Source organism: Grampus griseus (assembly GCF_964374135.1).
Source record: "Grampus griseus genome assembly, chromosome: 11".
Taxonomy (NCBI): domain Eukaryota; kingdom Metazoa; phylum Chordata; class Mammalia; order Artiodactyla; family Delphinidae; genus Grampus; species Grampus griseus.
Window position 1 is genome coordinate 38,415,474 of NC_139005.1, and position 68,842 is coordinate 38,484,315.

Genomic DNA, 68,842 nt, shown 5'->3' on the forward strand with positions numbered 1-68,842 from the left:
AGTGGGGCTGGGGGAGTGAGTTGAAATTTCAGGTCTCTGGTGCCAGTGACCTGGTCTAGAAGTCCTTGCAGGGGAGTTTCCGGAGACTGGCAGTCGGGTCAGAAAGGGGTCCCCCCTTTCCTATTCATCCTGCCCCTACTTTGGGCAAGTGGAAATGGAGCCAGTGGGTGAGGCAGGACATCTGCGTCCCTCTCAGCAGGCCACAATAGCCTGTAAGTGCCTGGCACTGTTCCAAGTGCTTCCCAGGTATTCTATCTCTGCCACCACCCTATGAAGCAGTACTACTGTCATTCCCACTTCAGATGGTGAAGCTGAGGCTCAGAGTTACCAAGTAGCTTGCCAAGGTCAAGGGTACAAGGATCCAAAGAAAGTCATTCAAATTGGACCTTCCACTTGTCTCGTTCTTGTCACTGGAGGGCAAAGCCCCCCACCTCCCGCCAAGGCAGATGATGGAGCAGGTGTTTCCTTCTCAGGATTCCTGGTTGGGACTGGCCTGTGAAATGAACGCTCGGTAGGTGTATGATGGAGCCTAAGGCCTGGAGGGGGCGGGGGACTAGGGGAGTGTGTCTGAGGAAGACACTTTAAGCCAGATGGTGAGTCATCACAGGGAAAATCGTGCCATACCCTGGTGCAGCCTCCACCCTCCTCTGACTATCTTTAGATGCCTGAAAGTTGTGTTAGGACAGATAAATGATAACAATAGTTAACATGCACCAGGCCCTGTTCTTGGTACTTGTTATACTGGTTGATGTTCTTGATACATTCACTGATTTAATCATCTCAACGATCCTATGAGATAGGTATTATTGTTATCCCATTTTGCAGACGAGGAAGTGGAGACATGGAAAAGTTAACTGACACACCCAAGTTTCCACAAGTAAGATGTGGAGCAGTGAGTGGTTCTCCCCAAGCACTTAGGAGTCTGTATGCTTTACCACTCTGTAATCCTGCCTCTCAAATATACTGACAGCTCCTGCAAAGGGAGAGAAGCCCACGTCCAGAGTCATTTCCCTCACACTTGGGTGCACAGGCTCCAGACGTAGGGGGAGGGACAGACAGATAATGGAGGCTGACCAGTAGGGCCTCTTCACACTGTCCACCCACATGATGAGCTCTCTGCCAGGGCATGAGCCTCATGGAACCCTGCCTCCCTCCCTCAGGCAGGCAGAGGCTCCCAGGGAATAGTCCAGGAGGGTTAATGGGAAAGGAGGGCTTCTTGGCCAGCGTGACTCTGGGCTGTATTCCTCCCACTGAATCCTCTTTGCTGAACTCTACACTCGTGGAGCCCACAGCTTCCTGAATCTTCACACTACACGAGTCTAAAACTCCCTTCCCACCCCAGCTGCCTCTCCTCCCGCCTGGCCTCTCTCAGCTCCCTGCTCCAGGACCCCCACCACTGCCTAAGCAAGGCACCTGATACCTCGCTCCCTCCCTCTCCCACATCTCATCAGCCTCCAATTCTGGTTGATTCAACCAATGGATAACCTCTTGCATCCACCCATCATGCCCCATCCCCACTAAAACTGCTCTAGCAGAACGATGGTCTCTTCCATCACTTACTACGTGCAGCGTACTCTGTTTACTACTTTATAGACATCATCTTTTAATCCTCAGAACAATCACTATTTACAAGTGAGGAACAGAACTGAAGAACAGAGAGGTGAAGTAACTTGGCCAAGGTCACACAGCTAGTAAGTAGCAATGCCAAACTCAGTCTGACGGCAGAGCCTACCCTCTCAATCACACTTTGGTGATCACTACTCTCAACTTTGCCTTCCTCCGTCCTTCCTGTGCAGTGCCACAAGAATCTTTAATTCCTTCAACGGCATTTACTGTAAGTTCCAGCAACTCTGCTGTAAACTGGAGATCTAAAACTGGGCAGATACTGGGCTCCAGGGCCACGGAGCCTGGTGGAATTTTCTGGTAGCTCACTAACACACTAATCTGGTCAGGCCTCCATACCCAGCACAGTGTCTGGCGTAAAGCAGGTGCTCAATGATTCCGGTGGTAAGGAGCTGAAGTCGGTGGGACAGTCAGCCGGGGCCTGCTGTGGGCCTGTGCCAAGGGCAGGGCGGAAGGGAGAGGGGCTGCTTTCCCAGTTCATTTTCGGACAGTTTGTTTCACCTCCCTCCCGGCTGCTTCTTTGTCTCCTATCTTTTCTCCTTCTGTGCTGCAAACCTTGCTTACGAGGCTCAGCTGTGTCCCTTGAGGTTGCTGGTGGGTTGGAGGGTGGGAGGTTGGAGGACGTCTTAGCTGATAGGCTGGCAGCTGGACTGAGGAAAAGGGCCAGCTTGGAGGCCAGAGGATATAAGGGCTGTGCCTGGGTACCTTGGCCTGCTGCAGCTTCCCTCAGCATCCTGATGTGATCCACTGGCCATGGCTTATCAACAAATGGAGAGGGACTGAGAAGAGAGCCCAGGTACCCTCACCTGGGCTCTACCTCCCGGCTCTGGAAGGTTGAAGGTCCTCTGGCACTTGTCCAGGCTTCTGGCCCCAAGGATGGTTCCAGTCCAGTTCCCCCATCTCCTCCCCTGCCCACTCCTGGGGGGCTGAGGCAGGGAGCTGGAACACTGATGGGCACCAAGCCAAACCTTCCTGGGACCAGCAGGTCACAGCCAGTCACTCTTGAGCCACTATGACAGTGGTAGAGCAGGGACGCAGAGGAAGTGGGGGGCAAGCTGGAGGGAGGTCTGTGAGGGCGGGACAGGGCTAGGGAGCAGTGGGGAGCTGACTGAGGCGAGAACAGAGTCCCCACGCTTTCCTGCAGGCACATTCTTCTGGCTGGTGGTCAAGCTACCCGTGCATGACAGGAGCAAGGAAACGGTCACCAGACAGGCCCGTGGTGCTGATGGCGGTAGCCAGAGGGTGAGGAGAGGCTGGCAGAGCAGGGTAGAAGGCAGGGGCAGGTCTGGAGCTGTGCTAAAGAGAGGGGAACAGGCCTGCCTAGCAGGCAAGTTTGGTGGTATTTGAATGTGCAGGCAGTGCTTTCTCCCTCCAGCTTCTGCTTCTCAAGTGTGTGTGTGTGTGTGTGTGTGTGTGTGTGTGTGTGTGTGTGTGTGTGTGTGTGTGTGTGTGTGTATTCCACATACCCAGGAGACACTGCATCTGCCCTTGAGTAATCAGTGCTCTGAAACCGTGGCTCCAGCCCAGTCGTGACCACTTTCCCTCAGGCCCAGAGCCCTCTCCTTGGCTCCCTCGCCTGCACCCCTGTTGGGGCTTCCAGTCTGCACTTGCTGGCCCACACCACTCCCCCGCCTCTCCCTGGGGCTCACTGCCTGCACTACCTCCTCCCAACATCCCCAGCCTTCCCCAGACCCTCATCTCAGGGGCTCCCATCTTCCCTGGGCCCTTGCTCAGGACTCGAACTCTGCACCCACTTTGCCCTTTTAGAGACTTAGGCAGGGGCAGCTGCAGTAGCCTGAGGGAGGGTTCCGTGTGGATCCAGAGCGCTGGCCAAGGAGAGGGCAAGACTGTGAGTGACCAGGCAAGCAGGCCATGCAGAGAAGGCCCTTCCCAGCATCAGAGCAGACCCCAGTCCTGCCCCCAAATCCCACTCGGGAAGTGCTGGGGCCAGAGGAAGCTGAACACTCCAAAGACTCGGCACTAGACCCACTGCCCATTTCCTCCCTCCAGAGAGGACGCAGCGAAAGGCCAGGGGAGGCTGCAGAGATGGGGTCTGTAGAGGGAAACAGAAAAGAGAGGTGACGTCTGCAGGTCTGACTGAGAGAGAAGGCCGCAGGCCACTCCCTCCCCTCCTGGGATCAGTCCTCTGCTCCAGGATGGAGAAGCGGCCACCAGCGGCTCAGACTTCCCACCCAGGCCTCAGGAAGTCCTTCCTGCTCCTGCCTCGGAGCCCCCTCAACTAGGAGCTTTACCTCCAGAGAAATGCAGAGGCAGCGGACTCCCCTTAAACCTGCTGCAGGGCGGGCATGGAGCCCACCTCAGCATTCCCCCTCATTCCACAGAGGACTGGATCCTGATTTAATCTCCAGTCTCCCCCAGGCCTAGCTGATGGTGCCGGCTGGGGTCCTGGGTGCCAGGCGAAGCAGCCACTGCTGTGCCCCTGCCGGGTTCTTCTCCTGCCACAGAGCCCGGCTTGTGTCAGTTCCTCCTGCAGGGCCCCATTTCTCTTCCACACGCCCGGCACTCACCACAACTACAATCAGAAATCCAGGCCGCGTGCTTAGCACAGCCAGGGCTGTGGGCACAGAGGCCCTCAGGAGACGCTTCTTCTATTTATTTATTTGTTTATTTTATTTTATTTTTGGCTGCATTGGGTCTTTGTTGCTGAGCACAGGCTTTTCTCTAGTTGCGGCGAGCGGGGGCTACTCTTCCTTGTTGGTGCGCGGGCTTCTCGTTGTGGTGGCTTCTCTTGTTGTGGAGCACAGGCCCTAGGCACACGGCCTTCAGTAGCTGCAACATGCAGGCTCAGTAGTTGTAGCTCGCGGCTGTAGAGCGCAGGCTCAGTAGTTGTGGCACACGGGCTTAGTTGCTCCGTGGCATGTGGGATCATCCCGGACCAGGGCTTGAACCCGTGTCCCCTGCATTGGCAGGAGAATTCTTCACCACTGCGCCACCAGGGAAGACCCAGGAGAGGCCTCTTGAGTGGAATAGGTAAACTCATCTCCCCCTCTCCTGCCATGGGTCCTTCTACCTTCCTCATGGCTCCCCCAGGTCTGCCTCTCCTTCTGTTACCTTTCCAACCGGTTCTTGGCCCATCTCTGTTCCTCGCACTGCCTCAGTCTGTCTCTAGCCCATCCTCTCCCTCCTCCAGGGAGTGCCCTCAGATTCGCACCTCAAACCTCTCTAGGGTGCTATCCATGGGTCCCGAGCGCTGGACTAAGCACAGGTGTCAAGCTTTTTGGGGATCTGTGTGTACTGATCAAGCCTCCGTGGTGACCTTCTCATTCAACAAATCCAGTCCCTAAACTCAAATCTGAACGACAAATATGTACTAATCCCTGTGCCGGGCTTTGTCCTTTAGGGAGAGCTGATGCCCTCCTCTCCTGGCCTCAGCCTTTGTATTCGCTCACTCCCCACAGCCCCAGGCTCCAGTCCATGCAGAGGTTAACTCCTGGCTTTATCTCTCTCTGTCTCTTTCTCTCTCTCCCTCTCTCTCCCCTCACCCAACAACAACCCCACAGCGAAAGGGAAAGGAAAAGAGCGAGCGCATTGGAGGATGCACCTGTGATTGGGGGTTCAGGTCAGCAGATGGAAGTCACCAGAGGACAAGGAGAGGCGAGCAGGCCTAGGCCCCGGGCCCCTCCTCGTTGCCCTTCCAAATGCTGCAGCGGCTGTGATTGCTAACACGCGTACACGCTCACACATTCTCCCTCTCCACACTTGTCTGTCTGTGATGCTTATCTAGCTCTGGAGCTCAAAGACCTGTTGCTTCCGCTCAGCATCTTCTCACTCAGCATCCTGTCCTCTGCGTGGACCTCCAGGTCGTCAGTGGGCAGGCAGAGGAAGTGGGGTCTCAGTGAGAAGCCAGACTGTGAATGGTTTCACTCTAGCCATAAAAGGTGAAGATGTCTCCTTCTAGGGGCAGAAGGCAGCCACGGCCCTAGGGAGCAGCGCTGGGGGAGGAGTGGCCGAGGTGTCCCCCTGGACCTGAGTCCTCAACTCGGGATTACTTCCTGCAGTCTGGGCAGCTGCGGTGCTCATGATGGGGCCAGCTCTTCCCTGCAATGAGCCACCTGCTCTTCCTCTCTAGAATGGTCCTTTCAGCTCTGTGGTCTATGAGCCTGACCTCAAGAGGAAGACGAAGCTGCAGGGGGACCAGCTGAGGCGGGCTGGGCCCAGGGGATCCACCTCCGTGTCAGGCACGGCCTGGGGCTGCCTTAACCAGGGTCCTTAGCCTTGAACTCCACAAGGGCTGGAGGTGAGCAAAGGGACTACATAAGTTCTGGGGAAAATCTTGCAAATAAGATTTTTAGCCCAAACTTGCAGAGCTCGGTCTCAAGACACAACGGTGGAGAAGGCTGCCCCCTAGAGCCAGGATCAAAGAATTCTTTATGGACAGCCAGCCATTCTTGCCTTTATTTATTGCACAGATATTTATTGAGTTCCTACCTAAGGCCCTGGCATTAGACTAGGTACTGGGGATACAGAAGTGATCAAGGAAGGCAATAGGGTGACTAACCATCAGAGTTTTCCCTAGACTCAGGGGTTTCCTGGAATGTTGGACGTGTGTTGGTAAAACCAGGACAGTCCTAGGCAAACTGAGAGGAGTTGGTCCCTAAAAGGTAAAGCCCCTGCCCTCATGGAGGTTATATTCCAATGGGATGGCAAGGGTGGAGTTGGAAAGGATAAACAAATACGCAAGACAATTTCACATAGTGCTATCACTTATCACAAGACGTAAGACAGAGTAGGGGACTGTACTTTAGAGAGGAAGGACAGGATTGCCTTTCTGAGGAAGTAACATGTGACCTGAGGCTTGAACGATGAGCAAGCCTTATGAATCTTATGAGCACTCACAGGAGAGCTTTCCAGATACAAAGTTACCAAGACCCCGGGGCAGGAACAAGCTTGGCACATTCAAGAAACAGAAAGAAGGCCAGTGTGCCTGAAGTGAAATGGGCAGAGGTGAGACTAGTCGGAGTTGGCAACTGACTTGTTTACCCCAATTGCTATGGAAGCTATTGGAGGGATTTAAGCAGGGGAGTGCCATGTTCTGGATGTTATTTTTAAAAGACTATTCTAGCTGCTGGCTGGACAGTGGATTGGAGGGGAAAGAACAAGCAGAGGATGACCACGTAGGGAGCTGCTGCAAGTGGGGAGGTGGTGATGATGGTGCCTGGACTAAGCAGTGTCTTGGGGAGAAAGGACAGGGCAGACCCAACCGTACTTGCTAATGAATTGCACATAGGGGGTAAAGGAAGGAGAGGACCAACTGGTGCCTAGGTTTGGGGCTGGAGCTACAGTAAACAAGGATATACCCCAAAGGACATCAGAGGTCCCTCTGTGCGGGGATTAAGAAGCAGAGAGGAGGAAGCCCTCACACGTCCAAGAAACTCAATGAACTGTCATATAGCTCGGTAGGGGTATCCTTGATGTAACATTGTGGGAGGAGATCTATGTCTGGAATGTGCCTGCTTTGGGGGAATGAGAAAGAAATGTCTTAGGAGACAAGGTGTCTGTGGGTGGGAGTCAGGAGTCTGCCTTAATACTGGTGGGGCCCAATTTAAAAGTGACTTCGGAGGGATTGGTAGTTCAGACAGGTTATCCATATAAGAGACGTTTTCATGACCTGAAATGGAATGAGGGATGGTGTATTAGGGTAATGAGGTTAGCTGTAATGACTCCGAAATCTCAGTGGCTTAGCACGAAGAAAAGGGTGTGTTTTTCATTCCTATTACAGTCCGATGCAGGTTTGGGGAATAGAGTGGGTAGTTCTGTTCATTCATTCATTCAAGGGTCCCAGGCTCTTTTCACCATGTGGCGCAGCTGTCTTCAACATGTGGCCTCTAGAATCATCACAGAATGGGAAGAGGGAATGAGGGCTGCGTGGGAGACTGTATGGGTCCAGCCTGGAAATGGCACACATTGCTTCTGCTTCGATTCCATTGCTCAGAACTCACTCTCATGGCATCAGTTTAACTGCAAGGAAGCTGGGAAGTGTTCAAAGTTCCTATTTCGTAGGTCACGTGCCAGAAGAAGGATGCTAACGGTGAACACTGGTGGTCTCTGTCACAGGCAGGGAGAATGGCTATCTCTCTTGGGGATGGGGGGTGGTGGGCAGTGGTGTCTGTCTTGGGTTCGGTTGGGAGTGCACTCTCAGAAAGCACCTTGGAAAGGAAGCTGATGTGGGGAGAAGAGCATGCGTGGTGCATACCAGTGTGCTTTGCAGCTTCATAACCCTCCCATGCTTTCCCTTCTCGTGGCCTTTCTCCAGATAAGATCTTAATTATCCCACATCTCACCACAGAAATAGCCTTGTGAACGCTTTCTCTTCTACAATTTTCTTTTCCCATCAAATCCAACTTGGATACCAAATAATCTTCTTAAGGCATGGTTTATGTCATGCTAGCCCTGTTCAATAATAACAATAATTTCAACAACAGTGATAATAATTTGTCAAATTACTGTGTTGAGTGCTTTAACTGCAGTATCTCAATATCTCTCGATTGCTATAACAAGCCAATGATGTATCATCATTCCCACTACACAGATGGAGCGACAGGGGTTCCGAGAAGTTCCTGTGCTGTCAAATATGGTAGCCACTAGCCACGTGTGGCTATTTAAATTAAAATCAATTAAAAATTCAGTCATACTAGGCACATATCAAATACTCAACAGCCACGTGTGACTAGTAGCTGCCATTCTGAAGAGGGCAGATATAGAATATTTTCTTCTTGGCAGAAAGTTCTCCTGAGTTAGGGGAAAACTGCCCAGGTCGCACAGTAAGTGGTGATCCCATCTGAACATAAAATCCTTCAACAGCTCCGTATTGCTTCCACATGTAAAAAAAAGTGTCAGCCTGCTGGTAACCTACATCCTGGGCCCAAGCTACTGTTACATAATTATCTCTCGTTATTTTCTTGCACAACCTCACTCTCCAGTGTAACGAGTTTGTTAACTCCTCTCCAATACTCCTGACGTGCACTCATAATAAATATTTTTGCTCTCCTCCTTTCTGTCTGCCCAGCTAATTAATTGCTACCTGACCTTAAGGTTCAAATAGCTTAAATATTTCTTGAATCAGCCCCTCTTCCCCATTCTCACTGCCTCAGCCTGAACCACCTTTCAGGCTCTCCTCCTGTGGCAACCTTTCTGCTGCTACTAACCATACTTGCCGACATTTTTTAAGCACCTGCTACATACTTGCCACTCTTCTAAGCACTGCCTCTTCATCATAACACGTTGAAGTAGACATCACAGCTGTGCCCTGTCCCCATTTTACAGACGGAGTACCTAAAGCACAGGGAGGTGAAGAATTTGTCCGAACGACCTCTCTGCTTTCTAGTCCTTTCGAAGGAAGTTCATCCTCACACTATTACCCTGGCCACATTTCTAAAACACAGAACTGTTACTTCCCTCCCCTGGCTTCACAGAGACAGGGGAAAGCCTTTTCAGCAGAGCAAGCAAGGCCCTTTATGTTCAGAACATTTCCAACCTCAAAATCCATCACTCCACCCACAGACCACAAACTACTTACAGTTTCCCGAACCTGCCATGTTATTTCTTCCTTCTGGGCTGTCACACAGGCTGCTCCCACTGCGTGGAGGACTGTTATCCCTGCCAGCCAGCTCTGGAACCATCCGTGGCAGTGTACTCTGGACCACAGGGCTCGCTCCCTCCTCTGAACAGCCAGCACTAACTCTCTCCATCAGTGGCTCCCAAAGGAGGACTGGATGCCGAGCCCACCTCATTAAAATCACTTCTCATTAAAAATATATATATACTCCCAAGATTCAAATTTACTGTCAGGGGTGGAGTCTGGGGGTCTTTTTTTTTTAAAAAAAAAATGAAGCTCCCTAGACTATTCTGAAGTGAGGCAAATGTGGTTTACATTGCTCGCTTGGCAATTAATCATGTCCTGCCTAGGTTTCTTGTGTATGATCCCCTTTATTGTTATTTGATTCTTAACCTTCATTCACTCACATTCATCTATTCGACAAATGTTTACTAAAGGGCTACTATGTGCTGTGAACTCTTCTATGTGTTGGTGTGAATGAAAGAGGCACAGTCGCTATTCATGGAGATTACATTCCAGAGAGATGTGATAGCAGAATAATGGCCCCCCGAGATGTCAATGTCCTGATCCCCGGAATTTGTGAATACGTTACTTTACATGGCAAAAAGGATTTTGCTGATGTGATTAAGTTAAGCATCTTGAGATGGGGAAATTATTCTGGATTATCCAGGTTCTTAATCATAAGGGTCCTTATAAGGGAAAAGAAGGAGGCAGCAGAGTTGGCAGGAGAAAAGGAGATGATGTAATGACAGAAGCAGAGGTCCGAGGGGTGTGTTTGCTTTGAAGATGAAGGAAGACCTTCAGGAGTCAAGGGATGTGGGCAGCTCTAGAAGCTGGAAAAGGCAAAGAAACAGATTTTCCCCTCGAGCCTCCGAAAGGAAGGCAGCCCTGCCATCCCCTAGACTTTAGCCCTCTGAGTTCCTTTTTTGGACACCTACGTACAGAACTGTAGGATAATAAATGTGTGTTGTTTGAAGCCCCTAGATCTGTGGTACTCTGTTACAGCAGTGAAAAGCAATAAATACAAGGTATGTTGGCTACTTATTTTGTGCCAGTATGTGACAGGCCTCCCCAACTAGATTATAAGTGTTTGAGGGCTCCGTGCGTTGTGTTTTTTGATTTTCCCTGGCGGCTCCCAGCGTGGCACTGGGCCCACGGAGGGAGCTCAGTATACACCTGCTATAGATTCCAGCCTCTACCCTAGAATTGTCTGATTCTGATGGGAGTGATGTTTGGTAGATTTGGGGTGGGAGGACGAGGCTTGCGGAGAGGAAAGGAGAAGGGAGCTGTCCTTGAGGGTGAGGTGTTTGACGTTAGAAGATGGGGCAGATGTTCCATGACAAGAATCTTCTGAGAATCGCTTAATCCCTGAGGAGGGAACTGATGGATAGATAGGGGCGGAAGGAATCATACTCACTGTGTACTTTCATCTACCTTAATTTTTATATCTTGATTTTTAACGAGAAATTTACATCTTAAATTTTAAAGGAGAACGTGATCAATTTTAAAAGTAATCACGGCAGCTGGCTTGTACACCCGTACATTTCCGGGTCCCGCCAGGGACCAAATATCCTGTAGCTCAGAGGACGAAGCCCGGAACCTGCCTTTTTAGGCGGCATCCCCGAATGATCAGGGGCCCGAGGACTCAAGGCCAAGCCCAGGACGCGCCCTCCACTGTGGTTCCGGGCGCGGGCGGCCTCCGGCCGGGGAGGGCGCTGTGCCGGCGGTGCAGGGGGCGGGCCGGGGGCGGAGCGCGGGCGGCCGGCGGCTACGGCTCGGCCCCCGGCTCCCGGCTCCCGGCTCCTGCTCTGGGCCCTGCACCTGTGACCGCCGGCCACGCTCGCCTTCTGCGCCCGGCGCCCGCAGCCCCATGGCCCCGTCCCGCCTGCAGCTCGGCCTCCGCGCCGCCTACTCCGGCCTCAGCTCCGTGGCCGGCTTCTCCATCTTCCTCGTCTGGACGGTGGTCTACAGACAGCCGGGGACCGCGGCCATGGGGGGGCTCGCAGGTACCGCGGGGCGCGCGGGGGTCGCTGGGTCCCGGCTCCGGCCGCGCGGACGCGGGCGCGCGGCTGCGGGGAGGAGCCGGCGGCTGCTCCGCAGGCTCCTCGCGGGCGGCGCTTCCCGGGGGAGCGGGTGGGGTGTTTACCCAAAACTGGCCGTGGGCAGAGCAGGCCCCGCGCGGGCCCGGGCTCCTGGACATCCTCGGGGGGCCTCAGGGACTCAATGCCCGCCCGAGGCGCCGACGTCCCGTATGTGTCATTTGCACCAGCCCCGGCGCCCCCGGGTTAGCCCGTCCGCCCTCCACCCTGGGCCCAGTGACAGCGTCCTCCCTGCACGCCCGCTGCTCTCGCCACCTCCTTCGCGCAACCAGGTGTGAAGACCCGGCGGTCTTCACACACACACACTTGTGCTGGGGGATCCGCGCCCCTTCCCTGGGGACTGGGTGAGGGCAGAGAAGAAGTAAGTGGAAAGGAGGGCTGGGGGTTCCCGGGGAAGCCCATGTGCCTCCTAACAGGGTGGAGTCGACCGCCAACGGAGTCGCCAGCGGAGTCCTCAGCGGAGCCCCGGAGGACCGCGCTAGGGATCTGATGGAAACGACTTTTTTCCCCACCATGTTGGTGTCTCTTTGCCACTCTTCTGCTGTGGCTCCTGGGCCAAGGGCGGCTCCGACCGCCCTTTCTGTGCCTCAAGGAGGCCAGAGGAGGCTTGTACCGGAGTTGAGAACGTCAGTGCGCTGGGGGAGGTCTGGTGCTTACCGGTGCTCTGTACTCGCTGTGCACCTTTGGGCATGTTGTTAACCTCTCTGTGTTGTAGAATTGGTGTGAAGACGAAGCATATCATTTCTACTTGCTAACTTTTTTTTTTTTAATGCTTCCTATGTGTCAGACACTGTGTTAAGCAAACTGCTTTCATCATCTCATTTAATCCTTACGTGAGTCCTAGGAAGTAGGCATTATTATTGGGTCCATTTTACAGGTCAGGCTTAAACTGAGGCTTAGTGTAAGCTATTTATAAGCTATTTATTTATATATATTTTTTATATATATTTTTTTTATATATTTATTTATATATAAGCTATTTTTTATTTATATATAAGCTATTTATATATAAGCTATTTATATATATTTTTATATTTTTTATATATTTATTTATATATAAGCTATTTATTTATAAGCTATTTATATAGCTTACCTAGGGTTACACAGCTACATGAAATTATATGTGTGGGGAAAGCACTTTGGGAAAAAATACGTGTAAGGTTCATAGTTCTGCACAGGATGATCTGACTCCATAATTAAACTCCTCTGCCACAGGAGCCCTACATGGACTAACTAAAAATAACGAGGTTTGCTCACGGCCCCAAAGCTCACTGAGTGCCACACCTGGGTCAAGAAGGGACGGGAGGTGGGGCTTCTGCCCTGGAAGAGGGGTGTAGGTAACCATGGCCTAAGCAATGCCAGGCAGAGCACTTGGGTTCTCCGAGGAAGGGCACGTGGTTGCCTGGCTGGGCTGCTCTCATGCCTGCCTAGATGCCCCACCTGTGGTTCCTCCCAGGGGGCTAGCCTGCCCACCTCTGCTCAGTTATCAGCAGACGCCTGACCCCCTTCCCCGCTGCACCCCACCGCCCACCATGTTCCTTATGATTCTCTGGGCTTTGCAGTGTTTTCCTATTTCCTGTAGGCCTGCTGCTTTCCCCTCAGGAAGGCGGTGTGACTCTCCAGGCAAGGCCCAGGGGTTGCCCTGATGAGACTTGAGATGAGGGCGCTGGTGGGCGGTGAGGAGGGAGGGCTGCCCCTGGGATCAGAGCTGGGTGTGTCGGAGTCTGGCCTGGTGGAGTGAGCCCCACCGAGCTGTGTGACCATGGGCACATCGATGCCCCCTGGGCCTCAGCTTCCTCATCCGTAAGGAATGGAAGGAGATTCTGCTGACAGGGGTGTTGTGTGAGACCCCGTTCAGGTCTGGAATGCTACAGCTGTATGTCCTCTCCCCGAATCATCCATCTGTCAGCTGCCCGTCGGGGGGCAGCTCCAGGGAGTCCCAGGGTTTCCCTCTGACCTGAGCCCTGCCCTCTCTTCCTCCCTGCAGATTTCCCTTGGCCTCTGAGGCAGGCCAGCTGTGGAGCCGCCCACAGCAAGAGGTGCTAGGGCAGCGACCAGCTAGAGCAGGGTCCTGGCAGCTCCCCGACAGCCATCGCAGAACCAAAGCCGCCTGGTGACGGTGGTGGTGGTGGCAGTGTGGCAGGTGGGGGAGGGCTGCCAGGGCCACACACCCTCTGCGCCCTGAATGGGTGCTGAGAGGGTCTGCAGCCAGTCAGCCTCTTCCTCTTTTGGGGATGAAGCGTCAGCAGATTGGTGCGTACCCCGCTTCTGACTTGGCATTTTCCAGAAACTGCTGAGTCACCAGAGGGCAGCCCCAGCGTGCTCCTTCCCCTGTGTGCCAGGTGGGGCTGCTGGGGGCTGTTGATTTCCTGGGGACCTGGGAGAAACGTTCGTGGGTAGAGACCCAGTCTCTCCCATCCTGGTGTGCGTCTGGGAAGAACTGGCTTGGAGGAGAGGCGGAAGAAATAGTTTTGCTGTGGGAACGCTTGGGAAAAAGACTTGCTCTAGGTCTAGTAGACCGAGGAAAGAGAATAAGAATAGAAAAGTTGCCCAGGAGTCTAACCAGCTCTGTGTTCTTCCCCATGAGCTGAGAAAGGACAGGGGTGGAGGGGAGGGGTGGAGGCAGAGAGTAGGGCCTGGGTCCAGTGGCCCACTTGTCTGTTTCCCTGTGAGCTCCCCTGGGCTCCTGGCCCCTCACCTCCAACCCAGCCGCTGGGGGTACTTTCACTGACCACCTGTGTGCCTTCCTTGTCCTGGGCCTGTCAGCTCTGAGCCCCGAGCCACCGAGCAGAGCCCTGCTCCTTGAAGCAGGTGGGGTGGAGCGAGGGGTGAGGTCTGGTGTGGACATGCATCCGGGTGGGCCTGGGAAACCGTCCATTCTGCCCTGAGTTATGCAGACCAGGCTTCCTGGAGTCCAGAGTGTCCCAGGGAAGTGAGCAGGGCTGAGGTGTGGGAGGGACCGGCGGGGGGGCGGGGGGGGGCTTGTGCTCCTTCACTGACCCCCTGGATGGAGTTGGGGCGAGATCCCCCTTCTAAGGACAGAGGCGGGAGCCAGGGCCGGTGGGGAGGGGCCTGCTTCCAGATGTGGCCTGTGTTTATCTGGAGGCCAGGGCTGTGTGCAGGGCAAGTGAGAGGTGGGGCAGGATGCGTCTGCTTATTAACAGAGAGCTGGGGCCTGGCACACCCAAAATGGCCATCTTCCTCTTCTGCTCAGCCCTTTTTGGTACATGGATGTGTGTGTGTAGGGGGGTGTCCTGGGGGCACCACTGGAGCGTGGCCAGTGGACTAAGAGAGGGCATCCCACAGGCCCCTATTTCAACACTTCCTAACCTAGAAATTGCTGAGTCACGGGGGAATTGCTCTGACCTTATTTTTCCCCTAAGCTGGCTTCTAGAATCTTTGAGTGGTAAAGCATCTGAGAGCCATCTATCTCAGCCCCTCCGTGGCATAGTGAGCAGATAGAGGGCAAGTGGAGCGGTCGCAAAGGTACCCATCTGACGGTTCCTTGGATGTGCTCAGTGACGATACGCTTCCTTCCGCGGGCCCTTTAAGAAACCAAACAGCTCCCCCAGTGAACACTTAGGACCTGTGTGAGAGGACTGGGAAACACTTCTGGAAAAGGTGGCTATCACACCGTCCATCCGGATCACGGAAGATGTTAAGCTGTAGCCGGGGGATTGTTATTCTGTCCACCTCTGGCCTGCTCCCACTTCCTGCCTAGGCAGGGACAGAGACAAGCTTGTCTTGCCTCACCCTGATCCCAGGGCTGGAGGGACCCATGTTCCAGGCCCCCAACCCCTGAGGAAGGCTGAGGGGGGGGCAAGGGCAGAGCTGGGAGAGCGTGGGTCAAACAGCGTGGGAAGGGAAGCGGCAGGTGTTGGCAGAGCTGAGTCCTCACTAGCAGGGAGTCCTGGGTCACCGTTTCCAGGCTGGCGGGACCTTTGGGCTCCCCCACTTGCAGATGTGGAAGCGCCGAGGCTCTGAGAGTCACGAGCAGCACATCGGTGCCAGGCCCAGGTCTCCTGGTTGGCAGTCTCGTGGTTTTCTGGCCCTTGCCAGGCTGCCTGAATTGTGACAGCTTCTGAGCCGGTAATCAGAGCAGAGATCTGTGATGACATTCCCCCCTGCCTTTTGATTTTCCCCCAACTTAAAAAAACATTATGAAATATTGCAGGCAAGTAAAAAAGGATAGGCAATTTAGTGAACTCCCTCATTCTTACCATTCAGCCTAAAAAATTAAAACGTCATAGATTCAGTCAAAGCACTCTCCCACCCCGATCTCCCTGTCACCTTCTCTTCCTTCTCTCCCTTGCCAGAGCTGACCACTTTCCCCAGCCTTCCCGTGCTCCTCTGCGTGCAGCGTGTGCGGCTCACTTTTTGAAGGGCCTCCTGACTCCTAGGATCCAGCGGTCTACACACAGGTGGACAGCTTGCAGCTGGCTCTGCCTTGTCCCTCATTCGTCCCTTGTCAGGACCCTGCGGCCCTGCCCTGGACCCTTGCCAATGGAACTGCTATTTGCTCCACTCTCTGGGCTGCGGCGGCAGGCACAGCCCGGCACAGAGGGCATTCATTGTATTGTCTGAGCGGCAGCTGGCATCGTAGGGGAGCTGCCCAGTCGGGCCCAGAGGGCAGGCCCAGGACCGGCTGGGGGCATCTGGCCTGCCCTTTCAGCAAACGACTTAGTAAAATGGAGTCTGGCTAGGGGACTTCCCTGGCGGTCCAGTGGTTAAGACTCTGCACTTCCACTTCAGGGAGCACGGGTTGATCCCTGGTCAGGGAACTTAGACTCCGCATGCCTCGTGGTGTGGCCTAAAAAGGAAATTAATAAAATGGAGTCTGGCCAAGGGCAAGAAGAAGGCCACTTGGGTACTGGGTGGCCCTGGGGGTTTTAACCACTGGGCCTCCCCATCCCATAAAACCAATACATGGAATTTGGGGAGAGCCCCACTGCCAAGAGCTCAGCCACAGGCCTTGCAACGTTACGGTGGTGGCCTCTGAAGGCTGGGAGAGCAGAAGCATCAGGGCGGGAGGAATGCTTCTCACAGCTGTGGCCCCCAGGGTGGGTAGTGGGGAGTCCCCGGAAAGCAGGCTGGGCTGCAGCAGTCCTCGAACTTTCTGACTTTAGGACCCCTTTACACTCTTTAAAAAGTGGTGAGACCCGAAGGAAATTTTGTTTATGTGGGTTATATCTATCGATATGGACTGTATTAGAAATTAAAACTGAGAACAGTTTTAAGTATTTTAAAGTAATATTAAAAATAACATTGTGGGCTTCCCTGGTGGCGCAGTGGTTGAGAGTCCGCCTGCCGATGCAGGGGATGCGGGTTTGTGCCCCGGTCCGGGAAGATCCCACATGCCGCGGAGCGGCTGGGCCCGTGAGCCATGGCCGCTGAGCCTGCGCGTCCGGAGCCTGTGCTCCGCAACGGGAGAGGCCACGACAGTGAGAGGCCCGTGTACCGCAAATAATAATAATAATAATAACATTGTGTTAACATAAGTAACATTTTTTTGTAAGAAGTATTCAGGTTTTCCAAAGCAAAAAAATGAGGGAGAAGAATGACATGGTTTTATATTTTTTGCAGATCTCGTTAATGTGTGGCTTAGTGAAAGGCAGCCAGATTCTCCTAGCTGCTTTTGCGTTCACATCCTCTTCGTATCACAGGCCACGCGGCCTCCAGCAAACTCCACTTTACCGGGAGAGTGAAAAGGCCAACACTACTGTTATTATGCGAAGAGCCTGGCCTGGGGGACCTGCAGGGCTCTGGGGGGTCGGCAGGTGAGGAGAGGGGCGCTGCCTGAGCCGTCTCTCCCGGCAGGTGTGCTAGCGCTGTGGGTCCTGGTGACGCACGTGATGTACATGCAGGATTACTGGAGGACGTGGCTCAAGGGGCTGCGTGGCTTCTTCTTCGTGGGCGTCCTCTTCTCGGCCGTCTCTGTCGCCACTTTCTGCACCTTCCTTGTGCTGGCCGTCACCGGACACCAGAGTAAGGGCCTCCACAAAGGGAGGGCGTGGGAGGGCCGGTGGGTGGAGCACTCCGGAGGCCCGGGATTCCTGTCCTGGGTTCAACACTTACGTCCAAGGGACTGGACAGACCACTTAACCTCCCTGTGCCCGAGTTTTCTCGTTGTAAAAGTGGGGAGAATGGACGCCCCCTATCCCCGCCCCTGGGTTGGAAGGGATCAATGAAACGCGTGGGAAGTGTGTGCTGCATTCAGCACCCAGGAGTGTGTGGTTAGCCGCCCTTTTTAGCCTCCAGCGGAGGGTATGGGAGCGCCCCCTGGTGGCTGCAGTCTGCAAGTAGCCAGAGGCTCTTCCTGCCCGCTCTGATGCTGAAGCACATTGGAAGGCAGTGGCCTAGGGTCAGTGTCACAGAAGCAGAGCGGATGATACAGCCCTGTGCTTAGCCAACCCTCATCCCCACTGCTCCCTGCCTGCAAACTCTGAATGCTCTGAAACCTCTATCACACCTGATCTCTCCACTGGCTCAGTTCAGCCTCTGTTGGAGGTTGTGGGGAAGGATGGCCCGGGGCTTGTGGCATGGTGGCTAGGGTCAAGGGCAAGGTCCTCTCAAGTCACGGTTGGGTTCCTCTCCCCTGCAGGCCTCACAGACCCCAACAGCTACTACCTCTCCTGCGTGTGGAGCTTCATCTCCTTCAAGTGGGCCTTCCTGCTCAGCCTCTATGCCCACCGCTACCGGGCTGACTTTGCCGACATCAGCATCCTCAGCGATTTCTGACCTGAGCGATGAGGTCTCCGCACCCTGGTGGTCCTCAGGACCTGGACTCAGCCTCTGAGACATCAGGCGGGCCTGTACACCCCCTGGGAACCCCAGAACCGGGGCAGAAAGTATACAGCAGGAGGACGGTGGTCTCCCTGGGAGCTGTCCTGTCCCCTTGGGGGGAACCCTGGGTGCCGTGGAAAGGGGTCCTGCCATGTTGCTCATCAGCGTGACTGGAGGGCAGCTTTAGACCTTTTCAAGTGCATCTATTTTCTTAGCACTCAGTGGGCAATCTTTCTAAGTAGGGCCAGGGCAACAGGCAAGGGGTAGGGCAGTGGGGCCTTGACCTGTGCCTGGGGGCAGGGCTCCCTGCTGCCCTAGACACTCTCCCTCAGGTGGGACGGGACCCTGGGGAGGTGAGGTCAGGTAAGGGATCTCTAGTAGAGACTTCTCAGCCCCTTACCCCAGCACCCGCATCTTGTTGTCCCCCAAGAGTCAGGTAGCTGAACTCATTGGTCCCAGGGATGGTAACACTTGCTTCTCTTTTCCCAAGGCCTGGGGACCCAAGGGGAGTTCAGTGTCCCTCTCTCCACCCACCCTGTTCCTCGCAGAGGTGGTTCCCATGAGTATGCTAGAGCCGTCCTCCCCTTCCACACACCCCAGAGCAGGACGCCCCAAATGAGGCCAGACTAAGGGTCTTGGGGAAGGTGCTTCTGCCCCCCGAAGGGCTTTGGGGAAGGGGGCAGCACGGGGTGGGCTAGAAGGAACCCTCAAACCTGTGCCAGGCACCTCCAGCCCAGCATTTCCATTTGGCCTTCTCATGCCTGCCCCTCATGGCACCCAGATTGCCCCTGGCCCCGAGATGCCTCCCCCACTCCTGCCCCTGCCCTTCACCCAGAGCTTTTCTCTTTTAAAATCTCCCTTCTGAAGGACAAAATCTGCTTTACTGCCTATACACTGGCCCAAGGGCTCACCTAACTCGGAAGGGAAGGGCTCCATCCATCTTTTTGTCTTAGGTTGTCATTTTGCACGGTCTACCCCTTTCCCACCTGATGTGTCCTGCCCCTCAGCTCTTTGCCTTATCTGTGTCACTGTCACTTTAGCAGAAATACAGCAGCCATTTGTATCAGCTAGCCTCTGGTGCTTTCTTATGGGGTGGACTGTGGGAGCGGTGGGTGGGAATGGGGGTCTCCAGTCATCTCATCAAGCCATTTCCTTAGCTCAGAGGGGACCCTCTCCCTCTGGTCCCACTTGGCATGGGGGAACCCACAGTTCAGCTCTCTTCCTCCAGCCCCCTCAGCAAACCCCCCCAGCCAGGGTGAGGATGCCCCGGGGCACAGTCTCAGCAACGTCTGTGGGATTGAGTGCCTATCGCCCCAAGAGGCCAGGACAGACGGGAAGGGGATGAACATGCTTCCCCTCGTATTCTCCAGGCTGTGAGGGCTTGGGCCCAGGTCGGAGGTGATGAGGCCGCTCCTTCTGCTGGCTGAAGAAGCCTGGCCGCCTCGGAACCATAAAGACAGGCGCCACTGGATGAGCTCGCCCAGGCCTGCTGTCTCGCCCGTTCTTCCCTTCTAGGCTCAGCAGATGCTGAAGAAGTCATGGTACATTAGAGCAGGAAGGAACCGAACAGTGTCTATTTCGGGAACCTTTAACTGATAAACAGAGGCCCCAGGAGGTGACGTGACTTACCTGAGCTCCCAGCTGGGACTTGAACCCAGGTAGGTCTGATTCAGGACTCTTTAGGGGAGCCTTAGCGAGCCGGGTCTGCAGGCATCCATGTTCCCCACGCCCTTACGGGCCCTCTGTCTACGGACTCAGCCCAGAGCTGCCGCCTCTTCACTACCCAGAGGTGGGGCAGGCGGGGGCAGCCAGGGTGTGTTCAGAATAGATTCTTCCCGCAAGGCAGCGGCCACAGAAGGCCAAGGCGCTGGAGGGGGGCTGCCCCACGGCCCAACCTGTCCCTTCTCTTCCACAGTGAATCAGGCACAGGCTGTGCTGTGTAGCTGTAGGCCCGCTGCCCACCCCTCAACCCCCGGAGGCCCTTTCACATGAACCTTTAAAGCAAATAAAACATTTATTGTTCAGATTTTTTTTCCATTTTTTTTTTCTTTTTTACAAAAACATGCATACATACACAGGGCATGGTGGTCCTCGGGAAGACACACTCATGTGCACACACATACAAACCCTCCTCTTACCGTCTCTGTCTCTCTCTCTCTCTCTCTCTCTCTCTCTCTCACACACACACACACACACACACACACACACACACACACACAAATACTTTCCTTCTTGGCCCCAGGCCTGGACCCCAGAAGCCTCGAAGTCTTTGCCAGGGCAGCCTCCCCTCCCCCACGTCTTCCATTCACTCTCCCACCCCCTTTCCCGTCAGCCAAGCTAGTCCTATGTAGGGCAGGAGTCAGCTGGGGTGGGGGAGACCCCAGAAAGAGAAGGCTCACGGAGGGGGGTGGTGACTACTGAGGGGTCCCTGGGGGTCATGCTGCGCTTCTGAGGGGAGATGAAGGGTTTGGCACCATTGGATCAGGAAGCAAAGAACTCCAGGAGCACCTGTCTGCTGCACCAGAGCCCTGAGATGGCTGACGCAGGTGGCCTCTGGCAGGGGCAGGGACCAGATGGGAGGCCTGCCGATGACTGCTCTCAGAGGGAGGTCTGTCTCACTGCCCAGTGGTGGGGAGGAAGCTTCCAGAGTCATCTGAGGAAGCAGGAGAGGAGGGACTCCCCCTGCACGCAGGGGCATGGGACCCCTTTGCCCCTGCTACCCATCCTCCCTCCCCCAGAGCCTAGGAAGGGCCACTCTGGCGGAGGCCGAGTTCACATTTCTGTGTGGAGCCTGGGGCTGTGTGCAAAGTCGGGGGTCTACAGAACCAGGAATAGTGGTTGTGAGCGGGCCCGGCTGTGCCAGTCCTCCTCTGTGCAGGCCTGAGGATCGGGGGCCCAGCTAGGGGCCCAGACCCCAGAGGGGTAGACTGTGCTTCGGGGAGAGCCCTACTGGGGCCCGGCTGGCTACGCAGCCGGCCTCCTGTCAGGGTCTTCTTTGGTCCCTATGCTAGACCCAGGGGCCTTCCCAGGCTCCTTGGGGTGACTGTCAAGAGGCTGTTCTCTGGCCCCGACTACCTGCCCGAAGGATCTCTGAAGACCCCGGGAACGGGTACTGTTGCCAGAGGTTGGAAGAGAACCAGGTCCGAAGGGCAGGGCGGGGCAGGGCGCGGCAGGGGGCAGAGCCGTCCTGTAGCCTAAAGATTCATGGGTTCTTCCTCCTCCACCAGCTGCTCTGAGGTCCTGGGGGAGGGAAAGGCGGGGGTGCTGCTGAAGAGCCAGGGGAAAGGCCTGAGCCCAGCTTCCCAGGAAGCCCGAGAAGGCCGTGGTGGCTGGGCTGGAGCCTGGGCTCTGCAGGTTGGGAGGGTCTGAGGGGCTGGAGGGGCTGTGAGCCAGGGGTCTGGCATTACCGCTCTTCAGTCAGGATGCCCACGGAGAGGGATGCCAGTGCAGTTACTGCCTCCACTTCTGCATCGGCCCCTGGCACCCTGGGCACCCAGGAGTCTGGACAGGAGGCCAGGCGCTGCATGCAGCCCCAGTATTCACCTGGGTAAGAAGCCGAGTCAGAAAGGGCTGGGGGCACGAGGCCCTCCACCTGCCCACCACGCATCCTAGACTGGTCCTGAGGCTGCACATCTCAGGCCCAGGAGTAGCGGACGCGTCCTCGGTGTGGGGTCAGCTCTCACCTGCCTCCACCCTCAGTGCAACACCCTCCCTGACTCGGCCCCCGAAGCCCTGACAGGGTGAGCAGTGCGGATTCAGCGTGGCAGTGAGGGGCCCTCGCAGAGGTCCAAGCCAGTGCCGCACGCCTCTGGCTGAAAGGCCACCGCTAACCCATTCCCACGGGTGTGGGGTTCCTAAGTGCCCCATTAGGGCCTCCCTTCCCCTAGATGGGGTCTGTGTCATGGTGACCTCACGGAGCCCAGGGTCCCCCTCACATGTAGCCCCTGGCAACGCTCAGCGCAGCACAGGCACGGGAGGCCAGAGGACACAGTGCCGGGAGAGGTGACCAACACCGCAGCCACTCTGTCTGGCTGTTAGCACGCCACTTACCACCCTGGACTCCCACCGCCCCATCTAGACCATGGACACGACCGTCCTGCCTGCTGTGGCGAGAAATAATGTCCACGGAACACGCCCGGCCCGGAGCCTGGCCCAGTGGGAGGGCTCCACACCGAGTACCTGCAGCTGCACTGTCATGTACAACAGCCCTACTGAGCCCGGACGTGGGAAATCTAGTTTGTTCATTTTTGTATCCCTGGCATAGATCACGGGTCTTTACATAAAGGGCTCCACAGATGCTGAGCTGAAGCTGAAAATTTAAAGTGCTTTCCAAATGTGGGGTTAATCTAAGACTCAGCCCCGAAAACACCCAGAGCTCCGAAGACCCTGCGGCCAGGTTTGAGGGTTAGGGTGGGAACCAGCACTTCCACGAACAAGGCCCGAGTGTTGCTGTGGGCAGGGCCCTGGCCTAGGGCAGCAGCTGGGGATGGGAGGCCGGTCCTGCCTGGTCCCCACTGGGTCCATCTGGAGGGCTCCGAGGGTATCCACTCATGGTGGGGGGGGGCTGCTTCCCATTATCGTGGGGTACTTTATAGGAAGCCTACTCCAGAGCAGCAGCACCCCTGGCCTGGCTGGTGCTGGAAGACCTGGGGCCCTGGTCACTGGGGGCAGCAGAGCCCCAGGTTTCTCCCGAGTCTGGGATCAGCGGTGTCCTCTGTCCATACTCACTGTGCACCCGGATCACAGCTTCCAGAGAGCGGATGGCATTGAGGTTGGGTTTCTGTTTCCAGCCTTCTTCTGAGAGGGGATCCACCTACAGAAGCAAAGAGTACATCAGTCACCCATCTCTCAGGGACCCCCAGGCCCAGCTCTCTCCCACCCCCGGGCCCCCGCTTTCCAAGCGCAAATAGGCACGTGCTCCCGGCTCTACCTAGGGCAGGGGACGCTGGCCCTACGCCTGACCTGGGGAAGAGGCATCCACGCCGCTCCCCTCATCCCAGGCCTGGCCACCCCCACCCCGCCCATCTGCATGCCCTCAGGGAGGCGCCCTGTCTACCTGCTCCCTGGGGCACTCCTGGGAGAGCCGGACGCCCTGCCCCACCGACGCACGGATCAGGGGCAGGCCCCTCACCTTGTTGCCTAGAAGAGCAGCCACACAGGCCTCAGAGGCGTCACAGATGGCTGTGAGATCGTGGCCACCCTCCAAGGCCAGCACCACCGCACCTCCCGCCAGGCTCATCAGCTGCTGCGTCATGTACCCAAAACCTAGACGGTTGCGCGAGGAGGGTTGGGGGGCAGCGGTGGAGGAGAGGGGGGCCCTCTCTACCTCTGGTAACTCCCTGCTTGACTCCTCCCTTAGAAAGAGTGACTCATGCAGAAATCTCTACCTTCCCAAGTGCTTTCACATGGAATCCCCTGTAAATCCTATTAGTATGCCTCACTGAAGGCTCAGAGAGGTTAAGGGCAGCTAGTAAGTGGCAGGGCTAGGACCGGAACCCAGGGCATGGACCCCAGCCCATGTCTTTTTCGCTAAGACACACCATATTCCTCTCTGTCCTCCAGGCCCCATGGCCCAGGGGGCTGAGTGGGCTCCCTCTGTTCTGAGAACACTGCTCCTCCCCACTGCCCCCAGGAGAAGCTGCCAGCCCAGCCTGGGAAGGACACAGCTGGGGTGGGAGGAGTCCTGTGACTGAGCTTCCAGGTCTACGGGACTTAAGCCCCCTGGGTGTGACTTAGGTCTCCCACAGGGAACTGACCTGGTCTGTGCTGGGGCCCTGGGCCAGCCACCGCCACCTCCCCCTAGCCTTGGGCTGTGCCGCCCCTCCCGGCCTAGCCTTCACTCCCTACACCTGCCCCCTGGGTTGGGCCCTCCTTACATTTGGCGGAAACATGGTAGCCGCCCAGTGGGGGTGGGTGACCCTCGGCAGCATCAAACCCAGCTGACACCAGGACCAGGTCCGGAGAGAACTCCCGGGCGATGGGCATCACGACTATCCTGTGCGGGCAGAAGGGGGGCTCACCACGCTGTGCAGGGCTGCCAGGGGCAGAGGCCAATGGCCCCGCCAGCCCTCTCCCACCAACTCTACTGGGGGCACCCTGCTCTCAGGACTCCTAGACACCCACTCTCCCAGCAGGATGAGCAGATGCCTCTGACTTCCTTGACCTTGGCTGGCCACCCATGTCCCTGGTACAGCCTAAGGACTCAGCCACCCAGGGCGCTTCACTGGCGAGAGGCAGGAAGGCACCCGAGGGAATGAAAGAGGAGTGGGCGTGTGGGTGTGTCTGTGTGTGTTTCGGGGGGTGCGGTGGGCAGGGCCTCGGGAAGGGGCGGGTCACTAAGCCTCAGGGAAACACTGGAAACACTCAGCACTTAGCTGCCACCCACTTAGGACTGAGTTGGCCACACCTCACCACTCGTCACCTGAGAGCTGACCAGGGCGACGGACTCCCTCTGAGGTCCTGGGCCACCAGATCCATTCTCGTCCTCTGCCCCCGCTGGCCCCTCACAGCTACCTCCCTCCAACCCTCACCCAACTCGGGGGTCTATTTTGGTGTCCTTCAAGGCCCCGGGCTCTGGGCACACAGATGCCAGGAACCCCAGCCCAGGGCTCCCACAGAATTAGCTCTCATCGAGAACACTCTAGAAAAGTATATGGAGACCTACTTCCAGGGTTCTCTTTCTCCAAATGGAGTATAGGAACCCTCAGAGTGAAAGATATAAGGGACCCTGAGCAAAGTCCCTCTTCTAGAATGGCCTTTCTTAAGCAACTCCCCCAATACGGACATCACCTGCTTGCTCTCCCTCTTTCTCCACAATTTAAGTTTCTCAGTGCCTGTGCAGAGCTGCTCACTCCACCCTGCCCATCTCCCCGCACTCAGGTCAACACTGGCTCTTGGTAACGTGTGACATTATAAACTTTATAATATAAAGCACCCTTTGACCTTTCATTCCGTGTTTCCTGTCTTCCCACAGGGACTGGAGGCCCCTAGAGGCCAGTGTAACAGTGCCTTTCCCTTTGCTTGTCTCAGTCCATAGGCCCACTCCGGGGCTGGCTTATAATGTCTAGTAACTGGATGAGGACAGGCTGACCAGCCACCTGATCGCCTCCAACCTGGTGCTGTTGGAAAAGGGGACGAGAGGGTGGCCTTGCTGGGTCCCCAGAGCACTTACCTGAAGGCGGCCAGGTACTCAGGATCCCCCACTGGGGGGTCCAGACCTCCAGCCCAGGCCACATTGACATTGAAGCCCTCACCGCTGCCAGCTCCCACCTGGAAAACAGGAGGCAAGAGAGACGTGAGGAGAGCAGAGTCCCAAGAGAGCGATCCCAGGATGTCAGAGCTGCAAGACCAGCTCATCCAGCCTCTTCACTTCCAGATGGAGAAACTGAGGCTCAGAGCGGCTAAACAGTCTGCCCAGATCACACAGCTAGCTGTGACAGGGGCCGAGTAAGGGCCACAAGGGAGAGTCAGTGGGGCTGGAAGGTGTGGTTACCTCATCCACAGCCCCACTGCCTGGGAAGAAGTTGCCATCGTCGTGGCGATGAAGGGAGATGTAGAGCACGCTGGGGTCCTGGTAGAAGGTCTGCTGTGTGCCGTTGCCATGGTGAACGTCCTGTGCAGGGAGATGGGCAGTGGATTAGGGCAGGTCTGAAAGCAGAGACATGGAGACTGGGGCAGGCTGGAAAGGTTTCAAGGCCGGTGACCATTCTGAGGGTCAGGAGTCTAGACTGGGGGTGAGAACATGGGGGCTCCTAGAGCGAAACTGTTGCGTGACCCACGGGCACTCTCTGAGCCTCAGTCTCCCCCTGTATGTATAGATGTGTACATAGCACGCTAGGTGGGGGTAGCAATAACACGAAACCCTGAAGGGGAGGAAAGAGTGCGTGCCAGGGGAGGATCAGTGCCAGGAGAGGGAAGAGTCCAGGGTCACACATGTCAGGAACTCTTGCTATTGTGTCTTGCCCAAGGTCATGGAGTGATGCAAGTGATGGAAACCATGCTCCGCCGCAGAGGGGCCGGACCATGAGGCCCAGCGCCACCCCTCCAGGGAGAGCCGTGGTAACTCACAGGACCATGCGTGGGCGCAAGCGTGGAAAGTTCCTCCACTCCCCTCCATTCTGTGTAGGAATGTCCCATAAGCAGATGTCAATGCAAAGTAGAGCACGAGGCCGTGCTCCAGAGCTAACAGGCCTCGGTTCAAATCACAGTCTCAGGGCTGACGAGGTGTAGAGCTGTGTGCAAGTTACCTAACCTCTCTGTGCTCACTTTCCTCATCTGTAAACCAGGTCAGAGTCAGGGTTAAATATATGAGGCGTGAAACCATCAGTGTCTGGATGCGATTAGTGGTATGTTGATGTTATGTGTTATTACTGGTACTGTCACTACCTGCAGGAGAAAGGCAGAAATGATCAGATCTGCAGAAAGAAGCCAACAGAGGCCAGAAGACGGCATTCCAATGGCCCCTCCCCTGTGGGAGCTGAGGCCTTTCCATAGACCATCTCCTCTGGGCCTCCCAACAGCCCCGTGATGGGGGCATTATCCTCACCGCATTTCCCCCGTTTTACACAGTGGGGGAACCGAGGCTTGGGGAGGCTAATGCGGAACTAGGCAGGACGTTAAGCCATGTCTCCTAACGCCAGGCTCAGGGCTCTTTCCACAGGCCTCTCGGACCTGACGGGGCCAGGACCCGGGACCCACCCAGTCCACAATGAGGATCTTGCTGGCCTTGCCCTGTTGTTGCAGCTGCCGGCAGGCGATGGCCACTGAGTTGAAGAAGCAGAAGCCCCTGGAAGGAAAAGAGAGGTCGTGCCAGCCCATTCCCTCCCCGTGCCGCACCCCCTCCACCTGCCTCTGGCCCGGCCCAGCCCCAGAAGGCTCAGAGGAAGGAGGGGGAACATCCCAACAGGAGGGCCTTGAGGGCCTGCCCCCTACCTCAGCCCACCCAGGCCTCCCCCAGGCCTTACATGGCTGTGGAATGGTCTGCATGGTGTCCCGGGGGCCGAACCACAGCAAAACCGTTCTGGAAACAGAAAGAATGCTCGTCAACCGAAGAGCCAGACCTCTGACCCACGCCTCCATGAACCTGCCCCTGCCCACCCCATCCCCAGGCTCCTCCCCCGAGAAGGGACCCCAGGGCAACAGCTGCCAGTGTGACTGACCATGACCAGGCTGGGTATCAAGGGCCCTGTGCTGACCCCCGGGCCGTGAACACAGAACCTCCCACCCCGGTGGCTCCTGGCCGTTACCACTTTGGAATCACAACAGCTGTCATTTGTTGGGCAAAATCTATGTGCCTGGCACTGTGCTAAGCACTGGGTAAATGCTGGATTTCATCCTCACAGCTCCCTGAGGTAAACGTTATCTAATCTTCGTAAGATAAACATTGTTATTATATCTGGTTTACAGACAGCAGAAACCTGGAGCTTCCGCGGGTTTAACAACACGTGCAAAGTTGCCTGGTTGCAGATGGTGGAGCCAGGACTTGGGCTGTGAGCTCCTAAACAGCAGGCGGGGGGAGGGGGGGGGCTCGGCACAAGCCCCCGTAAGGTGCCCAGCCCGGAGCAAATGAGGAAATGAGCGCCAACCCGGTCTGTAAAACCTCAGCATCACCAACAGGCGCTCTGCCAACGCACGGGGCTCCCGAGAGGCCCTGCAACTTGCCCACGGTCCACAGCAGGTCTGTGTTAACCGATCCTGGATGATCGTGACCCTGTCTCTCTTAGAGACCACAGGCCCAGGGGCACAGTGGCTTGCTTCCCCACCAGGTAACAGGAGCCTAGGGTTCAGATCTCATCTTGGTCCCCAGAGCTCTCAATTTCCCTTTCGAAACCCTGTGGTGATATCCAAGAGGAATGTGATGCTGGGTGTCGGGTCTGGCCTTCCCCGCTACCCCATCCTCTGCCTCCTTCCTCCGTGGCTTGCCCACCCTCCACTCGAACCTCCTACCTTTAGCTCTCGGGAAGCCACTTTGAAGGCGAGGTCAGTGACGCTGCCGGCAGCCCAGCGGGCCGCGTTGGAGGAGTGCAGCTCGTTCCAGATGGTGTCGGTATCCACCTGCGGGGGCCAGAGTCAGGGCCCGCATCATCCTAGGCCTCCCACAGCAGCCAGGGCCCGGGGGGCGGTGCCCACCCCACGGCCAGGACCCCAGGGGCAGGGAGCTGGGCAGACGGCGCTGCCGCCCCACTGCCCCGCCGCCCAGAAAAGCAAGGCCTCCCGTGTCCCCCAGTCCCGGCACGACTTCTCCTTCCCAGCTTCAGTCCATATCACCAGCCCGCAACTGGCCAGCACTCTGCCGGCAGCATCGCGCCTGCCCCCCGGTCAGAGGAGGGGGCATGGCGTTACCTGGGCGGGACTTGGGGTTTGGGCCTGGAGGGGGTTTTAAGCCCCAGCTGACTCTGCTCAGGCCCTCGGGACCGTCGGAGCTCGAGGGGCCGTCTGCACCACTGTCTTCCACTCGGGGCCCCTAGCCCAGGCTGGGAGGCCCCCCAAACCCAGTCCCTGGGCCTCAAGGCTAGGGAGGGGCCGGGGGGCGTGATGGGGAGATGGGGAGGGCGAGGCGGACCGAGAGAGGCGAGGAAGGCAGAGAGAGTCGCAAGAGGCTGGAGAGAGAGAGAGAGACAGAGACAGAGAGGGAGCGGAGGGAGGAGAAAACAGAAGCAACAACAGTTGGAAAAATCAGAAAGTGGCAAGAAATGGGAAGTTGTGAACAGGGCGCTGACCGGCTCCCACGCAGCCCCCCAGCAACAGCTCCCATTTCCCTCCAGGACCGGGCCTCCGTCCCCTGCCTCCACACGCCCGGTTTGGTTTGTGCAGGGACCTTTTGAGGGGAGGAGAGCACTGCCAGCAGGCAGAAGTCCCCCGGCAGAGTGAGAGGGAGCCCGGAAAGCTAGGGCGTGGGAGGGACAGGCCTGGGTCGCCAAGGACACCCCTGCAGCCCCAGGGTCGCCAGAGGCATCCCTGCAGCCCCAGGCCGGGCAGCCCACTCCAGGGACGCAAAGCAGCCTGGAGGCCAGCGTGCTCACGACGGGAGACGAGCCCCAGCCCCGGGCCCGGCCCTGCTCTTCGGGCCTCCTCAACAGCCACCAAATGCCTTGCAAGTGTGAGGGATGGGACTCCACACTCAGGAAGACATTCCCGCCACAGGGAGCTTCCAGCCGGCACAGGGGCACTATGGGAGAGCCCCTGGCCCACGGGGCCCAGCACAACCACAAGAACAAGCAGGCAGGGGCTGGGCCCGGGAGAACGGAAGGGAGGAGGTCTGAGAGCCCGTGGCCACGCGCGCTCGAGACCTCGGCACACTTACCCCAACGCCACCGCAGGGCAGCATCACGAACATCCGCTGTGCCAGGAGCCCTGTGGGGAGAGGTCCAGGTGTGTGAGCCGCATCTGCTCTGCCTCCGGCCGGGAGCGGGGAAGCGGAGAAGAGGGCCAGGCGGGGTGGGCAGGGAGGGGTGGAGGTGGGCAGCAGAGGGACTAAGGGCGGCATGGGGGTGTCCCGGATGCTGGAGGGACAGGCTGGGCGGAGCTAGGACTAGAGCACAGGGGATGCTCAGGCTGGGTGAGCCAGGGGAGGTCTGGAGGCCCCAGGCGCCATCGGTCCCCTACCTGCCAGCTTCCCATTGTCCAGTTTGAGGCGGCTGAGCGGGTTGGTGCCGTAGAGGAGCACGTGCCGCTCCGAGTGCACTGACTGCAGCTCCTCCAGGGAGGCCTTCCGGCCCCGTAGAGACTGAGGAAGGACCCACAGAGCTCCTGAGCCCCTGCTCGGCCCCTCCCCTGCCACTCCCACCACCCCGCCGCCCCTCATCTCACTCTGGCTCCAGGGCCTCCCAGCCCCTTCCCTTCTGTGACCCTCCGACCCCACAGCCCCCACGCCGCCTCCTGACCTCGCACTGGCTCCGGAGCCCCCGCTCCAGCAGCCGGGACCAGATGCTCTGGATGCGGCCCGCGTGCTCCGGGTGCCGGCTGTTGTCTCCGCAGGAGCACTGGTGCTTCAGCATTACTGAGTCATAGACCAGCCCTGCGGGGAGCAGGGGTCAGGGCCAGGGCCCCGGGGAGTCCCCACCCCCAGCCCCACCATGGAGCCAGGCCGGGCACACCCTCCACACCCCCGCACAGCCCCACATGCCCCATCCTGCCCCTCGGAGCCTGTACGCACACCCCCAGCTGCTTACCCAGGCAGCCTTGGGCACCTCACCCACACATCAGGCAGCCCTGGCCAGCACAACCGCCACCCAGCCGCTGCCTTCCCGACTCACTGACCCCCCCACGTGGCCCAGGGACAATGACCATGACCTCAAGAGCTCAGAGCCTAACACAGGGAGGCCTGATGCCAGGGGCTCGCACTGCATGTCAGGACCCAAATAGGCACCCCCGAGCTGGGAGCTGGGAGTCCACAGTGGGCCACGTGACAGGACAGATGCAGTTTTGGGGAAGTGACTGTTTCAGCCTGACCAGCAGGACGCCCAGAGGAGGGCCCTGCACGCTGCCAGTGGGAGGGTCACTTTCAGAACATCTCAGGACATTAGGCTCTTCAGAACGCTCACAGCATTTGACCCGGGGATGCCACTCCTTGACAGTGACGCTCGGGAAACAATCCCAGGGATAAGGGGAGATTTATAGAAATTTACAAGGAAATTCAAACGAGCAAAAGTGAGTAACCACCTAACTGCTCAACCCATAGGAAATCTTTAAACAAAAATACTGTGATGACATACTACAAGATCTCATTTTTAAAGTTTAATTATATCACAAGGTGTTCATGATGTGCAGAGTGAAGGAAGCAGGATACAAAATGTAGCCACAAAATGTACCGTATGTGAGATTTATACATGTGGCTAAAACAAAGACTGGCTTGAAATACGGCAGCATTTACAAGGGGTTGCCTCTGGGTGGCGGGATACTGGCTGGTGATTTTTGTTCCATTCTTAGGCTTTTCTGTATTCTTCAAAATTTCTAAAATGCTCGAGTTATTTTCGCAAGCAGAGCAACAATAATAAATATCGTTTTTGAAGGCCTGGACTAGTCGTCAGGAGACCTGAATTCTTAGCTTGGCCTGACTGCCAGCTTGCTGTCCCCTTCGATTTCCTGAGCCTGGGTCTCCTCAGTTGTAAAATGAGAACCACCAGTTGCTCCACGGGACGCTGGGGGGATCTCATAAGACTAAGAAAGTGTTCTGTGGCCTCGAGAAATGTCCTGAGTGAACCATGACACAGACATGGTCCTCTGCCCCGAGGCTCCGTGTGCACCCAGCCACTTCCTCCTGCCCTCCAATCCGGGCCTTACCTGTGGTGAAGGGCAGGGTCCGGGCAGGGGTCTCTGAGCTGGGCAGGACACGGGCCTGGCTGGTGGGCTCTGGGGTTGGCAGGGAGGCAGGCGCGGCTGGGGAAGACTGAGCCCTGGACAGAGGCCGGTGACCGCCCTGGGCCAGGGGAGGCAGCACGGAGTCCCCAGTGGCTCCCCGGGGGAGCCGCCCAGCCAGTCGCTGCTGCTCCCAGAGGTACACCTGAGGGACACAGGGGTCTCAGTCTCCAGGTTCTCAGTACCCTGCTCCATCCACCTCTGCCCACAGCCTTGGAAACCTCCATGCAGGCCCCTTTTCTGCAGAAGCCTCTGGCCCTGCCTCCCAGCTGGGCTCTGGTCTTTGAGTCGCTGAGCTCCCTGCCCCCACCAACCCCCCCGAAAGGTCTGCACCCCAGACTGACCACCCTATTCCACCAGAGCTCCCTGGGCCCTCGAGACTCCAAGGTGAGAACCTGGGTGAGGGGCCTCAGGCTGGCTCTGACCAGGATCTCCTTGTCTCCAAGGACTGCCAACCACCCAAGGACACAGGGACCTGAGTGAGCCTACACGTGTGTGGCCTGCTACCACGTGTTACGGGCTGAGTTGTGTCCCCTCCCACCTCACATTTAGGATGGAAATCCTAACCCCCAGTCCCTCAGAATGCGACCTGATTTGGAGACAGGGTCTTTACAGAGGTACTCAAGTTAAAAATGAGATCATTAGGGTCAGCTCCAACATGACTCTGGTCCTTATGAAAAGGGGAAATTGGGACACAGAGGCGGACAAGAAGAAAGACGATGTGCAGACCCAGGGAGAAGGCGGCCGTCTACAAGCCAAGGAGAGAGGCCTGGGACGGCTCCTTCCCTCACAGCCCTCAGAGGGCACAACCCTGCCAACACCTTGATTTCAGACCTCTAGCCTCCAGAAGTGTGGGAAAACAAGCCCTGTTGTTTAAGCCACCCAGTTTGCAGCACTTGTTACAACAGCTCCAGCAAACCAATACCCCACGGCTTGACTTGCACAGTTGAAGGGCTGAGCCCATCTCTGCCACACCTCCTGCCCTAGCACCTTCCTGGAAACAGTACAAGCGCTCACAGGGGAGAAGTCCTAGGGCAGGAATGTGTGGGGCTCTGTGAAAGGCCAGTCTTGCTGCTGGACGAGGGACACGGCTTCACCCTGAGATGGGAAGGCTGCTGGAGGGTGCGGCACGTGTGTGTGTGCGTGTGTCTGTCTGTCTGTCTGTCTGTAACTTGCTGTGGAATTGGCAGAGGAACTGTGGGTCCCAGAGCTGTCCCCTGCGCTGATATCCCATCTCCCTCCCTTCCATCTTTACCAGGCCCCAGAGTCTCCTGACTCTGCCTTCCACCGAGGGGCACCTGGGCACTACCATACCTGCTGGTGCTGCTGGAGAGGAACAGGGCCTCGGGCCTCATGCTGCCCATGGCTGGCCTCCCTGTGCTCCAGGCCGTCATCCCCCAGCGGCCCCACGCCCCCGCCATCTGTCTCGAGGTCCTCAGCCGAGGGTATCTGCTGCAGTCGGGGCTTCTCACTCGGCTTGGCTGGCCTCTGGGGAGGGGAGATGCTAGCTGAGAGACACGCTGGGCCCCCAGGAGCCACACGTCCTCCCTCCGACCCTCCAGATCTCTGCCCCTCCTAAGTCTCCCTTCTCTCAGCCCCCAGGGTCCCAGTTTAGCAACCCCTCACCACCTCCCCTACCCAGTTCCACTCACCTTGATCAGCTGGACATGAGGTTTGAGCCGCTCCAGGCGGGGCTGCAGGGGGCCCAGCAGTGGGGGGGCAGTGGCGCTTGGGGGCAGGGGCTCTGAGCGGGTCCGGCTCAGCGGCCGGTGGAGGCCTGACCCGGAGGGCCGCTCGGTGGTCAGTAAGGACTGGGCAAAGTGGAAGGGCAGGGGCCCAAGCCCGGGCACTGGAAAGAACGGGGTGGGGGGCATAAGGAGGGAACCACAGGGAGGAGCAGAAGGAAGCAAGGGTGGGGCGGGGAGGGGGCGAGCCAGGAGGAAGGGACCCTGCCCACGCTTGGCCTTCAGCAGGGTGCAGGGATCCAGCCCCTCTCCTGTAGAAGCTGGGACTCACCAGTCAGCAGGGGGGCGTGAGAGACCGAAGGATCCAGGAGGAGAATGGGCTGCAGGCGAGAGGGCAGGGGGCCTCCAGCCTCGGGCTCCAGGCCATGGGGCAGGAAGAGGGGAGCATGGGGACTCGCCAGGACTGGTCCCCGAGGGCCCAGAGTCGCATGGGTCCTGCGGTCACCATCAGCCTGGAGGAGAGGTGGGGAGCATCACAGGGGAGAAGATCCCAGCAGGGAGACGGTGAAGGCCATCAGGTGGGGTGTAGAAGGAAGAGAGAGATCTCGGGCGCTTGGGGTGGGGGAGGGCGCCTCAGCCACTCACCCTGGCAGGGGCGGGCAGCCCCAGCGTGATTGTGGGCAGCAAGGCGAACGGAGCCAGAGAGGTCTCCTGCAGCCGCAGCCGCTGGCCCAAGAGCGCCTGCCATGGGAGCAGGGCAGGGGTCACCGGTCCCAGACCTCCACCCCTGGGCACGCCTTCCCCAGAACCCCCAGGAGGCTCCGGTGGGGGCTGCCCAGACCCTGCGGCCCCAGCCTGGTCGGGCCGCCTGCTGAGAGGAGCCTCAGAACTGCCCCCGACAGCCCAGCCTGGCAAGGCCTTACCTCGGAGCCCAGGACCGGGTTGGGGCCGTGCTCGCTGTCATTGGGGGAGCTGCACCCTGACGCCGGCGTGCTGCTACTACTGGGGGAGGAGTCTGAGGGTTGGGGAGAGGGGGACACGCCGTCAGGGGCCAGGAGGCGGGGCCAGGAGGCGGGGCCAGGAACAAACCCCTTCCCCAGTGGGCGGGCTCTGCTTCCTGCTTTCTTCCCAGCAGGGCGGGCAGAAGGTAGGCCGCCACCAGTCTCCAGTGCGTTTGGACACTTATTTGTTTAGCGTGCCCCTTCTTCTGGTCAGGCGGCAGCTTAGCCAACAGAGCAAGGGGGCGGGGGGTTCAGCCCCAACTTGCGCCCTGGCGAGTGTGTAGGACACCCCCCGACAGATACCCATGGCAGCCCTGAGGCGGGCATCCCTTGTTTGGGTGGGGCCTGACCCAAAGGGACCGGGCCTGCCACCCGCCCACCGCGCCGGGCCTCACCGCCGAGGGTCTCTGCCGGCCGCCGCCGGAGGCTGGGCGGGGCGCTCTCCTTCCGCAGCAGCGGGTTCTTCCTCCGCTCCAGGGACTTTTTGGGCTTGTAGCGCAGCTTCAGGTTGGGCTCAGAGACTGTGGGAACACCGGCGTTACTAGGCCCACAACCCCCCACCCCCCACACACCCCCCACCCCGGTCTCTGGCCTACGCCCTCCCTCCCAGTCCTCTCTGAGAGAGGCCAGAGAAGGCAGTGCCAGAGAGAAAGCCACCGGGTGCAGACTGTCCCCCGCCCAGCCAGGCCCCCCTCCCTGACCCTCATGCAAGGTCCTTCCTTTCCCCTGGAGGTCCCTGCCGGCCTGTCCCACGCACCTGTCTTACGCAGAGGGAAGTGTTCTGGGGGGTCGCTGGGCAGGCTGGGTACAGGAGGCAGGAAGCTGCTGAGCATGGAACGGGCAGCTCCTTCCGTCTCCAAGGGCTCAAGAGTTCTGTGGGGTGAGTGCCAAGGCTGCTTCAGAGGGGCAGGCATGCCCAGAGGCCTGACAGCCATCTCATTCCACCCTTTGGGACCTGCTAAGGAAGGCAGCAGCCCGCAGGGTCAGGAAGTGCCTCGCCGGCAGGAATACCGGCCATCTCCAGGTGGCAGCATTGGGCCACCCATCCTACCTGCAGCCCACTGGTGATGCCGCCCTCGGACCTAGGCATGGGAGCCAGGGTCCGGGGCTTGGATAAGGGCCAGACACAATGGGAGGATCCTGTTCTAGGAATCAGGATGTTTTTGTGATTACAGGAAGATATAAAGAGAAAAGAAAGCTAGCGTAGTGTGTGTGTGAGAGTGTGTGTGCGACAGGCGGGGGAGGAGGGATAATTAAAGGACAAGAGAGCAGGTATCAGTTGGGAGAGGGGTTCGGGGGAGGCCTTATGATTAGAAGTGAGGGGTGAGGATCAGGTGATGGGCAGCTGGGAGGAAGAGGGGGCGAGTGTACGTGTGCTCACAGGTTGACATCCAGGGAGGAGGGGCGCGGCAGGGACACGAGGGGGCAGGTGGGAGAGGAAGTTACCTGTAGGGAACGCTGGGGCTATTGGGATGGACCGTCCTCTCTAAGGCTGCCTGCTGTTTCTTCAGAATCACCTCTGCCAGCTTCTGCTTGACCACACTGCTGGCTACGGCACCTGCAGGGGCAGAAATCATCAGTGGGCTGGGGGTGGGTGGACTGGTGGCCTCCCTGGAACATTCTCTGCCCGTTGCCCTGACCACGCCCCCAGGACGAGGCATCCCAGGGACCCCTCAGGCAAAAGCCAAGCCTGAGGCCCCACCCACATTCGCCGGCAGCGCCCAGCAAGCAGAGGGGGACCCAGGCCGGCACTCCCCCGTCCCGTGCCCACGAAGGAGGCCGTGGACACCGGCTGGGGAGGCCTCCATGCTTACTGCGCTTGCTCTTGTCCTTATTGAGAAGCTGCCGCAGCTCCTGCTCCTGCTGCCCCACCTGCAACTCGGGCAACGGCGTGTCCATTGAGAGCTGTGGGGAGGGCCGGCCGCCCAGGGAGGGGCGAGGAGTTGGAGACGGAGGCGAGGGTCTGGGGAGGCTGAAGGGAGGGAGGGGTGCCGGGTCTGAGCTCGAGGCCGCTGCGTGCGTGGGGAGCTCTATCTTTACCCTCATGGTCTCCGCCGAGCGCTGGGTCTGCAGGCCAGCCAGGAAGAGGTGGTGGTGCAGGCGCTGGGGGTGCTGCAGGGCCAGCAGTGTGGGCTCCGGCGGGGGCTCCACCGGGGGCCGCTGGCCCACCCGCAGGTCCATGGGCTGGGGCTGAGGGCCTGGCGTGTCTGCGCAGGGCCTGGGGCAGCCTGAGCACACAGAGGGCAGGGTCGGCCGGAAGGCTCTGCAGGTGCACGGTTACCTCATCAGCCTCCTTCAGATTCACTTGACGATGGTAAAACACCCTCCAGGGACCTCTTCCGCACTGCACCCTCCCCACAGTCCCGCACGGTGGTTATTCTCAAGCCTGTTTCACCAGAAAGGAGGTCATATAACTACACAGTCTATCGCTGGTGCTGTGTGGATCGAGCTTTCTGACTCCAAGCACAGAGTTTTCCACGAAATACGCTGCCTCTCCAGGCCAGGATTGGGGGCTGAGGGCCCTTTAGTGATACATTCTGGGCCCTGGCCTCTCCTTCCCTTCTTCCCACCCTGGAAGGAGGATTGGGCCCAGCTGCCCTCCGATGAGCTGCGCTCCGACACAGCGATCGGACAGGCAGTCCCCTTTGTTCAGCCTCCAGCCCCAAAGGGCGTCCCAGGCCCTCTCAGTTGCCATCCTCCCTACTCTATCCTAGGCCACAGGATAAAGGAGAGGTGCCTCAAAGCCACAGTCAGCCCTGGCCTGCGCCCTGGGCCTGCACAGCCCACATGCCCGTGGAGCCTGCGCCCAGGTACCCTCACGCCAGCTCTGGGCCTCAGCAGCCTCAGCTGCCTCTTCTCGAGTGTCCCCTGCACCCATGCCAGGAGCACCCTGCCAAGGCTGTGGATGCAGGGGCTATTTATAACCAGCCACCAGACCAGGTCCTGTGCCAGCCCCGCCTGCTGGGCCAGGCCGGGCTCAGCAGCCAGAGACACTCTGAGGTGCTCAGAGGTGGACAGTTATCCTGGAGAAGGGGAAGCAGGTGGGGCTGGGAGCAGGTGCCCTCAGACAGGGCACACAAGCGGGGAAGCCTTTCCGGAGAGGCCTCCTTCAGCTCATCCAACGCTGGGCCTCCCCGACGGGGGCAGCCACAGGCCGTCCTCTGGGCCTGAGCCGGGAGGACTGGAAGGACTGGAAGGACTGAGGAGGACTGTGGCAAAGACCAGCTGGGGAGTCAGGAAATGCGGCATCTGGGCCCAACTCAACCATTATCTTAATATCCACAGCACACGTGCACAATCGCTGCAAACCCTTCTACCTCATCACCCCTGTAGGCCCTGGGAGGTAGTTATTACTATTCCCACGTGAGGAAACTGAGGCGCAAGTGAAGGGACCTGGCCAAGGCCACCCAGCTCGGGGCACAGTGAGCTCGGGCTCCGTCCTGCTGAGGCCAGTGCTCCGTCTCCGTCTTCCCATTGACTTCCAGGAAGTCACCTCCCCTGCCCCACCCGCAGAGGGGTCTCTCACTGGGCAAAGGCAGAGGGGCTTGCAGTAGGTGGTCACTAAGCGGTGTCTGTTCTCACATTCTCTGACCGTGAGATGGACACAAGAGAGGAGCAGAGGAGGGAGATGCCCTCACGACTCTCTGGATGTCAAGAGACCGGAGCGGGTGTCTGGGCACCTGATATGGCCAAGAGCAGGCAATGCACTGCTTTGATGTTCCCACCTCTTGTTCATGTGTCCACCCAGGGACCCCAAATTCTCATTCTGGTTCCATCTGGGCCTCTGATGCCACTGCACTCCCGCCCCAGGAAAGGTCTCAGTCTTCCCACGTCAGGTGTCCTGGCTTTCCGAGGTGACTCCCCTGGTGATGCAAGGGGGCCCTCAGGGCACCCAGGGCAGGCCACCCAGACTTCAGCCATACAGACTGGGAGCGGCCCCCTCCCTCTCTCCCAGCAGTGCCCCGGCCTCCAGAGCAGAAGGCTGCTGGGAACATGGGAGGGGCTCTGCCTGCAGCCCTGGCAACGCCTCTCAGGGTGACTCAGCATTTGGGGGTCTCCACGGTCTGATGCTAAGCTGGCTTCTGTCAGCTTTGCCTCCCACATCTGCACACGGACCCCCTGCCTCAGCCGTCTGCTCCTGTCCAGTCACAGCCCACGTACCTCTGAGCTTTAGCTCACACGTCCCCCTGCTGGTGCCGTCCTCCTCCCTCGAGTCTACTTTTCCAGATCCTACCCTGACTTCCAAGGCCAGCTGGAGTCTTCCCTCTTTCCCGGACCCAGCCCAGTGCCCTGCTGGGTCAAGCCCTCTTCTGGATTTCCATCACACTGGCTGCTCTGTGCCCTGAAAGCACCGCCCAGGCAGGTACCAAATCTGAATTAAGCTCCAAGGGCAGGGACTTGGTTTTGCCTACTGCTCACTATCCCATCACCTAGAACAGTACCTAGCAAGCGACAGGCACCCAATAAACACTGTTTGATTCGATGAATAAATCTCTATATCCTCGGTGCCCTGGAACAGAGGTGGGGTTCATTAATGTTTCTTTTTCCAATTTCTGTCTTTAAATTTTTAGAAAATTACACAACTAGGAGAACTAAATAACAGTAGGTGGTGAACTTACTGTTTCTTGAATGGATGGACAAACTCCTTAATCAGCTGCCCCCTCCTTTGGAACTGGTCACATATCGCATTCGACTATTATTTCCCTTTTTACTTGTATATCTTGTCTCCCCACCTGCCTGTAAGCTTTTGATGGCTAGGACTGAATCAAAGAGGATAGCGGCCTTCCTTTCTCCCTGCCGTAGTTTGGGTGTCAGGTGTGCACCTTGCACCCAACAGGCCCTCGTCCGGTCCAGCCCCCGCCCCCGCCCCATGGGCACGTCCTAAACCCTCCTCGCCCAGCACGGCCTAAGAGCAGCGGGGGCAAGGAATGGTGAGAGACCAACGGAGAGGGGTCCTCTCCCTCCCGCCCGAGCAGCACGAGGCATCTTCCCACCCCGCAGGGCTGGTGTGAGGACTGCAGAGCCTACAAATGAGAATGCGCCGCCTTGCCCAGAGCCCCCGAGGCAGGGGTCCGAGCATAAGTATTAGCTTCCTACTTGCCTTCCTGTTTCACTGCACCAGCATGGACAAGGAGAGCATCCTGCCTTTCCTTTTCCTGTTGTGCTTCCCAGCTCTGGGGCCAACCTGGATCCAGAGCTGCCTCTCTTATCCCCCCTCTTACCCCTTCCCCACAAAACCCCAACTTCGCCCCCTCCCCCAGAACCCCAACCTCCCAACTCTCTGGCCAATCAGCCAGCCACCGTTCTGAACCACCCCTGAGCTCCTCGCCCCGCTTCTGTCCTTTCCAGCGCATCTTCCACTCCCCACCACACTCTCCCTCAGGCCCACTCTTACCTGTGCCAGGGGGACTGGGGCAGTGGGCACCCGGGCTCACCTGGGTCCCATCTGTAGAGAGAAGAGAGATAGAGTGAGGCGGCTGCCGGGAGGGGCAGGGGAGACGGAAGAGAGAGGGCCAAGCCAGGCAGGCCGCCTGCTGGTCCAGGAGGCCCCACTCCAGCCCAAGGGCACCTCCACCAGAAGCTAAGGGAAAAGACAAGACCCCACCCCATTCCTTTCCTCGGACTCCCGTGCCGCCTGAGAGCGATCCCCAGTTCCATCTTCCTCATCTGATCTTTCAAGCGGCTCAGGTATCTTGCTCCGCCAGAGCTCACTCCACAGCAAGAAACTCAGGAGGCCCTGGTTTACGCAACGGTGCCCTCAGCCCTCCCTGATGTGCTCAGATACAATCTTCCTTGGGCAGCCAAACCAGGCTCCCTTAGCCCGAAGGGGGAGAAGAAGGCTGGGAGGTGAGGTGGGAGAGCACGGCTGCTAAGACTGCACTAAGGATGCCAGGAGGGAGACGGGGAGAAAGGGAGAGCAGGCCTGAAGGGGAACTGGGGCCCCCTCTGAGGCTTCCGCAGTGTGGGAGGGACCGGGTCGTGGCCTGGAGGTCAAGTCAGATCTGGTGGAAGCTGTGAAGTGGCGGGTCTGGAATGCATAGCTCGAGGGCCCCACGGTAGGAACCCCTTTCCTCCTCCTGTCCCATCCTGGGTCCTGCAGCCTCTGTGCCCCCCGAGAAGAGAACCACTCAGCCGTTTTCGTGGATGACCTCAAAAAGAAGTCTTTCCTTCTGGAAATGGTCACCTCTCCCAGGCTCCTAGGCTCAGCCCAGGGCCCTCCATTCCGTTCAGAACCCATGGAACCCCATGGTAGGGCCGGTGCTGTCGGCAGCCGAGAGGCCCGGGGATCCCAGAGACTGGCTGGGGTGGAGAAAGAGAGAGCTGAGTCCTGAGGCCACCTTTCCCTCCTGCTGTCCCAGCTCAGGGCCAAGGGGATGGAACCTGGAGCCTGGAGGCCTCCTGGAGGCGGATGTGGTAGAAGCCCTCCTCGGGCAGAAGGGGCATCTTCTGAAGGACAACTGACAGGCGCTGCACTACTGCCTAAGGGGCAGCCCCAGTCCTCTTCCAGAAGCTGGAAAAGGAGAATTCCCTGCAGGCGGGAGCCTCTGGGGGAGGCGGCAACTCTGGGCACAGACTCCCACCAACTGCCCTCAGACACTAGTGGCCTGCGCTTCGGATGACGACATTTGGTAGGGAAATGCCGCTCCACCTGTTCAAATGCTGCCCGTTCTTTGAAGTCCAGCACGAGGCCATCTCCTCATGAAGCTCACCCTGACCACAGCCCCCTTACCATCCACAGCACTCACTCTGTGCCCCCCACCTCGACACTCCATTAATCCAGGTCTCTGCGGTGTCACGGCTAAGCCATGCCCATCTGCTCCTAACACCTTGCTGGGCACCTGGCATGCTCTGTTAGGAACTGGCGACTTGAACACAATGGCCCCCTGCCTAGCACACGGCATGCGTATTTCTCAGGGTTTGTGAGCCTCAAGGAACAGGAGTATGGGAGGCAGCCTCCCCTCCCCAGGATGTGGTAGCCCCCTACCCTGGACTCTCTTAGGACCTCCCCTTTCTTCTGCGGGACCTGGTCCTCCAAGAGAGGTTTCTGAACTGGACTTCCGGGTGCAGTCCCGGAGACCGTGTCTGGCCTGGAGTCCTTGGCCTCCAGTCCCTACCTCCTGGGAATTCTCCCCTAGCTCCCTCGGTCCCTGCCTGAGGGCTGGCCAGCAACACTCACGCGTGGGAGCACAGCCAGCTTCTCTGTGCCCAGCTCCCCTGGTAACCATGGGTTCCGGACACCGTGCACCCTGTGGATAGGACAAAAGCTAATGGCCCTGAACTCTGTCGTGTTTGTTACGGGGCCCAAAAGGGATGTTCTGTGATGATGATCTATGATGATATAAACTCTGTTCAGAAAAGCTGTGTGTGTGTGTGTGTGTGTGTGTGCGTGCGTGTGCGTGTGCGTGTGCGTGTGTGTGTGTGTGTTGCCGACAGGGGCAGCTTCTAAAAGCAATGCCTCGAAAAAGTTCTGCTTCTCCTCCAACCCCCTAGGTTTGTACTGAGAGCCTTTGGATTCAGAAGAGCCCACAGCAACAGAGATAAGATCTGGGGGACAGCTCTCCTGTGTACCAGAGAGAGGAGAGTATCTAAAGGCACCCAGTCAGTGGCTGAACTGAAAGCAGAAGCGGCATCCCAGGCTTGGGGATGAATCTGGGGACCCCTCTTCTCATCAGCCCCTCTCAGAGCGCCGTTACCATTCATTTGGGGTCAGACTGAAATAAAATCAGGAGTGAATGGACCCAAGGGACAGAAAACACTGCGTAGGGCTGGACCCTTCTCCACACAGCTCCGGACCTGGGTGGAGAGATCTCATTTCTGGAATCCTGGCCACCCCCCTATTTCTACCTTCTTTGGAAGCAACTCTGGTCAGGCTGAAGAGGCAGTTTACCTCGTGCTGCGGTTCCTATCAAGTCACCTTCCCCAACCAGACACCTGATCTTACCCAGAAATCCCACCCTAATGGGTCCACCCCGGCCCTCAGCAACCTCCAGGACAGACACAAATGCCACTCTTCTGTCCCCTAAGCACAAGCTGGCCTCCCACTCCTCCCTTGTCGCCCCAGGCCCTCACCTGCCCAGCAGATGCGACTGGAAACCCGAGCCTGGCCTGACCGCCTGCTCTCCCGGTGCTGCCAGCCCTGCAACAGGGGAGGGCTTCCCCAGGAGCAACGCCACCCACAAGCCCCCTCCTGACGCCCCTGATGTCTTTGTCGAGGCTGTGTCCCCCTCCCTGGTCTCCTGAGGAGCTGAAAAAGGAGAAGCAGGCAGACCCAGGCCCTGCAGGCAGAGGAAAACAGGCAGGAGCAAGAGGCCAAGCCCTGGGTCCAGGGCGGACTCCCTCCACCACCCCCCTGCCCTCCTCAGCTCGGGTCTGCTTCCCCTGACATGGGCAGACGAAGTTTGACTTCGCGGGGGGCTGGCAAAGAAGACAAAGCTGGGGGTGAAATGGCTTCAGGAAGGTCCAAGAATAAATAAACAGAAGAGAGAACATCATGGTTGCCCGACTCTCTGACACTGAGTGAGGACTGTGCAGTGTACATTAGGACCTGATGGGGCTTTAGAGATTGTGCAGGCCAACACTCTCACTTCCCAGAGAGGGAAAGAAAGAGGGCAAGGGGCTATGTCATGGTCACCCAGCAGGTCAGTGGTACAGCCAGGCCAGACCAGACCAGTGCAGGGGGAAACCCAAGAAGTGGATCCCAAAAGCAGGTGCTAAGTACCTCTGTGTGAGGTCACTGGTCCAGGTCTTTTTTTGTGTGTGTGTGCGGTACACAGGCCTTTCACTGTTGTGGCCTCTCCCGTTACGGAGCACAGGCTCTGGACGCGCAGGCTCAGCGGCCATGGCTCACCGGCCCAGCCGCTCTGCGGCATGTGGGATCTTCCCGGACCGGGGCACGAACCCGTGTCCCCTGCATCGGCAGGCGGACTCTCAACCACTGCGCCACCAGGGAATCCCTGGTCCAGGTCTTGAAGGGATGGAAAAGTGAATAAAACCTGGCTCTCACTTTAAGGAGTTTAAGGTACAGCCCACAGGTGTTGTTTTTTTAATTGAAAAGTACACTACTTGCAGACGCGACAGTAATTCAAAGAGCCCCTGAAAGCATGAAACCAGAAGTTTCTCACTCATCCAACTCCCTAGACCTTCCCTAGACTCAACCCCTTTTAACAGTTTCTTGTGTTCCCCTTCCAGAAATTCTCTGCTGGTTATTAATTCTATTGCTCAGTATCTTGGCACCAAGCTGCTTATTACTCAGATCTATCCAGAGCCCAGTGGGCTGCACGCTGGCTGGAAACTCCTGCCCCATGAAGTGACAGAAGCGAGGGTCCACAGAACAGAGGACATTGGCTTTGAGGTCAGATGGACCTGGGTTCAAACTCTGACTCCCTCAGTGACCGGCAGGGAGAGCCAGGGACACGTCGCAGCCTGGGCAAGCCTTGGCTATGCCTCTGAAAGAACAGGATAAAGAATATGGACGGGGAAGAGGCCGTGTGAGATGAGCAGTGCTGTGTGTGAAGCAGGGAGCACATGGCGGGTGCTCCCACAGTGGTCGGGATTCACACTGCTTGCTCCCAGGCTAGTCTGCAGCCTCCCTCTGGCACAAGCATTTCGGTGTCTGATACCACCTGTGTCCTCCCCTCGTCTGCCACAGTCCACTGTCTCCCAGATGTAGTCCCGGTCCCATCTCTTATCCCGACTCTCCCAACCACAGGCTCTTCTCTTTCTCCGCCCTCTGAACTTTTGTAAACTAACACTTTACTATGTGCCGGGAGTTGTTCTAGGTGGCCTACGTTTGCTAATTCGCCTAACCCTCATGACAAACCTATGAGGTGGTTACTGTTTTTATCCCCATTATATAGACTAGTCAACTGAGGCCCAGCAGTATTAAATAACTTGTCTGAAGGCACAGAACATGGGAGTGGCTGAGCTGGGACTCGAGCCAGGCAACTGGGCTCCAGAATCCATGTTCTCAAGCAATGCTCTCCGCTGCTGCTCCCCAGCACTTCCACTGCCACAGGCCAGCGGGGGGACAGCAAATGCAGGACCCGGCAGGGCACAGGGAAAGATCCAAAAATCCCATAGCCCCCCAGAGACCCGAGCCGGCGGCCAACTCCAGCCCTGCTGCAGGTTAGAGGGCAGAAGCTGCCTGTTCCACCTTTGGGCCCCCGTGAAGACAAGCCCCCCCAAATCACTTATAGATAGCAACTGTTGACTCTGCAGATTCTAAGAAATGATTTCGTACTGTACGTGGGGACAGGAGCCGGCGACCTTGGAAGAGCTTCATCTTCCAGGCGGTCGGGTGCCCTGCCCTGTCCCTTCTTTAGTTGCTCCCGAGTCCCTCTGAGGCTTTCTCAAAGCACGCTCCGCTGGGAGGGCGGGCGGGGCGGGCAGAGGCTCGGCTCCCAGGTGAGCGGCCTGGGATGTGGACCTGCCCAGACAAAGGCCTCCAGTCAGGCCGAGGCAGGGGGCCGCCGCTCTGCAGGCTCAGCAGCTGTGCGCCAGGCGGGAGGCTGGACGTGAGGGCCGCAAGGCCGGCCCTTCGCCTCCGCAGCCAGCATGCCCCTTTCCCCGCGCCTGGGGCCCTGGGGCAGCTATTTTTAGCTCTTGACACCTGGGTATTTTGCAGCCGCAGGATGTCCGGTTTGGAGTCTCTTTCTGGGAATCCCACATGGGGCAGTTGTAAACAGCCCCACGCAGCGGCGGCCCGAGCTGGGAGCCGGCACCCCCCTTTCTGCTGTTTGAGATGAATCAAACAGGAAGCAGACGTAACCATGGCAGCGGCAGCTTGCGCTCCCTGGGGGTGGGAAAGCGTCCTCCCTGGCTCCTTGTCCCTGCCCCAAGTCCATTCCATTTTGTGGCCTCTCCTCACAGATGGCAGGGGGAGCTGGGCCGTTCTGAGTTGTGAGCGGCTGGCAGTTCCTGGGACTGGCGCTCCCTGGAGAGCCTCCCTGCCCTCTGGCAAAGAAAACCAGAAGTCCCTCCAAGCCCGGCCCGCCCCCGCTCCCGGGGCCTCTCGGACCACCACTCAGCCTTCCCTGGCTGCCCTCTGTGAAGGTGGGAAAGGGTGGGCAGAGCCACTTGCTCAGGGGCCCAGGGCGTGCAACATCCCTGAGCAGGCAGGTTCCTCCAGTCCCACGCCCAGACCCCTGGTCCAACCTGCCCTAGGGTTTCCCAGGTCCCGAAAGGCCTCAAAAACCCCAGTTCCCACTTACCCTCACTCCCCTGTTCCCGGAGCACCAATCCCTGAAACAGGAAGTTCAGCATGATGTCTAACCACCATCTTTCCTATCATAAGCAAAACAGCCTGAGCAGTCAAGATGGGGCCCCCATCTGTAACACGGGGAGAAGAGTCGAGTTTCTATCAGCTTCTGCCTTTGTCTCTCCCCCTCCCCCACCCCCTGGTGCCCCACTTAGACCAGCTGCTCCCTCTTAGCCGCCCGCCAGCCCCAGCCAGTCTTTCTCAAGGGCCAGCGCTTGCCCCAACAGGAAGCACAGTCACCGCCCCGGGGCTGTCTCGGAGCCGCTCCTTTCTCCCCTCTGAGGTCTCCTGTTCATGCCCTCGCCCTCACTGATCCCTCAGCTTCTGGAGACCCTGCTTCCCTGCGCACCCCACCTCTGCCTCCCGCCGGTTCTGCCTCTCCCAGATGTGCCTTCCTGGCTCCCCTCACCTGTGCCACCCACGAGGCCACTCAGCCCACTCCCGAGACTGCCAGGGAAAAGCTTAAGCTATGATATTAATGTCCATCGTTATTATTTTATTATTAGCAGTAACTAGTAGTATTAGTATGATCAACAACCACGTGCTGAATGCTTACTGGGTGCTGGTTACTGTGCTGAGTGTCTGACTTGTACTATCTCCTTTGGTCCTCACAACCACCCCATGAGGTCGATACTGCTACCATCCTCACGTTACCAAGGAAGGAAACTGAGGCTCAGAGAGGTTAAGAAACTTGCCGAGGTCACACAGGTGGCAAGTGGGGCTTCTGGGACTCCAGAACCTAAGCTATAATCACTACACTGGTGTTTACAACTAGTCCCACCCACCGAGGTGAGGTAAGGCCACCAAGGGGTCACACAGGACACAGTGCGGTCCCAACATCTGAAGGCCTGGGCGTGACTCACATGTTCTCACAGTGCCGGTACTCCATCCAGAAAACAACAACAAAAATAAAAACTGAATCATATCTGCCCGTGTCCCTCACATGCTTCTTCATGTCCAGGAGGCACTCCCCGACCCCATCCTCACTTCCTTTTTCATCTTACGGCCCCATCCTCACTCCCTTTTTCATCTTACGTTTTCCCTGCTTTTTAAATGTACATATTACCATTTTATCATTTCCTGTAAGCTGCCCCCAGCAGGGTATAACTAAACGAGCAAACCCCCAGGTGCCAGGGAGCATCAATGCTGTGTGAAAGCCCTCTGGAAACTGTCAAGCCCTGTCTAAAATGCACGTTGCATAACCAGAGCAAGACCCCCCCCCCACCCCCCAGCGGCTACTTGGGAGTGAACCGAATCCCCCAGGGAGGGGATGGGTGCGCGCCCTCTCTCTCTCTCTCTTTCTCTCTCCCTCTCTTGCCCAGGCCTCACACACCCGGGCAGGCCGCGGGCAAGGATGGAGGTGCCCACAAGTGCAAAAGGGAGCACCCATCTTCAGGGCAGGCTCCTGGGAACTAGGAACAACACCAAACAGCCATCAGCACCCTTGGACCTGGGGTAGGGAGAGACAGAGGCCACAGCGAGACCCTGGCCTGCTCCATGGCCTGGGGCATCACGGATATGAGTCCGTGAATAGCAACAAGCTATGAATGCTGGCACTCACAGGGATGCCACATTAATATTCATGACAGTGAATACCAGATCCCCATCCCCGTGATGCCCCAGAATCCCACTCATTTTGCCTGTTATTTTTGGAAGATGGCAGAACTCTGTCGGGCAGATTCTCCAGGTGACACGATTCCCTTTTGTGGCCAGGGCTGCCCTTGAGACTCACTCAGCTGGGGTTTTTCCAGACCACAGATCCAGCCAGGGTGCTTAACACAGCTTTCAGGGAATTCAAAAGCCAGATGCACAGTCCTGGGTACAGATTTGGACAAACCAGCTGTGAAGGACAATTTCTAGCCAACTGCGAATGCGATGAGATGAAAATTTACTGCACTGGAAGGTGGAGATCACTGACTGAAAAAAATGGCATACGTGGTATGGCCTCATTTTGGTAAGAAGCACGATGTATAAACGCATGTCAGGAGACGGGAAGGTGTACACTGAGGTACCGTGGCAGTGATCTCCCACTGCTGGGATTGGGATGTTTCTTATTCTTTCATTTTTGCTCCTCTGTGTTGTCTGATTGCCTACGATGCACAGGAACTGCCTCTGTAATAATAGAACAGAACTGATATGTGTATGTGCACCCACACGATATCAAGACGGCACTGCCAATGGGCGGCAAAGTCAGGATGCGACCTCTGGTTCCTGTGAGAACTGGGACATAGGGCTTTCACTGATTCCACGTATTATATTCTTGGACCCCATATCCTCTGGAGTTCCGCATTATCTACAGCTCAGCATCCTCCGCTTCTCCCGAATCACACAGAGGGCCTAGCACAGGCCTGGGCACAAAGTCAGGACTGACTTAATGGATGCCTGTAGGCTGAATAATGATCATTTCCTGAAAGAAATGCCTGCTGCCTCTTCCAGGGCCACTGTGCTGGGAATACAGACTGCTGACATCACTGACCTTCTCATCCCTCCTCTGCCTCACGCTCCTCTTAAAAGCTGCCAGGGAGGGGGCTAAAAGAAAGGTCACCCCAACAGATGCTGGCAAGGTACTTACTCCACAGCAGGGCCATCAGGGCCAGTCCCATCCCAGACCCTTCCCGGGGCCAGCTGGCAGCGAGGCCCTCAGGTTCCCCCGCATCCTGCCTCACTGGGAGAGGCCAGGGGTGGGGGAGTGAAAGAGAGAAGGGGTCCACCCTGCGACTTCTGGCTATAGACTCCTGCCGTTCCAGGCCCTTATGGGTGGAGGAATCTGGAACAGTGAATTTGGCCTGGTTTTTCCTGTGAACTGGGGCCGAGCCCAGTTTCTGTTCTTCATGTCTTTAACATTCCCTATCCCTGACCTTCAAAAATATGAACAATAACATCAATAACAGTGATAATATTCTGTGTGTACTGACTTCATACCAGACACGGTGCTAACCTTACTTACTTTAATCTTGAGAACAACTCCAGGAGCTTGAAACTATGATTATTTTCATATTACAGAGATGGAGAAACTGAGGCACAGAGAGCCGTGTGCCCAAGGTTACACTCAGTGGTTTGCAGGAGAAACGGGGACACTGCCACATTCCTCCCTCTGTGTCCTCACTCGGAAGGCCCTTCTGCCAAGCTCTGCAACGGGCACAGGAGAGTCGAGGGTGACCATTCTCATCTGTAGGGTGCATTAGAATCCACTGAGAGTTAACACGCGCATGTGAGCAAATCCCCACGTGAAAGACGAGGAAATCAAGTCTCAGAGCCCGTGGCAGCCTCGCAGGAGGTCCCAGAGCCATTCAGCTGGGATTCAAACCCAGGTCTTTGGTATGAGAACGGCAAGCTTCTTCCCCTCTATCACACAATCTCCTTGGCCCAACTCTCAAGATGGCTCTGAAGGCCTGGAAGGGAGATGCACAGCCTCTAGCACTCCGGAGATGAAGCCTGCGCCCAGCCCCTCGCCCGGTGGGGGTGGGGTGCTGTGCCAGCACCTCATCAGCGACTCCACCGACTCCACCGTGACTCACTCCTGGGACCCAGGGGAAACACAGCCCTGAGCTGCGGGCAAACACGGCCTGCCGCCTGCCCCGCCTCCAGCTCCCCGCCTCCACATTTGCTAACCGAAACCCGGCTGTTGCTATTTTTAACCCTCCAGCTCCCCCTGGCCTGGGGCTCCCCCCTTCACCCCACCCCCACCCCCTGCCCCAACCGGGTGCTACCAGCCCGTCATTCTGAGAGCAGTTCCACAACTTGAACGCCCAGGAGGGCGCAGCGGATGCCCGTGCAGGTTTGTGGGGCGAGCAAAACAAGACAGTTACGGCCCGTCGCCGAATTCCCCCACCCCGACGCTTTCCGAACCTGTGGCTCCCCGCCTGCCCCGCTTCTCCCTGTCATCCTGGCAGCGGGGGAGGGAGGAATGGGACTTCCAGGGCTGGGGGGGGGGGGCCGCTGCAGGAGCCAGAGCTGGCCTCCTCGGGGTGCAAGAGAGCTGAGCTGGACTCCCGAAGAGAGATGGGGTCCCCCTCATTCCCTCCAGGGCACCAGGCTCGCCCTGAAAGCCCAGGGTCTCTGCCCACCAGGGTTTCCAATCCCTGCAGGCAACATGGGGAAAAAAGGAAGTGGCTGGTGAAGGGGTGGGGATGGAGAGTTTAGCCCAGGGCCCTCCTCATGGGATGTCCCCTCCCCATCCTGGGCAGAAGGCCTGGGAGACACAGGAGTCCAGGGGGTGACTGCACCCAGCAGCCTAAAGGAGGCCAGGGTTGAAAGACTCCAGGCAGCGGGTTGGAGGGTGGGAGGCCTGACGGGGCCTCTTCTCTCACGTGAGGGCTCCTCTGATATTCAGCTCTCTGAGCAAAGGGCCCGACCATCCTGCAGCCGCCAGCTCTGGGGCCCCAGGGAAGAGCTACCACGAGAAGAGCCCGGAGGTGAGAGGGTCTCAAGGCTGCTTGCTGATGTGAAAGTGAACCTCCTGAGACGGGGGTGAAGAGGTGGGGCTGCCAGGGGACCGGGGGGGGGGGGGCACTGCCTTCTAGCTGTCATCTGCTGCCCCCACCCAACACCTCCCAAGCCCCCCGCTCAGAGGCTCACCCAGTTTGAGGAGCAGATTCCAAGGGCCCAGGAGCAGCTCTGGAGCGCCCAGCCAAAGATCTCCTCTGCTCCCTCTCTCCTGCCCCAGCCCCCCGCTCGGCCAGCCTCGGCCCTCCCTTTGCCCTGTCCTCGCTGGCCCCTGCCCCAGCCCTTCTTTCTGGTGTGTCCTCTCTTCCAGGGCCCAGCTCCTCTCTAAGCCTTGACCCCCCCCCCCCCGGGTGATTCCTGAGCCAGGTAAATAAATCCCAGTGGCCACAGAGGCAGCCAGGCTAGACCAAGAGAGGAGGGACTTGGCACTGGAGTTGTAGGGTGGGGAGATGGGAGGAAGGGAACGAGGTGGGAGGAAGGTGAGGCAGGAGGGTCAGGAATGGGCTGGCACTTGAGAGAGGCTGCCGCCTTCCCAACCCCTGACATGTCGACAGGGCCCTGGACTCGGCCCCACGACGGGGAAGAGGCTGCTCCCCCAGGCGCCGAAGCAGGCTGGGTCCAGCCCTGTCCAGCTCTCCCTCCTCCTCGCCCCTTCTGCCAGCCTCTGGGGATGGCTCGAGCAGCCGAGACCCTGCTGTTCCCTGCCAGGCAAAAGGCTGGAGATTGCGCTCCAGTCCCCTGCCAGCACTCAGCCCAGGTCTCTCACCTGGACCCAGGCGGTTGCCAAGAATGGCTCAGAAGCTCTGAGGGCTCACTTCTAGTCTGGGGGGGTGAGAGCAGGCATCGATGTCACTTCTCAAGCAGGCCTCCCCTGGCCGCCCTGTCTAGTTAGTGCCACCTTGTTATTCTCTATCGCTGCACCTGGTTCATTTCCTTCTTAGGGTTTAGCGCAATGGGTAACTAGGTGTATATACTCATTTCTTTACTTGCCTACTTGTCTTACTGTCTCCTCCACTAGAGTGGAAGTTCCCTGAGGGCAGATGCCCTGCCTCTGTGTTCACTGTGTATCTGTGCCTGGGACCTGGCACCCAGCAAGGCTCAGTAAGCATCCAGTGAGTAACTAAACAGCTGAATGCCTGGCTCAGTAAAGGGGGCCTTCTGGTTGCCAACCTCACTTTTAGGACTGACGAGCAACAGTTCCAGGATTTCCCCAGGGAGGAGGAAGCAGGATATAACAGGAAGAGCAAGGTCGGGAAGCCCGGGACCCCAGGGAAAAGGTCAAGGCCCAGTAAGCATCCGCACCAGTCCCATGTGGTCCACGGCATCACGCTGAGTGTGGACATGTACACCGCAGGGGACGCATGGGTGGGTCCTGGATTGGTCTTGAAAGGCTTGAATTTTGTCCTGGTTCTTCCTCTTAATATCCCTGTGTCCTTGGACAAACCACATACCTTCTGTGGGTCTCAGTTTCCTCAAAAGAAAATATGAAGAGATTGGCAGTCCTCAAACACGGCTTTGCATCGGCTCACTGAAGCGCATGTCAAACTCCAGATTCCTAGGCCCAACCCCTGCGGACTCTGAGGCTATCTGAAATGGGGCCTGAAGATCTTTATTTTTAATACATTCCCAGGTGACTCTAAAGCAAATGCTCCGGGAACCGGCATTTGAGGAGGGATGAAAATGCTTTCCAGCAGATACCTGGACTTCCATTAAAAAAGCCACTCCTGGGCTCCCCTGGTGGCGCAGTGGTTGAGAGTCCGCCTGCCGATGCAGGGGACACGGGTTCGTGCCCCGGTCCGGGAAGATCCCACATGCCGCGGAGCGGCTGGGCCCGTGAGCCATGGCCGCTGAGCCTGCGCGTCCGGAGCCTGTGCTCCGCAACGGGAGAGGCCACGACAGTGAGAGGCCCACGTACCACAAAAAAAAAAAAAAAAAAAAGCCACTCCTGCACAGGCATACGTCCCCCCAAAACGTGTCCACACACCCCACGCAGAACCACGAATTGCAACGGTGCACAGCTCTACAGACGACACACATCTGCACTACACGTGTGCGTGTTCCCCAGACACCCAACAGAGAGCCACCACGTGGATCGCCACCTCTACATACACAGCCCAGGGGCACACATGCAGGCCCACCACCACATACCCAGTGTGCACACACACCCATCACATGCTGACCCACACTAAACAGACACTATCCTGAATTTATTTTGCCTCTGGGAACTGGTCCAGGACCAAAGGAGCTATGCTCTGCTGATGAAAACATCCCTCCCGCCTCTGCCACCCCCCACCCCTTGCCCCAGGCAGCATGCTGTCCAGCTCCCCCTTCGAAGGGGGAGAGCTGCTGGAGGACAGTGGGGAGATGGGATGAGGGGAGGCACAGAGCCCTCCCCAAAGTCCAGCAGGCCCTCTCTTTCCCGTCCCCCCGGGGAGGTGCAAAAGGGCCTCCACCCAGCCCAGCCCCCCACCCCGACCCCCAGTGCTCGCTCAACCCACTTGCCTAGATTCCCAAGCCCTGGGCCTAGGCGCCAAAATGGCAAAGGAGGTGGCCAGATTGAGGGACTCCTCCTAATACTCAGACCTCTAAGGAAAGGGCTGTCTGGGGGCATTTTCCTGCAGCTCGAAAGCCTGGGTCCCCCAGGGAAGGTTGCCACAGAAACAGGGGGAAATATCACAGGGAAACACAATACCCGGTAGGGTCACCTGCTGACCAGGCTTCCTGCTGTGTTGCCCACCCCCCATCTCATTGCCTTCTTGGCCTCCTCCTCTGGCCTTAGCCTAGGCCTCCTCACCAATGCTCTCCTTCCTGCCTCCCCTGGGTGAGGGAAAGCAGCCTTATGCAGAAACTCTGCCCCTTTTGGTTCCAAACAACAACATCAGGGATGGCCCAAAGCTGAGTCCCCCGCTTCTAATCCTACCAGCATCCCCACCACAGGAAATCAAAGCTTCCTGCCCCAGAGGAAGTGCCCCATCTAGTGAACAAATCCAACACATAAACGCACAGTCCCAGAGCCTTGGGGAGGACAGAGGCCAGCTCCCACGCCTTACCCCGGCCCTGTTTCCAGCAATACCCCACACCCCACTACAGGCCCCAGTCTCAACGCCGACTGAGGACAGGTCAGGGCCGAGGCGTGAAGGGGGCATGGGCAGGACCTGAGCCAGGCCAGGGGAGAAGAAGGCCAGGAGAATGGGCATGGGCAGAGTTAGAAGGTCTGGTCCCAGCCCTGCTCAGCCTGCCATTCCCTGGCTGGGTGACCCTGGGCCTTGCATTAGCTCATCTTCTCTCAGACCCCTGCCAACTTCAAAATTACTAGCTCTTAAAATGAAAGGTCAGGAGAAGGAAGACAAAGAGATGCCAGGGGTTACGCAGGCTTTGGCCTTGGGCAAGGACGCCTGCAGCTACAGGAGGGTCCCCGCTCGTACGCCCATCACACATGCGTTTCTCACTTCCAAGGGCTTCATATCCAAATTGAGGAGAGGATGGACGAAGAGAAAGTTCCAACTCTCATTCCCAGACCAGGATGAAAGCTGGGGTCCATTATTCCTGAAGGAAGTGGTCGGCATAAGAGCCCCCACCGATCCGTCTCCTCCTCTGTGGTCATTTTACTGATGGGGAAACTGAGCTCCAGCATAAAAGCGGAGCGACCAGTTTAGATTTTTGGAATAGTCAGTGCAAGACCTGAATGCAACCTTCTCAGCCTCAGGATCACAGCTTAAGACTTGGTGGCCAGAGAGACACCCATCCCTGGGCTCAAGCTAAGGAACACAGAGACCTCGGGAGAACACTTCCCGGGGCCATTCCAGATGTTATACCAAGAAGCAGCTGTGAGCCTGGCCAAGCCAGGGATGAGAACCATCAGGGGACTAAAGGCAGGGGAGGAGTCCCAGCAGGTCCAGGACCTGGTTCCAGTCCAGGTTCACTGGGAAGAACACAGCAAGACTGCTTTGTGCCTTAGTTTCCCCAGAAGTGACTCCACAGAGGAGGAAACTTACTTATTAATTCAGGTGGGTAGAGGAAACAGAGAGCAGAGTAGGGAGGCTGAGATGCTGAGCAAGGAGGAGCTAAGAGATGTGTAGTAGAGGCTGGAGAAGGAGCTTCCGAGAGGGCTGGTATGAGGACAGGAGTGTGTGGCAGGCTAAACCCCTTGGAGGACCTGGCCTGTGGGGTGCTATGGGGGAGAAATGGGCCACCGAGGTGGCCCATTGGGAGGTAGGAAACTGAGTCACATTCTCTTTGCTTTCAGCCCAGTGGCTGGGCAGGGGTCTTAGGAAGGTTCCCGTGGATCCAGGTGCAAGTCCAGGGAACAGGCTGATGAATCCAGATGTTGAGTCCCCAGCAGGGCCACTGAAACTGGCAGGCAAAGCTGGGCCTCAAGCAGATGTTGAATGAGGGTGTGGGGAGGGATGGGCAGCAGCAAGACAGCCAGTGTCCAGATGCAGGGGGAGGCCTCTGGGGTATGCAGGACAGCCAGCAGGGACGGGGAATGGCCTGGACTTGGTGGGAGGAGCACCAGTGGCTGGCAAGGTCAGATCCGAATGGGTAGCCTGGGCAGCGGGAGGGAAGGAAATGGGGGTAGGGGGAGCTGGGCGGCCTGCAAGCCCCAGAGGTCGGTCTCTCTCTCTTTCTCTCTCTCTCAGCCCACAGGCCTAGAAACTCTGGGCGTCAGGGCCCAGCCCAGCTGCCAGATTTGCCGCCTGCTCTTACTCCCCAGGACCAACAGACCGCAGGCTTGGGGGGCACACATCCTGTCCCCCACCACTCACTACACAGCCTGCGGTCACCATCTTCCCGCGCCCCTCCAGCACCTCCGCAGCTCACTCGGGCACAGGTGTCTCTTCACCCTGATGGGTGAGCAAAGGTGGGGGGCGGGGGCGGTGCTGAGAGAAACCTCGCTGTCAGAGACCCTCCCTCCCAGGGATCACACCCTCCCCAGCGGAGGGGTCGGAGTACGGTCCGGCCGGGATTCGCGGGATGGGGGCGCTGATGTCCGGGGCTAAGAGCCCGGCCCCAACTCAATGGGTCCTGCCCTTTGCCCTGCGCTTCCCAACCTTCCGCTCCGGAGCACCGCCCCCTCCCGGGGCCGCGGCAGCCGTCCCTCACTCCCGGGTCCCCCGGTCCGTTCTCCCCGCAAACGGGGGTGATGGGACGCCGGGCCCGCGCACCGGCGGCCCGGGGCCTCCAACTCCCTCCCTCGGGCCTGTCGCTGCCCCGCGGCTGGCGGATGTGGGCGCCCCGCTGGAGGCCCGAACCCTCCGGCCCCGGAACCAGCCCGGGCCGGGAGCCTGCCAGAGCCCCGCGGAGACGGGCGGGGCGGGCACGGGCGGGGGGGGGCGCACGCCGGGCCGGGCCCGCGGGGCCGCCCGGAGCCCGAGCCGGAGCCCGAGCCGGAGCCCGAGCCCGGGCGGGCGGCGCTGGGTGCCGCGCGCAGGGCGGGGCGGGCGGGGGGCGACAGCCCAGTACTCACCAGCGCCGGGGCTGTGCATCCAGGGGCCGGGGCCCTCAGAGCGGGGGGCTCATGGCGGGGCGGGGGGCTGGGGCGCCGGCCTCACATCCCCCCGGTCGCCGGAGGCTGCGGAGCGACTGTGAGACGGCGAGAGGAAGGGAGGGGGCCGGGAGGGGGAGGGCCCTGGCAGCCCGGCCGGCCGGGTAGGATGACAATGGAAGGAAATGCTTTATCTGAGTCTGAGAGCGGGCCAAGGGGGAGGGGAGGGAGGGGGCCGGCGCTCGCGGCCCGGGGACACACCACCTCGCAGACACGGCGCGGCGCCCGGGCTGGCGGGCGGCGGACACCCCGCGCGGCCGGCTCGCGGGGAGGCAGCGCCGAACCCGGAACGTGGGACGCGGCCCCGACCCGCCCGCGGATGCCGCGCTGCCGCCCAGCCCCGGCCGCCGCGCGGCGCAGCGACCCGCGCACAATTCCCGGAAACTCAGATACCTGAGCGCACGCACCCTCGCAGACACCACGTACGCGAGCACACATCCATGTTTACCCGGGGCAGACTCGTTCACACACTCTGCAGGGGAGGACCCCCGCGCTCACAAGCACACATACGTACGGCCCACCAGCCAACAGTTACACAGGGGGACGGCGGGACACGCGTGGAGCCCCCCGTCCCGGCGAGGAGTCCCAGACAGACACCCCCGCCCCCCGCCCCAAGCACGACTTGCCTGAGGAAAGTTCCAGGATCTGATTTGAATCACTGCCCAGCCCTCCCCCTCTGCCACCTCCTCCCCCCCCCCCGCCCCGACCTCGCCAGCTGAGGGGAATCGAAGGGTCCAGCCTGTTCCTATTAAAAGAAAAAGGGGGGTGGGGGTGGTGCGGATTTTGAAAGTTCTCTTTTTTTAAAGAAATTTCTCAAGGGATTTCCTTCCCTCCTCTCCTCTTCCTCTCTTCCTCCCATTCCTCTCCCCCCACCACCCTCCCCCCTACTTTCCCCCTCCCGGTCCCTATGAGTCAAACTTCAGCAATGTGCCCAGTGTCTCCCAGTGCATTACAGCGGATCACAGAAATGTTCCAGTCTGTGAGTCGGAATGCAGCCGCCTCCAGCCCTCCCTCAGCTAATAAACTCAGCTCCGGGCTGGCTTTACGCAGCAGCCCTCCCTGCCCCCCCCTCCCTTTTAGCGGGACCAGAAGGTCAGAGTCAGGGGTCAGGGGCTGAGGACCTCGCCATTGTGCTTCCCGGCCTAGTCTATGAGCCCTGTCGCCTTTGGCAATCTGCTGGGTCGGAGGCACAGCGGCTCCCGGGAAGGGGAGAGGTCTGCAACGGAAACGCTGGGCTCTCCTGCGCTGGGGGCCTCGCTGCTAGAAGGCAAGAGCGCAGCTTCCCTCCGTCCCCATCCTGCCTCCCTCGGTCCTGCAAAGCCAGAGTCCCGGATTCTACAGAAGAAGAAGAAGAAATTGAGGCTGAGCCAGCGGCGGAGCCATGACAAATTAGAAGCAAGAGTCCCAGTGGCCTAGGGGGGCTTGGCCGTGCCAAGGTCCAATATGACCATAGACTCCTTGCTCCCGCCAGACCGGCTCCGGCCTCACCACCTGTTGCTCCCGCTTCCTACTTCAGGCCTTTTCCTGGTCCCAGCGCTCACTCAGCAGGCAGGTCCAACCCCTCTGCGCTTGTTCACTTATCCTCACAGACCCCTTTCCTGGCATCCAAAGTCTCCTACAGCGTGGCGCCGCACTACACGCATCTCTCTCTCTCTTCCCACCCCTTCTGCTGTTCTGCTCAGTACCTCCTGGTACTTAGTGCTCACTGATGTTAGTTGCTATGATTACTGTTATTATTTCAGCCATACTGGGCTACTGGCTGCTCCCCATCGTGTCCTCATGCTTTCCCACTCCCCTACTTTGGCTCAGCGCATTCCCTCCCAGCCCCTTCCTCCTCCTGTTGAAATCTGTCCAATCCTCAACGTCTATATCACCTTCTCCAGGAACCTTTCCCTGATTCCCATAGCCAGAGAGATTCTTTCCTTCCCTCGAAGGACCCCACTCCAGCACCTTGTCAATCTTTCCCTGTACTTTGACCGTCACCCACTGTATACTTGTCTCAACTCTCTCCTCCTTCCCAAGAACGTTCAAGAGTGGACATCCCCTGAGCCCAGCTATGGCCTTAGTCATGGGTGCATTCCTTGTAGTGTCTTGCTGAGTACCTTGCACAGAATTCAGACTCCCTCTGAGTTATTTGTTAAATTGGAACAGATGTTCATGGCCTTCAAGGACCATCCCCCAGCTGGACACTCCCAATATACTTTTTTTCCCTATGACTCCCCATACTGACTCTGAAAGACACGTGTTCTTCCACCTCAGGTGTGTTTTTCCCAGCACCGCCCCCCCACTTCCTAATTGAATCCCTCTCCTTGCCCACAGCCTCCAGGAAAATGGCTTGGTTGCTTCAGACTCGCAGCCTCTCCCCTGCTTTTTTTCTCCTTTAGCCTCACAATGCCCCCTCCTGACACCCCCCCCAGGACTCCCGTAGTTATTTCTGGACTGAAATCAGGCCCTTGTTTGCTCATGTCTATCATGTGCATCATTCATGGATTTGTTTGTGAGTTTTCTTTTTCTTTTTGACCTAATCACTGAGTTCCAGGAGGTTTGAGCACAAAGGGTATCTCCTCCTGCCTCTGCGTGTCCCCACATTACCCAGCACGTGGCTTTCTACACACACCAGAGCTCCCTGCCCCCGAAGTCTAGGCAGAGAGAAAGACAGCAGGTGAGTCCTCCAACCAGGAAGCTGGACTGTGCCCCTCCTTCTCTTGCCCCTTTACTTACCATCCCCCCATCCCCACCCAGAGGACAAGTCTTAAGCCAGTTTCTAAATCACACGTCCCTTTCTGGGATGTGTTAGAGAGCCTCCAGGAAAGAGACATGAGGCAGAAGAGTGCAGGCTACCTCTCTCTCCTCTACCCTGGTTACCATGGGGAGGTTTTTTTTTGTTGTTGTTGTTTTTCTTTTTCTTTTTTTGCGGTACATGGGCCTCTCACTGCTGTGGCCTCTCCCGTTGCGGAGCACAGGCTCCAGACGCGCAGGCTCAGCGGCCATGGCTCACGGGCCCAGCTGCTCCGCGGCATGTGGGATCTTCCCGGACTGGGGCACGAACCTGTGTCCCCTGCATTGGCAGGCGGACTCTCAATCACTGCGCCACCAGGGAAGCCCTTTTTTTTTTTTTTTTAAAGGTTCTTGAGTGCAGACCTCTCACAGACTGCTCAACTAAGCACCTGGCAGAAGACATTAGTCCCATAGGACCTGCCTTGGCTTCCTGGCATCTTCCTTGAGTCTCTGGCCAGTACAAAGCGTGAGGGCACCCGCCTTCTGCTTTCTTTGGGGCTCTGGGTCTACTTGACATTCTCTTTCTCCTTCTTCTCTCCTCCCCTTCCTTAGCTACCTTTTACTGACTATTTCCCATGTAGCAGCCCTATGCCATCCCGCTGGCAAGCATTAGATCATTTATTCTTCAGTTATCCTTGTTATGCTTGTGATTAAAGTAAGGCTCATAACCGTTGAGAAACCTGACCAAAGATACACAGCTAGTAAGTGATGAGGCCATTCACTTACTCAACGAGTGTTTTTGGGTGCCCTCCTCGTGCCAGGGTTCAAAGCTCCATCCAAAGTCTTCTGGTCTGAACCTCAGGCCTCTGAGACCACTCCTGACCCAGTTTTCTAGATGTGGTAGCTGAAGCCACAACCCCTCGCCTAACCCGCACTTCCCCCACACTCTCCACAAGGCCAATCAGAAGGTGTTGATCCCTGGCCTGGGTGAGATCTCAGAGGGACAGCACTTCCTTGGGTGGGTTCGGCGTTGCATTCCAGTTTCTGAACCTAGAATCAGGTGCCAATGCGCAGGATTTGGACTTCCACATGAATAGGGGCAGTAGATCCCCCACTCCATAGAGGGTTTCATGGGATCAGATGTAACAAGTGGAAGGAAGGAAGGAAGGGAGGGAGGGAGGGAGGGTAATTAGGATTTACTGAGCATCTTTTTTGTATCATGTGCTGTTCAAGGCCCTTTCACTTATATCTCATTATCATCCCCTTTGTTTTAGTTAGCAAACTAAAGCTCAGAAAGACAAAATGATTTGCCCAAGGCCATAGAACCGGTAAGTGACTTAATCCCAAATATGCCTGATTCAGAGCCTGTGCAGTTTCTTCTAGCAGGTCAAAACAGTGCAGAAGCTGCAGTCAGGTCTCCCGCTCCAGTGCAGCCTGGTTACTAGAGGTCCCGCTCATCTAGGAGTGACATTCTAGATGTCAAGTTTCCTTCCTCACTGACCCCAGCCTTGTCCTCTCATCCCCGGTTCCCACCTTTGTCTGCTACATTGCCCAGTAGGGATCAGAGGAGCTATGTAAGTATTCTGGTTAGGATTGAGGGCTGTGGCTTTGGGGTACAGCTAGGCAGATCCCATCCAGGATTTTAGGATCTGACAGAAGAGGCCATATATCCTCCTGGGCCAGAATTGGATAGATAAATCAGGAAGAGGCTGGGGCATGGCTACAAGTTCAGATAGCCTGAGCTGGGAGGTGAGATGACTGTGGGGGCAGAGGCAGGTGGAGAGAACTAAGCAAGTTCCTTCCCTGTCCCCCTACCTCCCTCCAGTGTCAACAAAGGTGATGTGGTTTCCCCTGTGGTCTGTTGCCCTAGACACCTGCAGTTCTGAGTATATATGTGTATGTGTCTATGTGCCAACCATGCCACGGGGGGACACAAGGAGAAAGCAGTGGGACAGTATGGGGAGCGGCAGAAAGCCAAAGGCAAGGCCTCTTCAACCCCAAGGTGAAGAATGCACAGTGAACGAGGAAGACGGCAGAGGCCACCCCCTTGGCTACCCCAGGTCCCGGCCAGGAACCTCAGGAGAGCATCGTGGGTGTCAGGGCCCTGGGCTGGGACGAGGAGGCAGGGAACTTGAGTTCTGCCATTAACTTCCTGGGTCAAACGTTTCTAAGTCTCAGTTTCCTGCTCTGTAAAATAGCAAGGCCTTGGTTACCTACCTCACAGGGCTGGTCTGAGATCATATGAATAATATATGCAAAAGTTTGTACCACTTTGCGTTTTAGAACTATTACAATTGCCCCCCCCCCACACACACACCACAGTGGAGATAAAAAACAAAAGCAAAAATGAAAACAAAAACACAGCCTCTGCCCTCATATTGATCACATTGTATTGAGGAAATAAAACAAAACACATAAAATACTTGAAAGCCTCTTGTGAAGCCAACTATTTCAAAAACTCTCACTACCGTGTGACCTTGGCCAAGTTAAGACCTCTCTGGGCCTCAGGTTGGTCTCTCATCTATCAAATGAGAGAGCTGGTTTAGATCATCTCTACTTATTTTTCTGAGTCTAAAAGCAGTTTTCTGATCGTGTTATTTCGAGTGCAAATGAGTACATGACAAAGAGGAAAGACCTGAGCAAATCACAGCCGAAATGAAGTTGGTGAGTTTTGGCTGGGTTTTCAAAGGGCCCAGAAATGTGAATCGGTGTGGGGAGAGGGGGTGACATTCCAGGTAGAGAGAATGGCATGTGCAAGGGCGAGGCAAGGAAGCAGAGGGTGACAAGCAGATTAGTGAGGTTTAGGAATGGGGTTGGTGAGGACTGAGGGAGCCTGGGGAGGAAATGGGGACAGGAGGAGGAGAAAGGGGCAGTCCCCAGGGCTGAGGCCACTGAGACTGAAAGTGGGGGAGGAACATGGATGGGAAGATCCTCTCCCAGCTCCAGAGGCGGGTGCCAAAGCCCATCCAGCCAAACTCCACCCAGGAGAGAGAGACAGAAAGATCCCCTGGCCAAGAGGCCCCACCTACAGGGACGGCCCATTCCTCCCTTCCCCTCTCTCCCAGCTCCACTCTAGCCTGGAGGTAAGCAAGGGCCCCTCCAAGCCAGAGCCCTGTTAGTGACAGAAACAGGCAGATGGGGGCAGTGCCACGTCCCTCCATAACAATAATGCCAGCGGCAAAATAATAACAGCAATAGTGATGATGATGGTCGGAATATTGAAAATTGAGATATCGAAACACCGCGTTGGGTAACAGGAACTAACATAGTGTTGTAGGTAAATTATACTTCAAAACAAACACACAAACAAGCTCCTAGAAAAAGAGATCAGATCTGTGGTCACCAGAGGCAGGGGGTGGGTGTGAGGGGTGGAGGGTTGGAGGGAGGGGGAATTGGAGGAAGGTAGTCGAAAGTTACAAACTTCCAGTAATAAGATAAATAAGTACCAGGGATATAATGATAATGTGCGACATGATAAATATAATTAATACTGCTTTATATATGCTTTATATCTATGAAAATTATTAAGAGAGTAAATCCTGAGTTCTCATCACAGGAAAAAACCTTTTTTTTCTATTTCTTTAATCTTGTGTCTATATGAGATGATGCATGTTCACTGAACTTGTGATAATCATTTTATGATGTATGCGAATCAAATCATCATGTGTACACCTTATACAATGCTGTATGTCAATTATATCTCAATAAAACTGGGAAAAAAATAGTAATGGACGGTAATGATGAAATAAACCACTCATCACTTGCCCTCTGATAAAACCCCGCAGCACCAAAACCTCTTGTTATGGCCATTCCATTTACTAGAATCTTTGCTTCTAAGAGCTGCTAGTGATTTATAAGATTATCTAGTGTGTAGGATCCCCCAAACCTGACATTAGATCAAAGTCACGTGGAAGAACCTGTGAAAAACAGATTCTGGGGCTCTCTCACAGTCTGCGTCAGTCTCTTTGGGGTGGCAGAGGGTACCTAGTGATCTGCAGATCCCCAGGTAATTCTAAGATGTGGTTAGCTTTGGGACGTTCTGATCTAATCAAACCACGCCTTTAGAGATGAGGAAACCAAGGACCCAGCCTCCCTGCCGGAGACGTGATGGTTAATCCGTGGCGGGGAGAAGGCAGAGAACTCAGGCATCCCAGCTTCTAGGTCAGCGCTCCTTCCCCAGCCTGCACTGCCCAGCCCCGAGATGCCTGTGCCAGCAGAGATTATGGTTAGGGAGGCAGCCACTGGGCCATACCCTAATCGTGAACGAGAAGAAATTCGTCTGAGTTGCAAAATGCCTTTCTGTAGCCAGCTCACAATTACTCGCTCCAGTGGCCCCTGTAGGGAGGCTGCAGTCCACCCACCGGTGGGCTCGGGAGTTCAGCCTTGCTATGTGCCCCCAGCAGGGCCCTCCGTAGGCCCTGTGGCTGTACTGGATGGAGGGCAGGATCTTACCTTGTTACCAACCTTAATGGTTCCTCTTTGGAGACACTTACCTCTGGCCCTGGAATCTCCAGGAAAGACCTTGAGGAGGTCCTGGCCTAAGAACACTCACCTCTCTTCCCCAGGAGTGTCTTTTAGGGTGGATTTGGACCAGTAGCCCCTGTGTGTAGGAAAGGAGCTATGAGCTGAGGGGAGGGTAGAATGGGGTGAGGGTAGCTATGCAGAGACAGGAGTGGGAGCATCCTTGCGGCAACTTTGAAGTGCCCACCCACATACAGCCACCACTGTACTCATTTTCATTGAGTATAATGTCTTACTTATTGAGCATCTCCTCTGCCCAAGCCAGGTTCTTGGGCACAGAGGCAACGGGAACTGCAGTCCCTATCCCTGGGGAATTCATCGTCTCCTGGAGAGCAGGATACAGCCAAAGAAAAGAGCCTGGAATGGAGAAAACTGTCAGAGGAGGAACTCCACCACCGATGCTGCAAGAGTTGTTGGGTTCCCAGAGTCATGGACGCACCACATTGGAAGGGACCTGACGGGCCATCGGGTCCTTGTGGGCGAGGGCAGTGGTCCTGCTCTGACCTGCCCCCCTCTGTGCCTGGAACGGCAGTGATTGTAGTAGTCTCCGCTCCATCCTCGCATCCCTCATTCTGGCTTGGCCTGAGCGGCAGACGTAGGAGGGGACAGGAGGCAGAGAGACAGCCGCTCTCCCCCTGGGCAGACCCTGAAGCTGGGCTCCAGTCTTCTCTGCACAGAGCTTTCAAGGAACCATTTAAAGGAGGACTGGCTGAGGGAGGCTGTGTTGTACTGTGGTTAAGATTGAGACTCTAGAGTCGGGCTGCTTGGGCTGGAATTTCTCGGTTTCCTCATCCGCAAACTGGGATACGAAGTACCTGCCATATTAGGGTTGTTGTGAGGACTGATCAGGACGTGAAGTGCTCGGTGTGGAGCCTCCCGTCCACTGGGCTGTCAGGGACGGAGCCCGCTGCTGACGTTAGTAATAGAAGATAGCGTCCTGTCCCACTAAACCGCAGTTTTCCCCTACAAATTCAGTCTCAAAATGAGTACTGACCTAATTCACTCAAAGAAATCCAAGCAGGTCTATAGCCCTAGCTGTCCCCTCTGGGAGCCGGGCTATGGGACTGGAGAAAATATGTGGGATCTTCGCCGACCAACCCCCCACCCACAACCCCGTCCCCATACTCAGGTGTTGTTGACGCAGAGTTGAGGAGGGGACCCTGAACCAGGCTGCAGGGAATGCCCACACCAACGGAAGAAGGGGCCTCGCCTGCTCTCCCAAATCCTGGCACTGCACATCTGGAGTGATCTGCACATCTGGCTGCATCCCTGGGGCAATGGCCACAGCTGTTGACATTTGACGGAGGAGAGATCGAGCTCCTCAGTCAGGGCCTGGGGGGCTATAAATAACTAGCTAAGAGGACCAGGGGGATGAGGTTGACCTTTGGGGGGCGGGAGCGGCTGGCGACTTCCCCCAACCCCTCGGGTCCAGAGCCAAAGTTTTAGCAAAACAGGAAGAGGCAGCAGCAGCTGCTGGGAAAGTAGGAGTGGCTCCCCTTCCCCCACTTGCCTGGGGCCTTCGGATCCCAGCCAGGACCTGGGAGAGGTGGAGTCTTCTAGGCTTGGGGGAGAGGAGGGGCACACCCACGCAGACTGTGGCCCCAGCCCCTGGTGCCCTCCTATGGCTCAGCTGGGGCCCGGGCAAGGGAGGATGGGACAGAGCAGGGCAGCCCAGTGAGTTGTGCCTGCCAACCCAGCCGCCTCCTGTTCCCTTTCTGTTTTTCTATCAGTGGGACAACAGGAAGGACAGACATTAGAAATGGAGCATAAAATATGTCTGTGGCCCAGCCGGTGTATCTAGAGGCCCACCATCCTCTCTCATCCCCTCCCAGCCCACAGGTGGGCTGAGCCGAAGCCCGAGTGGGCGGGAGGCAGGGCTCTAGACAAAAGGAAGGATGCTTCCAGCTTCTGGAGAGGGGCCCAGGGAATGATGGAGATGGAATGATGGAGAACTTCCCCATGAACTATTGAGGTGGGGAGATCCAAAGCTCTGGGGGACTATTGTTCCTGGACTAACTTGTCCACGGGAACAAGCTCTGTAGAGCCGAGAGCCAGCTAAGGGGGCCTCACGAAGTCCAGGATGTAAGTTGTTGTCCCGGAAATGTTGCTTTGCTTTGCCTTGCCTGGGGGAGACTGGCCACTGCCTGGTTGGTTACATCTGATTCGACCTTCGGCTGGTCCACATCTCCAGTGGGTCTGTATCTGTATCCGTCATGAGGCCTCATTGGAGCCGCTCAGCCTGGAGCCCCGCATTTTGCCCGCTAGGAGGGGCTAGACGTGCACCGCCCGATAGAAACGGAATGGGAACCATGTGTGTAACTTTAAATTTTCTTAAAAAATAAAAGTAAAAATACATCAGTGAAGTTCATTTTCATAGTATATTTATTTAACCTAATATATGTAAAAACATCTTTCCAGCCTGCAATCGAAATAAAAAATTGTTAATGAGACATTTTACATTCTTTTTTCATACTACCTCTTGGAAATCCAGTGTGTATCTTACACTTGTAGTACATTGTAGCCATGTTTCAGGTGCTTGATAGCACCTGTGCCTAGTGGCTTACTGTATCGAACAGCAGAGGTTTAGACAACAGTAGCTTAACCTCCTCTTCAGCCCTTCTAGTCCCTTGCCGGGGAAGAGGCTTGGGAAGTGGAGGACGAGGCCAGTGAGGTCAATGCCAAGGGTTAATTTGCTCTAGGAGGAAGGCCACCCACTTCGGCTTTCAAGCATCTGTCTCTAGACCTGGAACCAGTCCCAGTATACAGACAAGCAAGGAGACTGAGTCACAGAGTGACATCTCCCTAGACAACTGGCCGCCTCCTTCTCTTCCCAGCCCTGGTCCTCTCAAGCCAAAGGTTGACAGAATCTCATTAACCCTTCAGATACACTAGCCTCCGCGTTCCTCTGTCTCCTTCTGGACACATCACCCAAAGGTCCTCGGGCAGCAGAGTTAGGGAATATGGGGGGAGAAGCAAACTTGGAGGAAAAAAACAGTCAAGCTGTGGACACATGGACTGAGGTGCTTGTGGGATGGTCAGGGGGAAGTTGAGTGGACAGTTGCTCTCCGGAGCTCAGAAGAGGAGGGAAGGACAACTAAAGACCAGAGATCCTCGGTGAGAGCGTAGAGGGAGCAGTCAGAGATTTAAATGAAGCAAGAGGAAGCGCCATGTCACAATCCAAAGCGGGGAGAACATCACGAAGGAGAGATCTGCACTCGATGGCAACGGACGGTGCTTTAAAATCCTTATAGAGAGAGCTCGCCTCACACAAATTGGTAATAAACACTGAAACAGGGGTGGGCTCAAGCTCAAAGCACAGAAACGGCTCTTCGGGGAAAGAGGAAACACAGCCAGTAAGCAAAGGTAGGGGAACATTCAACCTGATCACCATCTAAGTAACGCCAATTCAAACAAGATGAGGGCAAGCACCGCTTTCAAACATTAGTGAGAATGTGGTGAAATGTACATGTCGTTGTTGGTGGTGTAACTTCTTTTGATATCAATTTGGCAATATATAGTAAGAGCTAGAAGCTGTTTTTACCCTTTGGCTCAATGACCCCACCCAAAGTACCCTAAACTCGATTTCTATAACCAAAATTCGGGGTGGGGCGAGTGGAATATGTGCATAATAGCCCTCATCACCACATTCTTTACCATGTGGAAAATGAGAACCAACTTTAACACCTACAACTGGAAAATTGCGAAGCAAATTATATTTCCACTCCATAGAAAATTACGAAACAGTTAAAAAGATGTTTTGAATGTGACATAGCATGGCAAGAGAATACAGACTTCTACATGCCCGGTGATGGCAAAGAAACCCGACGGAAGCACAGAGGAAAAGATTGAGAGGAAATACGAGTAACAGGTAGTGACTGTGTTGGGTGGTGTGAAAGCACACGTTTCTCTAGTCGTTTAATAACTGTCAACATTGCGAAGAGCTACGGAGAATGGGGATGAGGGTTGACCAGAAGCCTAGATTGGGCTGCAGGGAGTGCCCTGATGACCTGATGGGGGTCTTGACTTCATTCCTCTAGCAGGTATATTTACTGGGCTCTGTGCCAGCCGTTAGGTCACTGCGGGTATTAGCTCAGCACCCACCAGATGGAAGAGGCCCAGATTCCCAGTCTGGGTTCCGGGGGTGCTCTGTTCACTGAAGGCCCCTGGAGCTTGGTTGGCTCCTGTGTCCCTGCTCGGGGCAAGACCCTGTGCTGGGCCTGGAGGGACAGTCCCAAGAGGACAGGAGTCAAGAGCAGGCACTGGGACAGGGAAAAATGTGTGTGGGTAGCAGTGGCCCCAGGGAGGTTAGGGGAAGGTTGGGGGGATCACCAGGGAGCTTAGGGTATGTGAGGGCCACTCTGCCCTGGGGGAGGGTTTGGCAGGCTGTGGTTGGCCACCTGCTGTTTCATATCGCCCCGAAGGTGACGAGAGACGTGAGTGGGCCATCACCTCCACTGCCCCCCACGGGAACTCTACCTGGGCCCCCAACTACAGGCACCATCCGGCCTGGGCAGCCTCCTGTCCCGCCCCCCTCAGCTCTCTTCCAGCAACGCACATTGGGGCCTTGAAATAACACATCTTTATTTATGCCATTATTTCCACATAATTTGCCTATGATTCATCTGTTGTCAAGAGGCATTAAAACGTCCAGCCTCAGCTCCCAGGCACGCGGCAGGTCCTGTCCCATTCCCTCCTGTGTCCCACTCCCTCCTGTGCCCCACTCCGCCCCCTCCCACAATATCTTGACCAATTCTCCCCCAAGCCCAGCACCCCGCACTCTCAGCACCTCTTCCTCCACGGGGGTCCCCACCCCTAGCCCCTCCCTACCCGGCCTTTTCTGGGGAGTAGGAGGCAGGGGCTGGGGCTGTGAACGGCCCAGACTGTGTCCACCCACTTCCCCAGCTCGGACCCTGGCCTGAGGCAGGCCCTGCCGAGACTCCGGATGAGCTCACATAAGCAGGAAAAGGGAAGAAGCTTCTCTTGGCCTAGAAGCGGGGAGCTAGGGAACCCCTTTCTGCGACCCCCGCCCCCTATGTCCTCAGGCTGGATTTTCCTCGTACCTCAAGGTTGGCCCCTAGGTCCCTCCCTCCCCTTCATTCTGTTTCCAACAGGGCACGGGGGTATAGTTTCCAGTGTGTGTGCATGTGCGTGTGTGCATATCTGTGCGCGTGTGTGCGCGTGCGTGCATATCTGTGCGCATGCGTGTGTGTGCGCGTGTGTGCACGCGTGTGTGTGTGTTGGGGGGCAGGAAAAGGAAGAGTAGTCTTCTCACACCCTCATTAAACAGTAAGGCTTTACGGCTTTGGGGACCCCCTCCCCAGCCCTCCCCAGGGAAATCTAGGTGAGTCAGGGAGCCACAAGGTGGAGGAGGCGGGGGAGGAAGAGGGCAGGGGGTGAGGAGGGGCTGCTGTGGTTGGGTTATCTGATGTGAGGAACCAGGTGTGCTCTGGGCGTGGGGGGAAGAGCAGCCTGAGAAAGAGAGAGAGAGAGAGAGGGAGGCAGAAACTGCAGACGCGGCCTGGAGACGCAGAGAGGGTGAAATAAGACAGACAGAGGAAGCCTGGGGGCCTTTGAGATCTCTCCCCCTTTCCTCTCGAGCTCCAGAGGCAGCCCCGGGGTGGGGGCCTTGTCCTCCTGGCCATCCCCCCCTTCCTCCCCCAGCTCCCTGAGAAGCAGGCAGCCTCCCCTCCACCTCGGGACAGAGGTGGGGTAGCCGGGGGGGATGTGGTGTATGTGGCGTGGCAAGGGCCCAGCCTCATTGTGAATCAGGGCAGTTGGAGACAGTTGAGGGTCTGTAATCTCTGTTGGGGGTTGATGGGTGGAGGCGGCTTTGCAGGAGGAGATAATGGGAGGGAGCAGAGCCCTGGCCTGGAACGGGGTGCCGTGGGCCTGGCCCTCCCCCTCCTTGGGTGGCTTGAGCAGGGCTGGGTCTTTCACAAGAGGAGCCCACCTGTGAGTCCCAGCTTCCACCTCCTCTAGTCCTGACTCGGGATGTGTGTATGTTGGAAGGACGATGACTTAGGAGAGGAGAGGATCCCTGAGAGAGTGATGAAAGTTTTAATAACCAAGGCTGAGAGTCACCAAGCACTTACTGCAACCAGACCCAAGTCTAAATGCTGTGTGTTCACTTATTTACTTTTCGCAACACCTCCCAAGTGAGCGCAACTAGTATCTTTGCTCTGTAGCAGAGACAGAGCAAGTCCAGCTGCCAGCAGTCCGGCAGGTAGTTCAA

General features: G+C 57.2%; 2 protein-coding genes across 6 annotated transcripts; one reads left to right on the plus strand and one right to left on the minus strand.

The window, feature by feature from the left end:
- The first annotated feature begins 10,940 nt into the window (after window positions 1–10,940).
- Window positions 10,941–19,139, plus strand: SLC48A1 (solute carrier family 48 member 1). Its single transcript, XM_082666473.1, has 3 exons — window positions 10,941–11,205; window positions 17,116–17,283; window positions 17,900–19,139. The coding sequence occupies exons 1-3, from the start codon at window positions 11,070–11,072 to the stop codon at window positions 18,034–18,036; spliced, it is 441 nt and encodes a 146-aa protein (XP_082522599.1). The 5' UTR covers window positions 10,941–11,069; the 3' UTR covers window positions 18,037–19,139.
- Window positions 19,140–20,082: 943 nt separating this feature from the next.
- HDAC7 (histone deacetylase 7) lies at window positions 20,083–55,416 on the minus strand. 5 transcript variants are annotated; one of them, XM_082665453.1, is made up of 26 exons: window positions 55,294–55,416; window positions 39,519–39,569; window positions 36,164–36,351; window positions 35,938–36,028; window positions 35,570–35,681; window positions 34,881–34,996; window positions 34,519–34,644; window positions 34,046–34,137; window positions 33,768–33,863; window positions 33,454–33,634; window positions 33,090–33,286; window positions 32,752–32,925; window positions 31,363–31,582; window positions 29,964–30,097; window positions 29,686–29,806; window positions 29,384–29,433; window positions 28,027–28,134; window positions 27,045–27,100; window positions 26,779–26,866; window positions 25,574–25,693; window positions 25,253–25,350; window positions 23,958–24,076; window positions 23,213–23,346; window positions 22,810–22,894; window positions 21,489–21,624; window positions 20,083–21,321 (listed from the first exon to the last, which is right to left on the minus strand). In XM_082665453.1, exons 1-26 carry the CDS (start codon window positions 55,310–55,312, stop codon window positions 21,276–21,278), a joined length of 2,958 nt encoding a protein of 985 aa, XP_082521579.1. In that variant the 5' UTR covers window positions 55,313–55,416; the 3' UTR covers window positions 20,083–21,275. The 5 variants fall into 5 exon arrangements, with proteins under 5 accessions (XP_082521579.1, XP_082521576.1, XP_082521578.1 ...); XM_082665450.1 differs by lacking the exon at window positions 33,768–33,863; XM_082665452.1 differs by lacking the exon at window positions 55,294–55,416 and adding an exon at window positions 49,959–50,116 and having other exon boundaries at window positions 35,938–36,351.
- Window positions 55,417–68,842: the final 13,426 nt, after the last annotated feature.

Bases quoted from the DNA above. Each gene is read 5' to 3' on its own strand.
- SLC48A1 (XM_082666473.1), top strand. From the start codon at position 11,070: ATGGCCCCGTCCCGCCTGCAGCTCGGCCTCCGCGCCGCCTACTCCGGC. The intron at 11,206-17,115 runs GTACCGCGGGGC...CTCTCCCGGCAG, and splicing joins GGCCATGGGGGGGCTCGCAG to GTGTGCTAGCGCTGTGGGTC. The intron at 17,284-17,899 runs GTAAGGGCCTCC...TCTCCCCTGCAG, and splicing joins GGCCGTCACCGGACACCAGA to GCCTCACAGACCCCAACAGC.
- HDAC7 (XM_082665452.1), bottom strand. From the start codon at position 36,304: ATGGACCTGCGGGTGGGCCAGCGGCCCCCGGTGGAGCCCCCGCCGGAG. The intron at 29,807-29,963 runs GTCAGGAGGCGG...GTCCTTCCTCAG, and splicing joins GGCTCCGGAGCCAGTGCGAG to TCTCTACGGGGCCGGAAGGC. The intron at 22,895-23,212 runs GTGAGGGGCCTG...TTGCTTCTGTAG, and splicing joins CTGCTCTTCTAGGCAACAAG to GTGGATCCCCTCTCAGAAGA.